Source organism: Aethalodelphis obliquidens, unplaced genomic scaffold (genome assembly GCF_003676395.1).
Source record: "Aethalodelphis obliquidens isolate GAN/ISIS:26980383/991018 unplaced genomic scaffold, ASM367639v1 scaffold14, whole genome shotgun sequence".
Lineage (NCBI taxonomy): Eukaryota > Metazoa > Chordata > Mammalia > Artiodactyla > Delphinidae > Aethalodelphis > Aethalodelphis obliquidens.
Window position 1 is genome coordinate 30,972,364 of NW_020837958.1, and position 71,774 is coordinate 31,044,137.

At 37.9% G+C, this 71,774-nt stretch overlaps 2 protein-coding genes and 1 long non-coding RNA gene across 5 annotated transcripts in view; 2 read left to right on the top strand and 1 right to left on the bottom strand.

Moving 5' to 3' along the window:
• Positions 1-15,895: 15,895 nt before the first annotated feature.
• On the bottom strand, positions 15,896-32,353 carry LOC113624974 (uncharacterized). Its single transcript, XR_003434524.1, has 3 exons — positions 32,118-32,353; positions 27,543-27,597; positions 15,896-16,165 (listed from the first exon to the last, which is right to left on the bottom strand). It is a non-coding gene; the product is annotated as an uncharacterized LOC113624974 (long non-coding RNA).
• Positions 32,354-32,466: 113 nt separating this feature from the next.
• PSMA1 (proteasome 20S subunit alpha 1) lies at positions 32,467-44,768 on the top strand. Its single transcript, XM_027115301.1, has 10 exons — positions 32,467-32,609; positions 33,916-33,960; positions 34,410-34,511; positions 34,632-34,735; positions 36,612-36,700; positions 37,322-37,392; positions 37,511-37,640; positions 38,861-38,940; positions 42,990-43,100; positions 44,402-44,768. Exons 1-10 carry the CDS (start codon positions 32,607-32,609, stop codon positions 44,456-44,458), a joined length of 792 nt encoding a protein of 263 aa, XP_026971102.1. The 5' UTR covers positions 32,467-32,606; the 3' UTR covers positions 44,459-44,768.
• Positions 44,769-49,004: 4,236 nt separating this feature from the next.
• COPB1 (coat protein complex I subunit beta 1) overlaps positions 49,005-71,774 on the top strand; it is a 32,111-nt gene continuing 9,341 nt past the window's right edge. Inside the window, exons 1-15 of one of the 3 annotated variants that reach the window (XM_027115302.1) lie at positions 49,005-49,097; positions 49,796-49,946; positions 52,880-53,109; positions 53,532-53,701; positions 55,096-55,210; positions 56,402-56,494; positions 58,514-58,651; positions 60,988-61,107; positions 62,733-62,840; positions 62,924-63,070; positions 63,789-63,934; positions 65,344-65,440; positions 66,553-66,713; positions 67,580-67,700; positions 71,550-71,774. The exon at positions 71,550-71,774 is cut by the window's right edge and continues 3 nt beyond it. In XM_027115302.1, the coding sequence (XP_026971103.1) occupies positions 49,856-49,946; positions 52,880-53,109; positions 53,532-53,701; positions 55,096-55,210; positions 56,402-56,494; positions 58,514-58,651; positions 60,988-61,107; positions 62,733-62,840; positions 62,924-63,070; positions 63,789-63,934; positions 65,344-65,440; positions 66,553-66,713; positions 67,580-67,700; positions 71,550-71,774 (1,962 nt within the window). In that variant the 5' untranslated portion in view covers positions 49,005-49,097; positions 49,796-49,855. Of the gene's footprint in view, positions 49,098-49,127; positions 49,395-49,794; positions 49,947-52,589; positions 52,751-52,879; positions 53,110-53,531; positions 53,702-55,095; positions 55,211-56,401; positions 56,495-58,513; positions 58,652-60,987; positions 61,108-62,732; positions 62,841-62,923; positions 63,071-63,788; positions 63,935-65,343; positions 65,441-66,552; positions 66,714-67,579; positions 67,701-71,549 lie in introns of those variants that run through there. The other 2 variants (XM_027115303.1, XM_027115304.1) reach the window with 2 other exon arrangements.

Below are 71,774 nucleotides of genomic sequence, written 5' to 3' on the forward strand. Positions count from 1 at the left end.
TTTACTCCTCCCTCTGTTCAACCTACCACCAAGAGAGACCAACACTGAGCCCTCAATATGGCACCATTCTTCCAGGAGACCATCCAGCAACTTGTTGGCAAGTTGATTATACTGGAAGGGGCAGCGATTAATTTTGACTGGCATAAATATATATTTGGGGTATGGGTTTGCCTTTCCTGCCCTTAGGGCCTCAGCCAGCACGACTATCTGAGGGCATATGGAGTGTTTGATCCACCAACACGGAATCCTATAATATTTTTATTGGACCCAGGAACCCAATTCAAACAGAGAAGGTGCAACATGACACATGATCAAGGGATCCAAACTTTCTATTTTATATCATACTACACAGAAGCTGTCAACTTGACAGAGTGATAAAATAGCCTTTTAAAAGTGCAACTGTGGTACTACTTTGGAGGTAGTACCCTGCAAAGATGGAGTGACATCTTCCAAGATGCAGCATATACCATAAATCAACAATTATTATATGTGACTGTGTTCTCAGTCAGTATAATACATGATTCTGGAATCCAAGGGAAGGAAATAGGAGAGGCTCTGGGCTCTGCTTACCATCACTCACAGTGACCAATTGTAGTATTTACACTTCCTGTCCCAGCAACCCTGGACTCTGTGTTTAGAGGCCCTGGTGATTGAGTGGGTAATTCTTTGCCCAATTTTGATGGTAAATGGAGCAGCCTGAGAAGGGCATGGTAACCAGAGGCCCACCAGGTAAGACACATACACAACAGCACCAAGGGTGAGGGAAATAAAAATGGATTGTAGAGCAGGGAGACAATGAGTATCAACTGCAACCTTCAAAGCAGAAATAGTACCAGGGGCTGTAGTTTGTTCCACTAACCTTCCTCTTGTAGGTTTCCCCACGAAAATAGACCAAGCAGAATCCTGGAGGAGCTGTTGCCAGAACTTATTATAGTGAAACTGAGTGTATCCAGTGCAAATGGTTGGCTGTAATGGATGCTATGGTATGTCACTCAGATCCTCCTTTCTGAATTGAGGCAATCATTCCCTCAGCTGCTAGGAATATCGGCAGCTGATGGCTCTCAGACAGGTCTCTCCTCTGATATTGTCCTCAGCTGAAGAGAGTCACCTCGCCCAAGCTCATAGGCAGCCCACATCTAATGACTGGTCCCTCCCCAAGTATGAAGGCCCAGTCCTCTTTGATACAAGGCAGGACAGAGTTCCCCACAGGATTGGCGGGCAGACCTTTTTTGTGACCACTCTGCAATTCAACTCATCCTTCTATGAAATCCTACTTCCTTCACTTCTTTGCTGGTATTGAATCCCTGGGCACTCTCCAGAAAACTTCCTGCATGCAAATATCCATCTCAGAGTCGGTTTCTGGGGGACTCAATATGCAACAGTTAGTTGTTTGGTTGTTTGTTTTTTAACAGAAAAGACTATGTCTATATAGACATTAAGAATCCCTGGGTGATCTATGTCTGGAAAGTACATTTACCTCCCCAGCAACACTGACACTATTTCCTCGCCTTTGGAGACTTTGTTTTCCTGGGGCTCCATTGCATGTGCAGAATACTAGAAGCAATCAAGAAATCTTTCAGTTCCACGTCTGTCTAAAGGTCATTTCCTTTCTTCTTCAGCTCTCTGGTTGTGTCAGACTCTGAGCTTCTCTATCCCATCCTTCCAGGAAGCCACTGGTCCCATTAGCTGGCATTTGTCTCCCTCCACCCACAGTCAAATAAGTTCTAGATGCTGACATAGTTGTGGGAATCTCTACAGTGTCACCAGGAGGAGGTGAACTTAAGTTCCTCTGGCTGGCAGTCATCATCTTGTTTCTCTGTTTCTTCCCTTTGCCCCCATGGCTTTTCTCTCTTGATCAGAGAGTTAAGTCACTTACTTACTCCACGTTATCTTCAAGTCCCTCTGCCTACTGTGATTCAACACCTTTTTATAGTAAATCTCCACATTATACTTTCCAATTTTATTATTATTATTGTATTATTACACTTTAAAAGTTCTGAATGACAAAGCTACAAATGAAAACTAAGCCTTTTCCTTCCTTCCTCCCTTCCTTCCTTCCTTCCTCCCTCCCTCCTTTCAGTAAATTTCTTGGGTACCAACTGTGAGTCATCTCTTAAGTGAAGCTAGGCTATACTTAACCTTATTTAAGGTTATAAATGTGATATTAGGGACACAACCATTCCTTCTTGAGAAGGCCCTAGGGGCCAAACTTAGCAGTAGATTGCAGGTCTGTCTGAATCTTGCAGCACATCCCACTGGGACAACAAACCAGAGCTCATGACCTTGGATGGAAATTATATTAACAGCATTCTCTTTGTGTAGGAAGACCTCCAAGTTTTGTAAAGGCCCACTATATTTAGTTTAGTAAAGTGAAATGTCCCTAACCAGTAGATTTCTATTAACCAGCCAGTCCTCAAAGGCCAACTGGAGAGGGAGGCTGGAAATCATAACCCAGCCCCCTTCCAAGTGACTGCTTTAAGACATGAGGCCCTCTTGTATACTTTTAAATCAAGAGCCACATAAAATTGGACCTTCTCCATCCTCACATTGCTGTTGACCTTAGTAGTCCTGAAGTCTGGACACACTTCTCAACTTTTCTACAACGTCCAGGTTTCTGACCTTGCAATCATTCTTCATATGTAGCCTTGACTCTCCCTCAGGGCAGAGCGTGGGGTCAGCAGAAGGAACTACTGCTCCTCTTCACCACATTATCTCAAAGTACTGTCTTTTCAAATGGAGAAATATATAGAAGGTAGCCAAAAATTGTGACTTTTGATATGCTTACGCCTCTGGTTACAGAATCTTTCTTGTTTTTTGTTCATCTTTGGCACCATTTCTTTGACTTTGCCTTCACACTTTTGTTTTGCTCATGAGTCAGGATTCAGGCTCCCTCATACTGGGACAAATCAAAGAAAGCTGAAAGAAGGAAGGTAAATTGCACCATAGAACCCTGGAAATTTCTGAAATTAAAGGCACCAAGTGCCTCTGAAGATGGGAACATGAGGTGTGGGTGGAAAGAAAAGATTGCTTGAAAGTCTTTATAACTATCAGATCCCCAGATTCATCCCAAAGGCACAGCCAAGCGACTACCTAGAAGAAGGTAGGTGGTTTATTCTCTTGAGAGGCTGGGTCAAAGGCTCTTGGCTTGGTGCACTAGATGTAGTGAAAGATGGGGGATTAAACAGAAGTCTCTGTAAGGAATGATGACCTCCCCTTACTCCCACCCTCCAGCCTTTTTCCCCTGATACTTTCCCAGAAGGCTAGAAGCCAGGTTCATAAACTCTCCTGCAAAAGGATTTCTTTGACTAACTGACTAGCCAGCTAAGAGAAAGTAACTACAAATAATGCCATTTGGAGGTCCTTCCCACTGTCCCACCTCCAAATGTGACACTACTGTGAAGGCCAACGGTCCAGTACGCTCTCCCATCCACAGAGGGGGCATTTAAGTGCCTCACTCTTAAATACGAATAGATAACCATTTATGAAAAATCAAAAATGTAAATACAAACAAAAAGAGTTCAGAGGGACATGATGATGCGGGAAATAAAAGAAAACATCAAGCACTAAAATGAATGCCCTTAGAGAAGTAAGAGAAAATGCTGCATCCATGAAATAAGAACAGGATGCCATTTAAAAACTAAGCAGAACAAAAACAGAGACAGGAGGGAAGGGACAATCAGGGAACCAGAAAGAGCTCTAGAAAATAAAAATATGATAGCAGATTTAAAAGTTCAATAGAAGAGTTGGAAGACAAAAAAAAATTCCCAGAAAAAAAAAGAAAGATAAGAAGAAAATTAAATCAGTTCAAGTGATCCAACAACTGAACCAAGGGTTTTAGAGTGAGCAGAGAAAATGGAGGGGAGGGAATTACTAAAATAAAAATATACATGATAATTTCTCAAAACTGAAGGAAATGTGTTTTCAGATTGAAAAGTTCCATGGTGTTGAGGTTCATTTTGCACAGTGGATGAGAAAAGACCCTAATCTAAGGTGCATCATCATGAAATTTCAGAATGTTAGGAAGAAAAGGAAGATCTCAAAACCCTCCAGAGAGGAGGAAAAAAACCCCCAAGCCCCACAGGACGTACCTAGTGTCAAAATTCTCAATAGCAATATGGAAAGCGAGAAGACAAAGAAGCAAAGTTTTTAAAATTCTGAGGGAAAATTATTTTCAACCTAGAATTCTATACCCAGACTATCATTTAATGTGCTGCTAAAATAAAGGCATTTCAAACATGCCAGTCCTAAAAAAAATTTACCTTTCATGAACTTTTTCTCAGGAAGCTATTGCAGGATGAGTTCCACCAAACCAAGTGAGCAAACCAAGAGGAAAATATGAGCTCTAGGAAACAGGAGACCGAACAAAAGAGAAATGTAGAAGGAATTCCCAAAATGATGAAAAAGGGAAGTGGCAGGATGACGGCTGGGCAGCTGGCCTAGAGAGCAACCAGTCCAGACCGGAGCTGGACAATGAAAAGCTCCAGGATGACATCCAGAAGAGACGTCTGTGAGAAAACAAACAGAACCGATAGAGTGAGAGATTTATAATTCTGTCAGAGTGCTTGGGCAGAAATTAGTGATTGCTCTATGGAAACAGAAGTTTAAAAAAGACAATTATTAACCTAAGGGAAAACAAAATGATTATATAAGATACAGAGTGAACAGCAAGCAGCTCACCTGTGAACAATATTTCCATAAGCATAATAATGTAAACACTGAAAATGGGTCGAATCAAAATTGTGATATAATTACAATGGGAGGAGAGTTATAGGTGAAGTGTGTGTGGTAGAGGGTACTATAAGAAAACAAAATTCTACCGTCCATAATAGGGAAGCAGGAGATAATACGTAAACTGAAAAAGTATTATCTCCTGATTTCTTATTATGGAGGGTAGAAAAAGTCAAGGGGAAACAATTACAAATAAACACCAGAAGAAATAGCTAGAAGATGTGACTATAGTTGGCCCCATAGAGTGGAAATCAGAGGTGGGGAGAAGTGAGCAAAAGGACTGTCATTTTGTTTTGCTGCTTTTGGTAAAAGCCTTGTGTTTGACTTCCTATACTATGTGCTCATATATCTGATTTTTAAAAAGACTAAAGCAAAAAGAAGTGAGTTAGGGAGGAAATAAGAGAGAAGAGAAAATTATTGTAGAAAAATAAGATGAAGTCAGAAGTAATATTAGATCCAGTATACACCATTGCTAAAGATAGGCTGAAAATTGGGTTCTGAGCTTTTTAGCAGCCAACACAAAGTGGAAATGTAATCATTTATACAGTTTCACAATGTCCAAGAGATAAAAACAAACTACTTAGTCAGGAGAAATATATCTATTCCTGGTACTGAGATCTGAGAGACAATTTTCCCATCCGTCCTCCTAAAGAGGACACCATGTGACGTAGTGAACCACATCCTCATCAACTTGCCTAAAGCAGATGCAATAAGATTATAGAGCTCTCTCTTATCATATCTCGCAACATGGTTCGATGGCAAAATGCCAATGCAAAGTTCAGTAAAAGCAACTCTGCAAGAAGATAAAAATCTCTTCACTTCAGAGAGACAATAAAGCATAGTGGCTAGTGTGTGGGCCTGGCTTCCAAATCTGTTCTTAAAATACTCAACTACTCTGCACTCAGTTTTCTCATCTATAAAATGGGCCTAAATATGATCATCTCCTAGGATTTTGTGAGGATTAAATAAGTGTATGCATGTGAAGTACTTAAAGCAATGCCTGGCATATACAAGCACTCAAAAAAAAAGATAGCTATTATTCAGAGAGGTATTTTCTTTTTTTCATGGATCTTAAATGTTAAGACCACAGTAAACAAAGCAGTGTGGTATTGGTGAATAGATAGATAGATAGATCAATGGAGATGTACAGGGAAATAGATCCACACAAGCGTGGCCAACTGATCTTCGACAAAGCTGCAAAATAATTCAGTGGAGGAAAGAAAGTCTTTCCAACAAATGGTACTAGGGCAATTGGACGTCCACAGGCAAAGAAATGAACTTTAACTGAAACCTCACACCTTTTACAAAAATAGCTCAAAATGGATCATAGATTTAAAAGTAAAATGTCAAACTATACAACTTTTAGATGAACACAAAGGAGAAGATCTTTGGAATTTAGGGCTAGGTGAAGAGCTCTTAGGTGTGACACTCAAAGCATAATCCATAAGAGAAAGTTTGATAAATTGGACTCATCAAACTTTAAAAGCTTCTGTCCTGCAAAACATCCTCGTAAGAGAATGAAAAAAAAGACACAAACTGGGAGAAAGTGTTTGCAAACCAAAAAGTACTACAAAAAGTATTGCAAACCAAACATCTGCAAAGGACCATAATGAACTCTCAAAAATCAGCAGTAAAAAACAAACAATCCAATTAGAAAATGGGCAAAAGACATGAAGAGACATTTCTGTAAAGATGATATACAGATGGCAAATAGAAATATGTTCAACATTATTAGCCATTATGTAAATGTAAATTAAGACCACAATTAGACATCATTATACATCTATAAGAATGGCTAAAATAAAAATAGTGACAAAACCAAATGCTGAGAGAGCAGTTGGTTCTATTATGTATTGCTGGTAGCAATATTAAATGGTACAGCTACTCTGCAAAATAGTTTGGCAATTTCTTAAAAAACTAAACATACACTTACCACTTGACCCAGTAATCACACCCCTAGGCATTTATCCAGAGGAATGAAAATTTAAGTCCACACAAAAACATATACAGGAATGTTTATTGTAGTTTTATTTGCAGTAGGCTAAAATTGGAAACAACCCAAATATCCTTCTATGGGTGAATAGTTAAGCTATAATATGTCTATATCATGGAAAATTACTCAGCAATAAAAAGAAACAAACTACTGATACATGCAACAACTTGGATGGATCTCAAAAGAATTATGCTGAGTGAAAAGAAGCCAATCTCAAAAGGTTGCATACTGTATGATTCCATTTCCATAACATTCTCAAAATGATAATATTACAGAGATGGAGGACAGATTAGTGGTTCTAGGGATTCAGGTTTGGGGATGGGAGGAGCATAGAGGGTGACAGTAAAGGGGTAGGACGAGGGATCTTTGTGGTGATAGAATAGCTCTATATCTTCATTGTGATTGTGGTTACATTAATCTACACATATGATGAAATTGCATAGAACTATACACAAACAAACACACACACTCTCTCTCTCTCACACACACACACATACAAGGGCATGTAGAACTGGTGAACTCTGAATCTGAATAAAGTCTATTGATTGTACCCAGGTCAGTTTCCTGGATTTGATATTATACTATAGTTATGTAAGATGTTACCACTGAGGGAAACTGGGTGAAGGGTACACTAGACCTCGCTGTACTATGTTTGCAATTTCCTCTGCACTTATAATTATTTCAAAAGAAAGTTTAAAAAAATAGATACTATGAAAATATTACGTAAATCTTACTTCAAAATCTTTCTAATTTGGGGATTAAAGTTACCTTTATTCAGCAAAATCTTTCTTTATAGATTGTATAAAATGATAATTTAAACATCTGGAGAGTTGGTAGAAATTGTAGAAATTCATCTGAGTATAGGGCTGCTTTCAAAAAATAGTGGGGCTTCCCTGGTGGCGCAGTGGTTGAGAATCTGCCTGCCAATGCAGGGGACACGGGTTCGAGCCCTGGTCTGGGAAGATCCCACATGCCACGGAGCAACTAGGCCTGTGAGCCACAACTACTGAGCCTGCGCGTCTGGCGCCTGTGCTCCGCAACAAGAGAGACCGCGATGGTGAGAGGCCCACGCACCGCGATGAAGAGTGGCCCCCGCTTGCTGCAACTAGAGAAAGCCCTCGCACAGAAACGAAGACCCAACACAGCCAAAAATAAAAATAAATAAATAAATAAATAAAATAGTGAAGGCAAGGAGCCGGGTGTGTGTGTGTGTGTGTGTGTGTGTAGAAAGAGAGGTGCTGAAGGCAAGTAGCACATTTCCAAATGTCCTTACAGAATGGCACTTATTTCATAGACCAGTGTCTAGCCTTCAGCTTTTTAGTTCAAAAACCAGATTTTCTTGCCCGACTGAGCATGGATTCTCATTAACTGAGCTCATAAGACTGGTATGCCATACATGACCATCTGAGCCACATGCAGATAAACAAGAAAAGCCAAGTTTCTTTCTGTTTTTTAAATAACTTACTTTGAACTCCAAACCCACATTCTACAACCTGGAGGAATACCAGCCTAACCAATTCTTTGCAAAGGCATCACTGGTCCGATTACTGTCCAGATACCAACTTTCATAGTCTGAAGGGTACTCCTAGGAATAGTGACTGCAAGGTTTTTATGATGTTTGGGATTCAGAGAGTCTTTAGGGCCTAGGATCCAGCCTCCCAGGCACTCCATACAACTTTGTCTTCTGTCTTACATCTTCTCAGGCTCTGATATATCCTCCTTCCCAACCTCTGGGAAACTCCTAGAGAAGCCTCTTACTTCCCTAAGATCCCTTCTCCCCCTGTCCTCCAGATACCCAGCATCAAATGACCCATCAGCTTTGCTTTCCCAGAAGGTGGGAAAACCCACTAACTTGAAGCTGCTTCTACTTTTGGTCTTACCAAAATCCCTATGGTAAAGAATTATAAAGGCTTACTACCTTCAAAATGTGGGGGGAAATACAGGGAGAACAGAATAAAATTAATACTTCAACAAATCATTCTACTAAAACTACATCGAACTGGAAAAGCCACTTTATTAATTTGCAGTGAGCAATGAATGTCACAACAGGTCACATCCATGTGGCTAGCCATTTCTTCCCTCTTTAAAGTAGATATTCAAGATTCTAATTAGACTGTTTTTTGGTGAGCCTGGAAGCAGAACTAGAGGTATTAGAATAATTCAACATTTAAAGGGGACAGCCTGTCTCAGCCTGATGTATCAATCCCACAACAGGGATACTCAAGTCATACTAAGGGAGCTGGAAACACTGGAAGTTCGTTGACTATAATCCCCTGGATCCATGTTCACTTTGAGAATGTTCTTGCCAGTGGAGTTGCAATAGTCAGAGGCATTTGGCTGGGACTTTGTCTCCCAGGAGAGCACTTGGATGAACACTACCAACATTTGTCCTAGAGACTGTCCTTTTTCTATGCTTCCACAACCTCTTCCATCAAATAACAGCCCAGTCCTTCTGGCCTATGACGCATGTCTCTTCTGGATGATTTTGCATAGATCTGTTCCAATCAATTGCATAGGAACTTCAAACTGAATTCTCAAAGAGCCATGTAATTTCTTTGTTCTTGGGTTAGCCTTCCTATACCCACCACATCCTGATACTGGTATATATAAAACTAATTATATTAGAAGATCTTCAATGTGGGATTCTAAATATCAGACGCACCTAAACAAAAGTGTTATCTTAAATAATGTAAAAGTAATTATGCATTTAAAATGATATCATTGCAGTGCCTGACACAGCATGGTGGCCACGCACATCCAGTCTGCTGGCAAGGGCAGTGGAGAGCTGGGGGAAGTCATGGCCTTGGGAATGTCCTCTGATGAAAAAGAACCTGCAGGCTTATCAAATAATTTTCGTGTGGAATATTGGTGTGTTGAAAAGCAGTTCTGTGTGCTTTTCCCCCTCGGTGTGGATCAGCAGTGCTGAGGCAGCAGGCGTGATACAGAAGTATGAGCAGAGACCGTTGGGAATCCCCAAACTCCAGGGAAACTAAAGGTGACAGCAAGCCTAGTGAAGAGGACAGGAGTTGGGGGCCTGTGGCGGTGGTGGCAGGAAGGCGCCCGAAGGCAGCAGCGTCCCATCTGCAGTGGCGGCAGCCCAGCAGGTGCCCCTCATCTCTCTAATTCTGGCTCCAGCTGGATGGTCAGGGGAGCTGCAAGGTCTTCTGGGCGAGCAGAGCCCACATTCCTGAGCTGTTCTTTGCTGTATTTGGGTCATCTCCCCCATCCAAGGGGAGAAATCTAGATGAGGTTTAAGAATTAGGGCTTTAAGAATGTGTATCTCATAGTTGAAACCTTGGAACACGTGTTTTCAGCACAAGGTGTTAGAAGTGGATTTAACGCCTTTTTAAGGAGGATGTCTCCATGTGGGCAGAACTAGAGAATAAATGGATCTTGAATACACTAGAAAAAAAATGACATCATCCCAACCATTGAAGAATAGTTAATTGTTTCATACAGCAAGAATGATGATGGGTGAAATCTGCTGGATGCAAATGATCCAATAATAATGGATCACTGAAGTCAGATTTTTAAGGTTGAGTGTACACTGTTAAGCATGGAGTGGACTCACTGTAAAAGATCCTGAGTATTTATGTTTGGGTGGGTAATAATACCTTTCTGGATTATTGTATGTGTGCTATGTTGAGATATCTAGTCCTCAGACATATCATAATCTAGTACAGTACAGGCAAGTCCATGGCATTTTCTCCCACTCTTTGCAGAGAAATAATGAATGTCTTAGTGAAAGTATCGTACTCTGAATTTGCAAAGTGCTTAAAGGCAATCTTTTTGGTAATTCCTCACCTATATATCTATGTGTACCTCAAGAATTATTATCCTATTTTTTATTTTATAGGAGAATAAGAAAATATAGTTAATAATAATAGTAATAATAATAATAGATTTCACAGTCATTTTTTCCTATAAAAGGTTTAACAAGTTACATCACCCATGGCAGCAAGAATAAAACTCAGACTGATCCTGCTCCCTCAAACTCTGTTTAGTTACTTTGTATTCTCTAGTATCCTCTGCTTGTCTTATTTCTCTTTTCAATCATTTTTTTCTTCTCTAGTTTTCTTAAAATGGCACAAGCAGTGTACTCATCGTTACTAATAAGATCCTCCCAATATTAATTCATTATGTCCAGTAAAGCCAGAGAAAGCACTAGCCAAGTAGCCTCATGAATGATTTTGTAATAGCTTTCTCTATCAAGATAAATGGATAGGAACTTCCCTGGTGGCGGAGTAGTTAAGAATCTGCCTGCTGGGCTTCCCTGGTGGCGCAGTGGTTGAGAATCTGCCTGCCAATGCAGGGTACACGGGTTCGAGCCCTGGTCTGGGAGGATACCACGTGCTGCGGAGCAACTAGGCCCGTAAGCCACAATTACTGAGCCTGTGCTTCTGGAGCCTGTGCTCCGCAACAAGACAGGCTGCGATAGTGAGAGGCCCGCACACCACGATGAAGAGTGGCCCCCACTCGCCACAACTAGAGAAAGCCCTCACACAGAAACGAAGACCCAACACAGCCAAAACTAACTAAATAAATAAATTTTAAAAAAAGAATCTGCCTGCCAATGCAGGGGACACGGGTTTGAGCCCTGCTCCAGGAAGATCCCACATGCCGCGGAGCAACTAAGCCCGTGCACCACAACTACTGAGCCTGCGCTCTGGAGCCCGTGAGCCACAACTACTGAGCCCATGCGCCTAGAGCCCATGCTCCACAACAAGAGAAGCCACCGCAATGTGAAGCCCACACACCACAACGAAGAGTAGCCCCCACTCGCCCCAACTAGAGAAAGCCCGCTGACAGCAACGAAGACCCAACACAGCCATAAATAAATAAATAAATTTATTTAAAAAAAAAAAAAAGATAAATGGATATGCTATAGCATCTTAGGACTTCTGAAATAATCCCAGTATAATTTTAGGATTCCAAAGCAGTATATGAGAAAACAAAGGTTTTTAAAGTTCATGTCAACTGGTTTGGGAGTAAAACTTAGCATAATGTTTCTATCAAGTTGTGCTGTTTTATTTTTATTTGATTCCTTGACTATTTATTAAGCACATGAATGTTTATGAAATACATGAATATATTTACTTTGAGATTTGCTTTCCTCCAGCTCATGCATAACAACGCTTTTTGTATTTATGTAAACTTGAAATAATAATAATAAGCTAGTTGTGTTCAGTTCTGTCCTTTGAGATGAAGAGATGCAGTCATAGCCCCAGAGGGCAGTCATATGGTGTCCACTGCCTCTCAGCATGATAACAAGTAAAGACTGTGCTCAGAATCTGTTCAGATGACCATTTCACCCAAGACACATTTTTGTTAAAGACAGAACACCAGGCATTAGAGGAACATGAGGCTTAGAATTAACATGTTTTGTTCTGCTAAGACAAAAAAAAAAAAAAAAGACCCAGTCCCATGTCACCTACTGACTCCATCCTACTGCAATTGGAGCATCAGGACAGAACCTGTTCTCGTCCTCATGGCCAGACCTCCAGCATTGCACACACTCTGTGAAACTCATTTGGCAAGAAGGATCCAAGGGCGCAGGAGAGTGTGCCCTTGGATCCTGTTGCCTACGTGTTGTATGAGGTGGCAAGAACATCTCTTTTGGTTTGGTTTTCACTGCCTGAAATTATAAAATCAGATTACTGCACATAATGGGGCTTATTCCAAGAGGCTAGAGTGAGATTTAGAAGGCTTTCAGTCCACTTATCAAAATGCTTACAGTTCCCATTTCATTCTGGATGAAACAATAATAAATATTGAGCAAAAGAAGTTAATCCGCATCTGAAGGATGTTATCCAGTTAAACAACAAAATTGTTCAGATCCCAGGCAATGAATTTCATATTAAAATTCACAGCAACCCATAGGCACATTTCATTAAAAGCCATAGACATTGTAATGTATCTTTTTTCAGTACTGATTCTGTCATGAGTCTAATTGAAAAACAGTAATCACGAACATCAGGGTTGGGTTTTTTTTAAATCAGTATTTTTCTTTTAGCAACATAGCGGATCTAGGACTGACAGGGACCTATCACGTAATGTTGTCTACATAGTAGTACCAAAGCATTTTTCTATACCAAAATTTAACATTGTATAGCAAGTATCTTCTTTTTTTAAACATTTTTTAAATTTATTTTTTGGCTGTGTTGGGTCTTCGTTGCAGTGAGTGAGCTTCTCATTGCGGTGGCTTCTCTTGTTGCGGAGCATGGGCTCTAGACACGTGGGCTTCAGTGTTGCAGCACACGGGTTTCAGTAGCTGTGGCTGGCAGGCTCTAGAGCACAGGTTCAGTAGTTGTGGAGCACAGGCTTAGTTGTTCTGCGGCATGCGGGCTCTTCCTGGACCAGGGATCAAACCCATGTCCCCTGCATTGGCAGGTGGAGTCTTAACCACTGTGCCACCAGGGCAGTCCTATAGCAAGTATCTTCTAAAGAAATCTTTTTATTTGATCTTTTAACCAATATAGGCTGGGTGTGAGGGAAAGTAAAGTTATTACACAGTCTTATACTTAGTATTTTTATACTTTGCTTGACATTTGACTATTTTTAACATATTTGTGGCTTATAATAGGAATTTATTTATGTTTTTGGTTACATATGTTCTATATGCCTATCAATATGATATGGGTGTATCTATGTGATATGTATACCCTGTGGTATGGTGGTAAGTCAGCCCTTCAAATAAATCCTGATTTATTGCCTTTGTGAATTTCCTTGCTGTACATACTCCTACCATGGCCAATTTCAAGCTACCAATATGATGATAATGAACGTGGAGTTTGGAAGAGGTGTGAACATTTGGCTCCAGCACACCACTGTATCTATCTATACGTGTGCATGTGTGTGTGCATGTAAATATACACATAATGTGTACACACACACACACACCTGTGTGTATAGGTATGTATACTCCACGCAAACACATATACATCTACACACACAACTGAGAGGGCTATGGAGTAGTGAGGAAGACTGAAACCAGTGCAATCCCACTTCTACCACTCACTAGTTATTTGAACTTGGAGGAATCACTTAACTCTTCTGTGTCTCTTTTCTCTTTTGCATAAAGTACATAATAATAGTACTATTAGGGAACCATTTACTGAAACCACCCGCCTTGGCCAGGCACGATAATAACCGCTTGCATGAGTTGTCTCACAACAGGAGGTCCTGATAAGGAACAAGGTGCTGCCACCAAAAACTAACCAGGAGAATTTGGGAGGGGCCAAAAGGAGGGAGGAGACGCCAGTCCACAATATATCCTGCCAACGTTTTTGAAACACTTACACTGGAAACCATCCTGACTGAGGAAGGGCCTTGAACTCGAGCAAATATGGGCACAGGCAAGATGATTGGCCAGAGACAACCCAGAAAGCTAACCCCATTACCATAAAACCTGAGACTGTGAGCCCCATGGCAGAGCAGTTCTCCTGGGTTCCCTTACCCTGCTGCTCTCTGACTGCCCGGGTGCCCCTTCCCAGTAAAGTCTTTTGCTCTGTCAGCACATGTGTCTCCTCAGACAATTCATTTCCAAGTGTTAGACGAGAGCCCACTCTCGGGCCCTGGAACAGGTCCCCCTTCCAGGAAGAGTACCACTTAATAGACATGTTGTAAAGGTTAAATAAATTAACATCTCAAGTGCTAACAACAATAACACTTAAGAGCTATATATCAGCTATAATAATTGTTGCTGCTATTAACATTATTATTTATAAATAACCATGTGTATATATAGTAATTTGCCAAGATTTTGCCCACCAAAAGCAGCTGATGCTCCACCTTCCTCTCCTCTACTCCCCAACCTCCGTCCCATCTCTCCCCTCCTTCCATTTGCAGGTTCAGGTTAGCCTTGTAGGGACTAAGTTCTTTCCCAGTCAGAATCAGCAAATCTTTAGACCTGAGGCAGGAGCTGTTCTGTTACCACGTCTCAGGTTGTCTGTCTTACCTACTTAATCCCTCTCTATCAGTGCCTGGAGAGCTCCCCTTACTGGGTCATTACCCTGGATACTTAGCTACCTACCTTCATTCCCCAGAGTCTTTGAGTTCAGCAGTTGCCTCTCTTCTATTGGCTTCTGACCAGTGGCTTGCCTGATCCTTGCTCTGAATGAGAACCTGGATCTCTGGACCTTGACTGCTGGGTTCTAATCTCATGACTTTGCTATGGTTTGGAATCCTGACTGATGATCTTGTTCTGGACCATCCCCAATTCCTATCCATTTTGCACTTACAATTCACTTGATCTGGGATATCTGTAACTATGATGGCCATTCAACCTGGGTTTTCCAGATAGTGTCAATTTTAAATATTTTGTCCTTTAGACACTAGTGTTTTGGTATGTGAAGTATATTTCCCAGAGAATTTTTGACACCAGAGAGAACTATAAAATCCCATAGGCAAAATATGTCCTTTTTAGTTTTTTAATTCAGAAAATATAATCAGGGTTTATCTAACCTTTTAATAAGTTCCCATACTCAAGTGACCACCAGTCTTAATGCCCAGTTGCAAACCATGGTCCAGGTTCTATATATTACTCTATCAGGCAGTACTATATTACATGGTGGAGGTGATTTGGAAAGAAGGCACAGTTAAAAGGAGGACCCCAAAACCTCCTTGCCCCAGGTTTCAAATAATGGCCGGAATGTCACACATTCTATTCTCATTTTAAAAAATGATTTACTCCATCTGTGTGTACATATTGTAATCATCTGATATTTACAGTCATTTGAATAGAATGAAGACAAACAACTTGATTGTGTCTGTTTTCTTCCATTCCACTTCTTAGTGACCACGTGTGTATCAGCAGCTATCTCTTAAGATGGTCTGCCCTGGTAAGCTCCTCCCTAAATTGAAAAGTGAATAAATTTCTGCAAAATCTAAAATCAGTGATTTGAGCTCAGTTACCCCACTCTATTTCCAACAGGTTCAATCTCTGCTGGCAGATTTTCTGCCTCACCAGGCATTCAAAAGTGAATTCTTAAAAATATTCTCTCTGAGAAAACATCAAATTCCACTAGAGCTCTAAACAACAATTACTTTTCTAAATCGATGTCTACTATTGAAATATAGTAATTATATTATCATTTTGTAGTTGTGGTGTATATGGGTTGCATGGGTGGTGGTGGTTGTGTGTGGGGGGGCAGGAATGGAGTAGGAAGGGGAGGGTCAGAGTTCAAAACCTTTTTATTCTTTAGAAACTTCCACACAAGCAACCCTTGGGTCCCTCTCGTTTTAGAACTGACTCACTCTAGCAGTTTAAATAAAATTCATTCTTTTCCACCTAATCCCCTTTATTAAGAGAGAAAAAAAAAAGAGTAGGATTAGATATAGAACTTAGCGAAGTCAGGAGGCATGGGTTTTAAACCATCTTTCTCACTAACTCTCTTGATGGATCCCCAGGAGGTCCATTCTGTCCATAGACAGAATTCAGGATGTCTGTGAATTTAAAAGGGGAAAAAAATTACATCATTATTTTCATCGACGTCTAATTGAAATTTAGCATTTCCTTCAAGAGCTCTCCCAATTCTGCCCTATCTTTCACTTCCTCCCATTTGTAGGCTTAAATTGCCCATGTAGTCCTTTTATTATTAATGTAGACAAGAAACCACAGAGTGTTAGCAGTACTTATGATTTTTCACCACGAGAAGTCAGACATTTTCTTATTGCTTTCACATTTGTTGCAGATATCTCAAGATATAATATCTATTCATCACTATTTCAAAATTATGGTACTTAATAGACTTGCTGCTACGTCTTATAATTTAACACATTAACAAAGAAGCACATATATTACTATATCATATATTTGTTTTTTAATATTCTGATAACTATATTTTGATGGAATTGGTTTCCTTTGGATGCTTATGTATTTTTAAAACATCTTTATTGAGATATAATGCATATAGCAAAATTCACCCATTTAAAGTGCACATTTCAAAGGCTTTAATATAATCACAGAATTATGCAACCATCACTATAATCTAAGTTTAGAATATTTTCATCACCACAAGAAGAAACTTGTACTCAATAGCAGTCACTGCCTACTCTTTTCCTCTCTATCCCTCAGCCCTTGGCAACCACTAATGTACTTTCTGTCTTTATAAATTTGCCTATTCTGGACCTTTCATATAAATGGGATCATACAATATGAGTCTTTTGTGACTGGTTTCTCTCACTTAGCATGTTTTTAAGGTTCACCCAAGTTGTTTCATGTACCAGGACTTCATTTCTTTTTATTGCCATATAATATTTCATTGCATGGCTATACCATATTTTGTTTATTCATATTGATGGACATTTAGGTTGTTTCCACTTTTTAGCTATCATGAATAATAGATGAAATGCTATGAGCATTCATGTGCAAATATTTGTGTAGATATATGCTATGTTTTCATTTCTAATGGGTTTATACCTAGGAGTGGAATTGCTAGGTCATATGGTAACTCTGTGTTTAACCTTTTGAAGAATTGCCAGACTGTTTTCTAAAGTGGTTGCACCATTTTATATCATCTCCAGCAGTGTTTGAGGGTTCCGATTTCTCAATATCCTCTCCAACTCGTTATTGCATGGCTTTCTGATTACAGCCATCCTAGCGGGTATGAAGTGGTATCTCACTGTGGTTTTGCTTTGCATTTCCCTAATGGTTAATGACGCTGAGCACTTTTTCACATGGTTATGGGCCATGGGTCATGGTATGTCTTCTTTGGAGAAATGCCTATTCAAATCTTTTGCCCATTCTTTAATTGGATCGTTTGTCTTTAATTATTGAGCTGCAAGAGTTCTTTATTCTGGATACAAGTCCCTTATCAGATCTAATTTTTCTTCAGAAAAAAAATGGCAGAAGAAAAGAACAGACATGCTTAGAAAAATCCAGACCTTGGTGTCATTGTTTGATTATCCCTGTACATGAACCAATAAATCCTTATTGTTTAAAAAAAAAAGTTAGATTCTAAAATTAGATCATGGTGATGGTTGTACAACTCTGTAAATGTACTAAAACTGTACATACCTTAAATAGATGAATTTTATGGCATATGAATTATACTTCAATAAAGATGTTTTTAAAAAGACAAAAGAGGGGCTTCCCTGGTGGCACAGTGGTTAAGAATCCACCTGCCAATGCAGAGCACACGGGTTTGAGCCCTGGTCCGGGAAGATCCCACATGCTGCGGAGCAACTAAGCCCGTGTGCCACAACTACTGAGCCTACACTCTAGAGCCCACAAGCCACAACTACTGAGCCCGCGTGCCACAACTGCTGAAGCCCGTGTGCCACAACTGCTGAAGCCCGTGCTCCTAGAGCCTGTGCTCTGCAACAAGAGAAGCCACCGCAATGAGAAGCCCGCACACTGCAACAAAGAGTAGCCCCCACTCACCGCAACTAGAGAAAGCCTGCACGCAGCAATGAAAACCCAACACAGCCAAAAATAAATATAAATAAAATAAATAAATTTAAAATAAAATAAAAAGATAAAAGAATCCATTGCCTAATCTACAGTCATAAGGTTTACTTTTATGTCTTCTTCTAAGAATTGTATTGTTTTGGCTCTTACGTTTAGGATTTTGATCCATTTTGAGTTTATTTTTGTACATGATATAAAGAAGGGGTCCATCTTCATGTACTGTACCTTATTTTATGTTGTTAAAAACATTATTCTGAGAGGGAATCCACAGGCTTCACCAGTTTGACAAGGTGATCCATGTTACAGAAAAAGGGAGGAATCTTTGATCTAGAAATTGGACTATACCCTTACTTCCCTGGGTCTCAGTTTCCTCCCCTGTAAAATTCATGGGTGGGACTGAATTGGGAAGCCCCTTCCAGTTCTGTGGTGCTCTTTACTATGTACACATTATGGGCGGAAATCAATGATTCTTTTCTTAAGAAAATACCTACGTATGACACCAGCTACTTTATTTAAAAGGAAACCATTGTTTGGCAATCCAGGGAGGGCTCAGCCTGAGCTCTGGAAAGTGTTTTAAGGGGTAGAGGTGACACGATAGGGGAAGGAAATGTTTTCTATTGAAAAGCAGTCAATTGCCTTCAACAAGTTGCCAACAAACTGGGAAAAGACTTTTTTTTTCCTCTGGTTTCAGCTGAATGCCAGCTTTTGGAAGGTAAATAGAGTGGGCTAGATGAAAGGGTTACAAACATCCCCAAATGAGGAAGGGAATTTTTTTGTACAAAGTCAGCAGGAGGAGAGATGCCATACATGCAGCTGAGGCACCAACAGTGAAGTCATCAAAGGGGAAGAAAAATCAGGAAAATAATCTTTGCTTTTACAATTGTAAAGGGACTTTTACAATTTTACGATTGTTCCTCTATATTCTTTACCTTTAAAAAAATTTTTAAACAGGTCTTCGTTGCTGCATGCAGGCTTTCTCTAGTTGCGACAAGCGGGGTCTACTCTTCATTATGGTGCGTGGGCTTCTCATTGCAGTGGCTTCTCTTGTTGCGGAGCACAGGCTCTAGGCACGCTGGCTTCAGTAGTTGTGACACACAGACTCAGTAGTTGTGGCTGGTGGGCTCTAGAGTGCAGGCTCAGTAGTTGTGGCACATGGGTTTAGTTGCTCTGTGGCATGTGGGATCTTCCCAGACCAAGGCTTGAACCCGTGTCCCCTGCATTGGCAGGTGGATTCTTAACTACTGCGCCACCAGGGAAGCCCCAGCATCAAATTCTTTAAGCTATTTGACCATTGTCTATATGCATTGTAATTTTTCCTGGAATCTATTTCTACACAGTGGAACTACAGATCATAATAATTATAAAAGGAAAGCAAAATGTTTGCAAAAAGTTGCATTAAATATGCCATTTTTAAAAGACTACAGGATGCTCAAGCTGTACAGTTTGATAATATTAAATATTTAGCAGGGTGTATATTTATGTGCCTTATAGTAAGTCTGGGATTTTATCACCTGTGTATATAATAAAGTGTCTATTTTAAAAAAAAAGATCAAAATTTGCCTGTTGGTGAGTTTGTAATTAGATAACAGAGTGAGACCACCTAGCTTATGACCAGAAAGCATGTGGAATTGTATCTTTGCCACTGTATTAAGTAATATTATGGACTGAATTGGGTTCCAACAAAGTCCATGTGTTGCTTTGCTGTATACTTGAAACTAACACAACACTGTAAATCAACTATACTTCAATTTAAAAGAATCCATGTGTTGAAAAAAATAAATAAAATACTATGGGATATTTGCAGAAGGGCTAACATAGGCTCCTGAAATATGTAAGCTATCTACCCTGATGCATAGAACATGCTAAATTCTCTGTTTCTGCAAATTTTGCAATTTTTTTTAATTAATTTTTTTGGGGGGTATAGTTTTTTTTTAATTTTTTAAAAAAATTTTTAATTAATTTTTTATTGGGGTATAGTTGTTTTACAATGTTGTGTTAGTTTTTGCTGTACGGCAAAGTGAATCAGCTATATGTACACATATATCCCCTCTTTTCTGGATTTCCTTCCAAATTTTGCAAGTTTTGTGTTGATATCCATTTAAATGAACAGTAAACCTTAATCAAGGAAGGGAAAATAATCCTTAGGGGCTTGAATGTCAGGACTTCCAATTTTCCTCTTCCCAGCACCTTTTCCTCAGGTTCTTCCCCCTTCCAAGAAGGACCGACTGACAATGTGGGGAAAAAGAGTGTGGGCAGAGAGGAAGCAGAGTCAGAGCTCAAGAGCCCTGCCAGTTAGTCAAAGGTCAGCATGGAAGGGACTGTCTGTGAGAGGACGAGGAAGCTGACTTCTCTTGAGCCAGCTGAACTAGATGGCGGCCAGTCTCTATCTCCTCGCTGGGCTGGAGTCGAGTCCCCACGGTTTTATGGGGCCCCATAAAGACAAAAATGCTCTGTAGAACGGGGTCTAGCTTCACCTTTTTAGGTGAACAGGCCAGGTTTCAGCCGGGGTCAAGGGAGAGAGGACAGAGAGGACCAAACTGGCATGTGCTGCTTCAGAAACTTACAGGCTTATTTGGAAAGACTGAAACTAAATAAAGACTTCTTATTAGCATAGAACTAGAGTTGTGAAATCTAGTCAAAGGGTTGTATGCAAGGATGCTGGGTTTTTATACATATACTCTCTCGGTGATGGGGAAAAACAGTGAAAAACAACATTCTAATTAGGGGAGAAAACTATTGTTTTTCATAAATTCGTAACATTTCTCATGCCAACAATTTTCTTTTGACACTAGAACACAGGAATGATGCTCCCAAGTTTTTGCCCCCCTCCTCAAATTGAAAAGGGAAGTAAAATTCTTTTCTCAGAAATAAAATGCACATTTAAAAAAAAAAAGCATTAAACTAACATTAGATGACTTATTCTAAATGATGTTCCCCTTTAACTGGACTTTTCTTCAGATTTTCTAAGAAGAAAAGTTGACATCTAACTCCATGTGTCAGTTTCTTTTTTTCCTTTGTAAAATTTTTTCTCACATTTACTTTCTGGTGGGAGTAGTATTTTATTGTTCTGTGAAAATCCAATTCCAATCCATCAGTTATTATTATCAGTTATTAGACATTTATGGTCAGAACTGATGGACCTTTTTGCTCTTTCTGCATTTAGATGATCTCAGCTTATATTCTGGAAATGTGCATTGAACCAGAAGTGATATCCTATCACCCCTGAGGACAAATCTTTCCAAAATGCCTGTCTAGCTCACTGTGTTCTTCACAGAAGGGAGAATCCTGAGGAGTGGGTCCAACGGGGAGGAATATTGCCCAAGATGGCCTGAGACAACACAGCTGGATGGCGAGTCCCAATTTTCATCATCTTAGTTGAAGAGAGACAAGGTCGTGGCACAGAAGACAACCTTCTGCATTTGAGAGCCAGGCAAATGCACAGAAGCAAGTAGTAAAGCTGAAACCAGGGGAGTAAAGGTCTGAACAGAGCTAGGCGGATGGAGAGGGTCAAGGGAAGGATTTTGGTTCTGAAGCAACAAACCGGAAGCAGGTGCCAGAGTGCCCTTTTTTTTTCCCCCCGCCCCCGGTACGCGGGCCTCTCACTGCTGTGGCCTCTCCCGCCGTGGAGCACAGGCTCCGGACGCGCAGGCTCAGCGGCCATGGCTCACGGGCGCAGCCGCTCTGCAGCATGCGGGATCCCCCCGGACCGGGGCACGAAGCAGCGCCCCCTGAATCGGCAGGCGGGCTCCCAACCACTGCGCCACCAGGGAAGCCCCAGAGTGCCCTTTTATGTCAGCTGTTGAGGGCAGTTCTGCTGCTCGGAGGAGCCACCCAGCACTCCAGGCTAAACGCTGCAAAGCAACAGATATATCAGATCTATTTTTATTCTCTCTTTTATATACTTTATTTTCATCTCAGTACTCCATGTTTTTTTTATCCTTTCATTCTTCCTTCTGTGGGTTCCTGTTTTGTTTTTGTTTTTTTTTTAATTTTACAATTTTATTTATTTTTTTATACTGCAGGTTCTTATTAATCATCAGTTTTATACACATCAGTGTATACATGTCAATCCCAATCTCCCAGTTCATCACACCCCACCCACACCCCTCCCGCCACTTCCCCCGCTTGGTGTCCATACGTTTGTTCTCTACATCTGTGTCTCTATTTCTGCCCTGCAAACCGGTTTGCGGGTTCCTGTTTTTAAACTCCATTCTCTACAGCTCTAGGCTCCTTTTCGGACTTTTAAATTTTGTTTTCTTTAAAAGTGTTGTAAAAACTAGCACTTTTGCTGTTTTTGTTTTTGTTTTTCTTTGTTCATGTAGTCTGATCTGGAAACCAGGACTTTATGTTGGCCTGGATTTCTCAGGTCTCTAATCAACTCTGTGGAAAGTGGAATAGCTTGGCAACAGACATAATAATAATAATTAAAAATAACAGTAAGCACAGAACTAAGAAATGAGATTCAAAAATAAGAAGGAAAGTGACATAGGCTTTTATCTGAAAATATCTATTCTGGCCAACGGAGAAGCACCCTTACAAATCAGTTAATTACATCTCTCTATGTAGAGAAAAGCAAAACCATAGGGAAATTCTACCTTCAAGTGTAAAGTTTGCTTTGTGTATTACCTTCTGGTGAAATTCCCAAACCTTTGAAAACCCAAGATGAAAACAATGGCTGCCTCTAGAAAGACTTCCAAGGATACTTTTAAAACAGAGTAGGTTTGTTTTTCTGGTACAACGACTTCGGAGAAGTTCTCACTTAAATCCATGCATGGTCATTTTATATCTCCCATTTATGCACGCTTGTTTGCTGAACTTAAGTCTAGTGAACGAGTTATTTTAAAAAATACTTTTTGAAATTACCCTCACCCTAAACAGCAGGACTGCTGTGTGTATACTAATGCTCTGGAAAGGCACAAGTCAGGTATTGGGTGTAGGCACAGGACAAACCGCATGGTCCGCCTTGGCAGCCCTGTCCTCACCTGCAGGCTGCCCACACACACACTGTCTTCCAAACGGTGCTCCTCTGATGCCAGATGGCTGACTGAGCTACTGTGGCAGGGAGCCTATGGGAGGGGAGGGAGGAGGGGATGTGGATAAAAATTTTATAAACTAAACTTCAAGCTGAAAACTTGATTTACCCTTTCAGCCCAATTCACATTGGAAGTCCCATCTTTTCTTAAAAATCTTGGACACTGAAGAGTTAAAAGGGTATGGAAGCTGGTGTAGCCTGGGGCTGTCATCCAAGGCCAGCAGCAGGAAGGGTTTGGCTCTGGCTAGGCTACAGACAGGCCATCTGGATGCAGGGAAGGCCTAGAATGCCAGAAGCAGCTTTTCTTTTTTGGTGTTCGGCTTCATTAAGTTCAGCCTGGGGAGAGTCTCTTTGGTTTAAGACCCAAACTGAGAGTCTTCTTTGAACAGGGATTTGATATTTTGAATTTTATATAAAACAAACACCCACTACATATACTCTTCCAGCAAAGAAGGTCATGAAAAGCAACGTCCTCGATTAAACATATTTTAAAAAGGATGTAGACCAGATTCACTAGACTTATAAATACATAGAAGCTATGTGTAGTCTTTAAATAACTTTGCTAGGAATAGATAAATCTGGGTAGGTTATCTGAGGAAAAAAAAAATTCTATTTTTTATATAGTACCGCTCTGTGACTCTCATGAAGAATTCTTTCATTGTTTTTCCTATAGTTCACTTGGAAAAGCAGTTTTACCACACTGAAATTGCTTTTAGGTCTTTAAAATTATCTTCTTTCTTCATTTTTATTTTCTATTTAATTATATAACATTTGGCATAACGTTAACGTGGGCCAATTGTAATTCCTTTCACAGGAAATTTTTCTTTATTAAAATTGAGAAAAACAAAACTCTGCAGGGAAATTATAGCAACTTCCTACTCTATATCACTCATGAACATACACTCTGTTTGGAAACCACCCTCTTTAAGAGATATGATCTATTCTTCCCTAGCTATAGCAGTCTGTGGTGGATTTGTATGTGTTACTCTTAACAATGAAAGGAAAAGGTGAATGTAAATTCACTTGGACAAAACAAAGCAGGAAAGAGAATATTATCCTTAAGAGAATTCTTACCTTAAGGAAAAGAAAATGCACGTATCTTTCTGGGTGGGGAAGGTGAAGGGGGGAAGGGATGGGTGGGGATTTTTTCTCTCCAAGGCATTAATTGCCACCTAGCAGCAGAGGAGGGAATTGCGCACATAACTTTGGACTTCAACTCTAGAAAATATGGGTGTTAAAGGGCACATTACTTTTATTATGATCTAAGGAATTACTAGCCTACTGGTAGACTAGGGATTGACTTTTTTTCTCTCTTGTAGCGAGGAAAGAAAAATAACTATAACAAGTGAAAAATTTTGCCTTATTTATAAGAATGCTCTTTCCACCCAGAATGTCTCTATTCTTTTGTTTCTCAATGGTTACCCTTGCCACCTCAGCAACAGGCCAAAGGAAAAGAAATTCTGAAGCCACTCTGACACCAAAAAAAGGCTGGCTTTGGCCCATTAAAGGAAGAAATGCCTGTTTTTAATATAGAAAGTAGTTTTCCAAACAATCTCAGAGTTATTTCTATGAAAATGAGATCAGAATATATTTTATTTTGTTAGGGCAATAAGACGCCATCTATTTTGAAAATTAAAAGACTTTTTTAAATAAAGGATGAAATAATTTCCAGATCAAATGATTATTCAAATGTGTTAAAGAAGGGCGTCCTTATTTCAAACTTCACCAGCCATGTTTTTATTTTTGTAGCAGTCAGCCATACTAAATGCCAAAACTTTAAAGGAGAGTCTCTATAATTGTGTTTCATAGATCTTGGCAGCTAAATAAAAGTACCTAAAAATTTTCAAAAGAGATTAATGCAAAATTAAACAGTTAAGAGGACTTCAAAAGCTAACAAGTTGAAAAACCTCTCGGCTTTACTCTTGGCTAAAAGTGTATCTTATTTAAGGTATTAGATATGGGGGGAGGGAGTGGTTCACTGTATACTTCCAATTTGTCACTTTTTATCCAAATAAATAGCAGGCATTGCCACTATATTGATTATATGAGCATATTATCACTAAGGAAGTCAGCAACATTTTGGAAGACAAATGCTGGTTTTAGAAGTAATAATAATAGTAGGTAATATTTACTGACTATTTACCATGTGCCAGGCAGTGTGCTAAGCACTTTAAATGAGAAATTCACTTATCACAATAATCATAAAAGATACTGGTCAATATGATCTCGATTTTACAGGTTTAAGCAACGAGAACAAGAACAACAACAAAAGTTCAGAAAGGTGAAATAAGTCATTGAAAGTCTCAGAGCTTGTAAGTAGCTAGGCTTAAATACAAACCCAGTTCTGTCTTAAAAGTGGAATGCCCCAGCTTTTAGTTCTTGGAATTCTCTCCTATCTATTCTCACTCCAATCTCATGGCTCTGAATAAATCTTCTACGATGATGACCCCCAATTTTGGATCTCCATCCTGGACCTCTCCACTAAACTCCAACTCATATGCCAACTTACTACTCCGTATCTCCATTAGAATGTCTAAGAGACATCCCAAACTTGAAATATACAAAACCATATCCATCATCTTTTCCCCCAAACCTACTCCTCCCATCTCTCCTTTGTCACATTTCATTGCAACTTTTTTCTTCCATTTGCTCAGGCCAAAAACGTTAGCCATTTTGAAACTTCTCTTTCTCTTACATGTCACATCCAATCCATTAGCAAAGCACTGTTGGCTCTGTCTTCAAAATATACCCAGAATCCAACTACTTCCTACAATCTCACCATTACAACTCTGGTCCAAGCCATTGTCATCTCTCACTTAGACTACTGTAGGCTTGATCTTGTTAACCTCCTTGGCCCCCTATAGTTTGTTCTCAACACAGTGTCAGGATAATCTTTTATAAAGTCAGTCCTGAAATGTCTCTGTTCAAAACCCTCTAGTAGCTTTCTATCTCACTCAGAGTCAAAGTCCTTATTGTGGCCTAAAGGCCCTATATTGTCTGCAGCCCCCAAACCACTTCCTCTCTGATTTCATCCCATACCACTCTTCCTCAGGAATTTTTGTCTGTTTTGTTTACTGAGGTATTCTCAGCATCTTAGTAATAATGCTTGGCATATAGTAAGGTAATCGACAAATATTTGTTGAATTAAAGAGAAATATCTGACTCGAAAACCTTTCCTTTTCATCATTCCCTTCTATGAGTATATTGGTGGCTTTGTGAGTTGAAGGTGATTGGCTGGATTATTTACAGTGGCTCTTGTATCAGAGCCCCACTTGTAGACGGATAGAAGAAACATTTTGATCTCTTGGGGTTTTAATGGCTTTAGGCTCCTTTAAGCACGATTTAAAGATTTGGCTCAGGGTACATCCTGATTTTTAACCAGCAGTTGCAAAATTGATCAGTAAGGGTATTTTGCAGAAAGAATAGGCCAGAAAAGTGGCACTACTCTGTTTAAAGACCATTGTTAGTCACTTCAGGATTTTTTAGAATTAAATAAAAATAAATTCGAATAAGAGCCAAGTTGAAACTTTCCTATGCACATGTAACATTTATTGTTACTCAACTATCTAGATGACATTCTGTAATAATTTCTTAATTTCTGGAAAAAAAAAAAGCATTTCTCAACAACTCAAGTATGCCAATGGCTTTTGTACAGGCCTGTCTTTTGGTCACACACACTGAGGAGGAAAATTATCTTATATACTTTAGATAGAATTCTAAAGTGTTAATCTTCCAAATTATGTCTATTAATTTCAATTTGCTCTATCCCAAGCTTTAGCTCTTACCCAAAGAGAATCTTAGCTTCTGAGTATCTATTTAAAAAAAAAAAAAAGGTTGTAGTGGATACAGATAAGGCTACCTTTAGAGTGAGCTATCTAAAGGCTATCAAATGTTGGTTAAATAAATTATGATACATTCTTATGATGGAATACCTTCCGGTTATACAGACATTTAAAAGCATGTGACATGAAGAAATGTTTGTGATGTAATGTTTAAATTAAAAAGCAGGTTAAAAATAAGCATATATAATTGGATACAACTTTTTGTGGCAGTTTATTTTGTTGAGATATTAATTCTATGTTTTCTCCTATCTCCCTGCTTCTTGACCCCATTCAAGCAGGTATCCAGACCTCAGATTCCTCTAAGGCAAAAAGCAAAAGCTGCATGGAGACAAATATAGGCTCTCCCTATATTGTGAAGTGAGAAGGGGAAAAAAAGAAAGGAATGCCTTTGAGGATGACGTGGAAGAGAGATTCCTCAGGATTTAGGAGATGGAAGCCCATAAGTTGAGTGAACATCTAAGACTCCTGTCTTGCTCTGTGACAAAACCTCAGAGAGGAAGGCTGCACCTGGGTGCAGGGGGTGCCAAATTCACTCACTTGATTCCGGATTCTTGAGTTCTCAGGGTGGTAAGAAATATTGGAGTCCTCAGACCTGAAGGGAAGATGGCACAAAAGGGAATCTCAGCAGTAAATCAATGTGGACAGACGACCAAATATTTTGAGGTAATTCCAGGTATTTCCACAATGATTAAGGCCCTAGAAACTTTGTACAATCCTGGATGGAGAGGAAATGCTCAATAATAACTGAGATTGACTTTCTCACCAACATGGCAGGATGGGAACTCAGGGTTAGATTCATGATGATCTAAAGAAATGCAATATTTCTTTCTATGGAATGAGTCACACCCCACAATATGCATATGCACACAAAGACAATGTACTATATATTATAAATATTGGAAAATGTATTATCAGGATAATTTTCCTCCCTTCTTTGATAGATATTATTGTAGGGGGAAAATGACTAAATTTCTAATAGTAATTTTCTCTACCTAGTGGATTATATGGGATTATTTTTCATACTGTCTGCATTTGAAAAAAATTAAAATAAATGTATATTCCTCTTATAATTGGAAAAATATAAAACCAACTGTAAGCCGACTTCTTTCCTATATATTTGAACAGGTAGAAACAGGAAAGGGCATATATCATTTTAGGTTCTATTTTCCAGCTATTTCAGAGCCACCAATATTAACGTGCTTAGAAGTATAATATAAACTAAACTTCAAGAAAAGATAACAGATTTTTCTCACATTAAAAAAACTGGTGTATACCTCCTACACCCTGTAAAAACTGAAAATATTTTTGTATCTGTCAGGGTCCCAGCAAGAAACAGATGGCACACTCAAAAGGGGCAACTGAAGAGAATATAATCAGAATGTGAGGAGGGAAACAGCAAGAGATGATGCAGTGTATTTATTACCCCAACCTGGCCGACGTGGAGGGAGAGAGGGTAATAAATACACTAATCTCCGTCTCCTACTGCCTTTTGATCTCCTGCTAGTGCTCTCCATCAGCTAAGCTCAACCAGAAGCCAGAGGGGAAGGGAACTTGCTGATGTAACCTCTAAAGGTGACGCAGATCTATAGGGGCAGCAGAGAATATCTGGCACAGTGACATTAAAGTACAAGTAAATCTGTCATTTTGCTATAAATATTTCCAAATTTAAAGATTTCTACTAGAAGAGTACTATAAACAGAGTTTTGTACTTTAATCTTTGAATTGGAATATCTGCAATATATTTGGAATTATCGCTACTGCTAAAGTACTCTTACTCATCCACGAATTCTAAACTTTATTGAGTACCTAGCTTGTATGATACATTAGATATATATATTATACAAACAAATATAGCACAGTCCCTGTCCTCCAGGGGCTTGATTTACTAGATGGAGACAAACTGTAAATAAATAAGTACTATTGTTATATGTGTGTAGCAGGATGTTAAAATGGGACTTTCTGTCTCAGTTTTGGCTGAGGCTCTAAGGAAAGTAAAGTGCCAACTATTCCCACATTCCACAGTAAAGTGGAAGACCACCAAAATTAGAAATTAAAAAACAGAGGGGGGCTGCTTTTGCCACTTTTAACTGTCTACCCGTTTCCTCACTTCATGCCTAGGGAGAGAGGCTTTAATGGAAATTAGATATAGGACCCCTAAGCTGGGCGTCACTGTGGTGGATTAGTGTCTGGCTTATATCTGAGGAACTCATTCATTCAATACTTATAGAGCACTTATTAAGTATAGACACTATTCTAGGCACAGGTGACTACAGAGGCGAACTAAATAGACGAAAATCCTCTGCCTTCATAGAGCTAACATTCTAGTGGAATCTAGGCAGCAAGAAATTTTGGTTGGCTAACTGTGAAGATGAGTTTTCAATTTTGTCAAAGTCTATACTCCCATAGATGTGAGGCAAAGCCATTCCGTGGGTGTTTCTTTTGGTCAGATATGGGCTACCGGCAAGGATCAAGTGGAAGTGTGAGGAGACCTCCACAGTAAGAAGCTGGAGGTGTATACAACAGATGCTACTAACTGACACTGAACTTTAGACGAGATGACATATATTTACCCAAGTGCAAGTGAGGGACTGTTTACATTTGCTCACTGGGGATGGAAGTGTTTCCAAAGAATGCATAAAGTAACGAGTCAAGTGTAAACACCTGCTGATCTCAGAGAGCATCAACAGAACTGTACTAGCCACGTTAAGAACTCTCTTGCCCTTTCCTCTATTTCATCTGGGGAGAAGTAAGGCCACCGAGTTGGTGGTGGTGGGAGGGGGCATGAAGAGAGATTTTAGGCTGGGACATAGAGAAGAAGTCAACCATTCCCCTTTCACCATGGCAGGCTCAAGCTGGTTAGAGGAGGGAAAGGGCTTTGCTATTATCTGCCAGTTATTATTATGCTGGACTTATTAACTACTAATCTGAGGCTATTGAATTGCCTAGTTAACTTTTTTTTACTTGAATGTCAGAAGAGTCATGATATTTGTGCCATATTTCATTCACAGAGCAGGGAAGAAATAACTCCACAGAATGTGTTTTAACATGTGGTGGGAAAGTTTTGTGCAATTGCACCCTACATATCTCATTTGGCAGGGAGCTCCTACAAATCAATGAGAAAATGATTAACAAAATAATAAATTGAGAAAAGGAATTAAATGGCAATTCACAAAAGTAACATAAACAGCCAAGAAATATATGAAAAGATTTTTTTACTAGTAATCAAAAAATATAACTAAAATTACAGCAAGAGTTTTTTTGGGTTTTTTTTTCTGCCTATCAACTTGAGGAAGGTAAAAAGTTCGTACACTATCCAGTATTGGTGAAGGTATAAAGAAAGTGGATTCTCAGGCACTCTAGAAAATATACTGATATAGCTTTTCTTTTTTTTTTTTTTTTTTTTGCTATTTAGCCATATTTATCATGATTGAAAATGTGGGTTTCCTTTGGACCTGCAATTCTATTTCCATGAATTCATCATAAGGAGGTAATCAGGAAAGTACACAAAATGTGTGCATGTACAAGAATATTCATTATAGTTTTGTTCTTTTTGGTTTTTTTTTTTTGCGGTACGCAGGCCTCTCACTGTTGTGGCCTCTCCCGTTGCGGAGCACAGGCTCTGGACGCGCAGGCTCGGCGGCCATGGCTCACGGGCCCAGCCGCTCCGCGGCATGTGGGATCTTCCCGGACCGGGGCACGAACCCGTGTCCCCTGCATCGGCAGGCGGACTCTCAACCAGTGTGCCACCAGGGAAGCCCTACAGTATTTTTATAATAGCAAAAACTTAGAAATAATCTAATTGCCCACCCATAGTTAAGTAAATTATTGTATTTCCACACAACTGAATACTACACAACTATTTTAAATAATATAGATTATTACTTATGGACATGTAAAGATGGCCACAACTTTTTATGTCTAGTATAAAACAGTTTAATATGATTTTACTTTTAAAAAAGATATATTTATTATATATATGTGTGAGGCACATGAATATATAGAGATATGTAGAAAAGAACTATCAAAATGTTTATGTGCTATATAATCATTTTAAATGATCATTTATTTAATCATTCATTTAACACTATTTATTAAGCTCTTAATATGTGCTAGGCATTATGCTAGGTGCTGTGAAAACAAAAGAAAACAATGTTAATTCAATCTGCTAAACTAATAGTGATTTTGAAAAATGACAACAAGCAGTACTGGTGAGTTTAAGAAGGGGAGCACTCTCATATACTACTGTTGAGAATATACGTTGGTAAAACATTTCTGGAGAGCAATTTAGCACTTTTTATGAAAGACTTAGAAATACCCATTTCATTTGACCCTACAATTCCATTTTCAGGAATTTATTCTAAAGGAGTATAAATGTACACACAAAAAATATGTCAAGCAGCTCATAAATGAGTTGCTTGGGAGAGGGGTAACCTAAATATTAAACAATGGGGATTTGGATAAATAAAGTATCATATGTTCACAATGCAGAATACTAGGGAGTCACGTTTAACCTAGAAAATGTTTAACAGGAAAAAATGTCCAAAATATACAAGTGACAAGGTTTAAAAAGAAGAGTGTGGTACTAAACTGCTCGGAACTTGAGCAAATCACTTCAATGATCTGAGTCTCTTACTTCATCTGCAAAGCTTAGATACTTAAGGACCCTCTCAACTCTTACCTTTCCTGAGTCTAGGTACTCATCCTTTCTTCTTTATAAAGAAAATAAGTCATCATTGGGAGTCGGTAAATGTTAGGTTGGCAGCTTATTGCAGAGCTGTCCTAAACTATTTCATTTGGGGATTTACTAAAAGATTGCTCACAAAAGAGAAAATACGTGTCTCGTAAGAAAATGTCCGCCTTTTTCCTTAGTAGCCTAATCTTTCAGGCATCGTGCTTGATTCTGAGGGCACAGAAAGACATTAGTGCCCTCGAAGAGTTCAAAGTCTCTTGGGCGGAGGGAACCAGTAATGACGTTAAAGGGTGATAAACGACAACAAAGCCTTGAAAGATGAGTTCTCCAAGGAGTAGGGAAAAGGATTCCAAAGTAGAAAGAAAAACATGTCTACAAACAAGATACTCGAGGAAGAGTATGGTTCACACAGAGAAACGAACCATTATTTGTGGCCTTTCTTGCAGTCTCGTTCTTCTCACACTACACAACACCCCACATCTCTGTGGAAGCTGAAGGAGAGGTTGAGCCGCACACTCGCTCACCCGGAGTCTCAGGTGCATCTGGCCTGGTCGGTGAGAAACTGGCGGGAATCTGCAACACACAGGGAACTTCACTGAGGACCCAAGAAGGGCGACTTGGTAGTGGCCGCCCAGCAGCTCTTAGCTCCCGCGGGGACACCTGTCCCGGGGTTTCCCGCCTATCTCAGTTCCTCCTGCTTCCCAGGCCCCGCCCACTCCCGAGCTCGCTGAGAGCTTTGAGGGCGGGGGAGCGAGGGAAGCCTATCGACATCTCTGGAATAGACTGCTCTACCCTGCGCCACCGCCTTCAAAGTCCCGCAGACTTCTCTGTAGATCGCCTAGCGGAAGTTCAGGCAGCGCTGCTCGGTCCGCGGGTTTTCAGGAGGCCGAAGCCAGCCTCGCGCCGGAACCATGGTGAGTTGGATTCCGAGCTCAGGCTGGGTTTGGGCAGAGGTCCGCTGGCTGGGATTGGCGAGCCGCCTCGCCTGTCATCCTTAGAGCGGCCCGAGGCCACGGGCCATGGGAACCTTAGCCGAGTGGAGGGTTCAGGCAGTGATTCAGCATCTCCGGCCTGGCCGGGAGAGGGGAGGTCGGTAGTTGGTGTGGCCTTTTCCCGGGGTTTGTTTCGCTTTCCACCGGGCCTTGAACAGTACCTCCTCGGACTACTAGCCGAGTTCGCCCCTCAGTTTCCTTCAGTCGAGTAGATTCCGAGCGGTCCAGAGAGGCCCCTAGTGCTCTGTGTGGGAGAAAGGGAAAATGGGGACTTGAGATCTGCCTGTACTGCCAAGTGCGGACTTGACCCCAGGGTTTGGGTTCCTGGACCGCGTTCATTTTCCACGTGGGTCCCTCTGTAATCTCTCCCTCAGAGCTCGATCAGAAAAGGCCCTCTTCAATCACTTTGTCCAGTCACCTAGTTTTACAAATGAGTGAACCGAAGCTGATAGAAGTGATGGAATCAAGGTTACAATATAGGGCTCAGGGCTTGCAGACCGATGTCTGCCATTCCAGCCTTCAGGTTGCTCACCACCATGATTAGTCTCCCAAGTACTGTGCTGGTGGACTTGTTTTAATACCGTCCTTAAAGCAGTAATGGGTCTGTCGCTGTGGCTATTTGTGTCCGCTTCTAACTTCCTGGGGACATTGTGTTCATTCATTCAGTACGAATGTTTCAAAGGCACTGTTTTAAGCACAGTGAAGGTTCAAAGATAAATCAGACATGTCCCTAATCGTAATATAAAGTAGAAAGGGACGTGTAGATAAAGAACTGGTGGGAGTATGTTTTGGGATTTGGGGAGGAAAGATGGAGAAGACTTTAGGAGGTAGACATTTGAGCTAGTTTAGGGAAAAGTAATGCTTTTGACCATTTATTAAGGTCTGGTATAAGGGAAGAGCATAAGCAAAGATAGGAAGGAAAGTGGACACATAGGAACTTTAGTAATTGACTGGACCTAAAGCGGGTGCTATGGACAGTGTTAGAATTGTAAGATAGGTTGGGAGCATAAGTCCCATCTAGATTTGCTCTCCCCTACCCAACTAGCTCTTTGTAAATGTAAAACTGGTTTGCAGCTGAGTACAGCAGTAATCTTCCAATGAGGTTGCAATAACAGTCTTTTGTTAATGTTAGATGAAAACGGAAGAACATTTTTTAATGATAGATTTTGTTAAGATTTGGGATTTGTAATGTTCTCGTGTTAATAAGTCTTTTTTCATTTACTTTCAGTTTCGCAACCAGTATGACAATGATGTCACTGTTTGGAGCCCTCAGGTAAAATGTTTTATACTATTTCTATGAAGTGGTTTTTGGTGGCTGCAATGTGTTTAGAAACTTATGGGATTGTGGGCAGTGAGAAAATGGAATATAATCACTTTAGACTTTTCTGAAACCTAAATGTATCATAAAAGTAAGTTTCCTAGTTTTTTTGTTTGTTATTTATTTATTTATTTTGGCTGAGCTGGGTCCTAGTTGCGGCATGCAGGATCTTTTTAGTCGTGGCATGCAGACTCTTAGTTGCAGCACGCATGAAGGATCTAGTTCCCCAACCAGGGATCGAACCCGGGCCCCCTGCATTGGAGTTTTACCCACTGGACCATCAGGGAAGTCCCAAGTTTCCTAGTTTAACTATGTTCACCTGATTTTGGGGATCTCTAATTTTAAATATATAAGAGGGTCTTGTAAGATGACTCTAAGGTATGTTGGGGTTTTTTTTGTTTTAGGGCAGGATTCATCAAATTGAATATGCAATGGAAGCTGTCAAACAAGGTTCAGCCACAGTTGGTCTTAAATCAAAAACCCATGCAGTGTTGGTTGCGTTGAAGGTAAGTAAAGCAGTAAATATATCTTCTTCCTTTAGAAAACAACTGTCAAATGTAACTTTCACTATATAGATAATAAAATTGCAAACTTGTTTTTCTGTCTTAAATAATGTCTCTATTTAGAGAGCACAGTCAGAACTTGCAGCTCATCAGAAAAAAATTCTCCATGTTGATAACCATATTGGTATCTCAATTGCGGGACTTACTGCTGATGCTAGATTGTTATGGTGAGTATGATCGTGGAAAACAAAAGAAACATCCCTTTGATTCATAATTGATTACATTTCTAGAAAAGATGCAGATATTTTAAGAAGTTGTCTGCCAGAATGCTTATAAGTTAAGATCATGAATACCTTAATGGATTTGGAGTCAGTTACTAAGTATTCCATTTCTTGATCACTGCAGTATTAATAGAATTAATCATATTAATATTAACGCTTTTGAGAAGTCATTGAATAATGTGTTACTTGATAACTCAGTATATATTGTTTGATATCAGGTCTGAGAAGAGCTTGACACTTTTTTCAGGTTTCTAAGGATCAGCTGAACTACCCTTGCTTTCTTTAACACATCAGTATTCATTTGACATTTATTTTTTGCACAGCTCAATACTGGGTACTGCAGGGTATACAAAAGTGAATCAGACATAGATCTCATCTTCTAGGAACTTAAAACCTAGTAGAATATCTGTAAGGTAGAAAGTGGAGAGTAACTGGTATATTTCTGTGAGAGACCAGAGGAGATAAAGATTATTTCTAGTTGAGGGGCATTGTGTAAATGAAGAGGTGGGGCTTTGGAATCACACAGTCTTTAGTCCCCACTTTTAGCACTTAGTCTGATATTGATCTAGTCACTTAAACTCTCAATTTTTTTAGTGTTTTTTCTAAGGTTACTGATAAATAGCCTAACATGTAGAACACTTAACACAGTGACTTTGTTGTGTGTGTTGGGAGGTGGGAGGTAGTTAGCCAAAAGTAATCTCTTAAGTCTGTGATTTAATTAGGAAAGAAGGAATATAAACACTAAGGGAAATAATAATGTTTAAAATTTTTAAGTTATCTGGCAAGCCCCCCTGCTCTCTTAGGTCAGCAGTATAGTGACAGCATTATTAGTGACAGTTTCTTTTAGCTGTTGAAAATGTAATATATGTTGTGCCGTCAAACATTTTATTTAACCCAGTCTGTCCAAAATATTGTCGTGTTACAGGTAATCAGTATAAAAACTTTATTAATGAGATGTTTTACGTTGTTTTTTTGTACTAAGTCTTTGAAATTTCATGTATATTTTGTACTTACGGTACATCTCAATTCAGACTAGCCACTTTTTCAGTGCTCACTAGTCACATGTGATTAGTACCTGCCATATTGGGCAATGCAGTTTTAGACAGCCCTGGGAAATGGACTTAAACGAAAGTAGAGAACAAGTAGCTTGGTTCCTGCAGCCAACATTTGATCATCAGATGTGACATACACATAAACTAGACAAAGCAGCATGAAAGAAAAGTACATATCCATTTCTTGTTTATTCTCTTGGCTTTAATAGTTAGGCATGAATTTCCTTTTCCCCTGTGTTATACTTGCTTGAATCTTGTCAGGTTTAAGAGTGAGACTCAACAGTCTAGTGTCTGGTATCTCCTCTAGAGTGCTGCTTATGGATAGAAGTAACGTTGGCTGGACATGTTAACAGTGCCGTACTATGGATTCTATTTCTTGTATTTGTTCTATTGGGGAAATTTTCATCAGCTTTCAAGAAAAAAAGCACTGTCTTGTTGACAGTGGGAAGGGTAAGAGAAGAGACATTGCTCTTTTTCTCTTGCTCAGCCTTTTCTTCTCTATTCTATAAAGTGCTCTGAGACAAAGGTTATCTAGAACTAAGGAACATTTTAGTCATAAACATAGTAAGATTGTGAAAACTTTAAGGTTAGTCATTTAAAATTTAGAAGGAAGAGTTGGTATAAAAATGCATCCTTGTGGCCATGTCTTTGTGGTTCCCTTGTATGGATGTAATTCATGTAAATGTCTGGAAGAAAGCAAAAAGAAATGAAATTATTTAGAATAACTCTCTGTGATTTGAAATTACTAATTTTTCTTGTTTCTTTTTTAGTAATTTTATGCGCCAGGAGTGTTTGGATTCCAGATTTGTATTTGACAGACCTCTTCCTGTGTCTCGTCTTGTATCTCTAATTGGAAGCAGTATCCTTTTTATTTATGCATTTATTTTAGCATTTATGGATGTGGACTTTAAAGGGTTTTGATACTTTATCCTTATGTTACTTATTAGGAATATGATAATATATAACATGGGTAAGATCGTGAAAACTTTAAGGTTAGTCACTTTTCAATAGCGGAATGTTTAAAATTTTTAGAAGGAGAGTTGTAGGAAGTTTTACCATGGAAGAATGGGTCTAAATAAGAAATTGGGCTGCTCTTTTATCAGCCCTTATAGATAAGCAATTAATATTTTCCAGATACAGATAAGCCAAATTTCAGAAAAACTAAGCATCATTTTTAGAGGAGATTTAAAATTTTTTATTGGTGGTTCTAGATGTTCCCAAAAAATCCTTGCCTCTTATATCCAAAATGAATGAGATTCTTTACATCAGAGAAAGTCATTTTGGTAGCACTCACTTTGGATTTGGTGGATAGCCAAACATTTTTTTATAATAAGCCAAATAAATATTTCTTTTATTTTCTTCTTCTTGTGGTGGATTATGCAGCAGTTAAGAAACCAGAGTTCTTTGTTAATAATGTTTAATTTGAAAATAAAGATAGTACTTTATACCTTGTTAGAACAGGCTCTTTAACTAGTTTAAGAAACTCAGATACCAACACAAAGATATGGCCGGAGACCATATGGTGTTGGGCTGCTTATTGCTGGTTATGATGTAAGTTCGTAGAATATTGTTATATTTTAATGATTTTTTAAAAACTGACTAGAAATTTTCTAATTTTTAGCTCAATCAAAGTGAAGAATTATGTAGTGTATTTTCCTTCTCTTTGTAGGATATGGGCCCTCACATTTTCCAAACTTGTCCATCTGCTAACTATTTTGACTGCAGAGCTATGTCCATTGGAGCCCGTTCTCAGTCAGCTCGTACTTACTTGGAGAGACATATGTCAGAGTTTATGGAGTGTAAGTGATTTTTTTTTCTTGTCCCCTCCAGTCTTTATGTAGTGAATAAATATAGTATTCTAAATGAAGAAAAATATCTGCTTTACAGAAAGAATTTTTAAAAAGATTAAACCCATGAAGTGTATATTATTTCTGTCACACATACTAGCTTTTACTTTCTCTGACTACCACAGTAATTTGAATCATCAGTAGAACTTTTTCAAAATATAAATATGTGTCCCTGACCTTGAAGATTCTTGATTCAGTTGGTCTGAAGAAAGTGTGCCCCAGCCAGAGTTGAGAGCTACTGTACTAGCTACCAGTTGTAAGTTCTGTTTACAACTTTTAGTTTTCTGAGATTCTTATTTTTAGCCACACAGACATTCTGCATTAAGTAGTCCATAAATAAATAAGAAGTCAGTGTAGCTGTGGGAAAGAAAGGTAAAAGATGTAAGGTGTGGTGATAGGGCAGGTTTTTGAGTAGTTTGCTTATGCAAGGCTCTTGGATTTTAACACATGCTTTTTATGCATCTGTTGGGGTAATCATATGGTTTTTTTTCCCCCTGTATTCTATTGTGGTGTATTGCATTGCTTTTGAACATTAAACCAGCTTTGCATTCCTGGGATAAATCCCTCTTGGTCATGGTGTATAATATAAATTTTATATATATATATATATATATATGTGTGTGTGTATATATATATATAATGTTTATATAAACATAAATGTTGCTGGATTCAGTTTGCTGGTATTTTGTTGAGGTTTTTTGTGTATATGTTCATAAGGGATATTAATCTGTAGTTTTACTTTCTTGTGGTATCCTTGTGTAATTTTGGCATCAGGGCCGAAACTACACAAGGATGGTTGTACTGGCCACATACAAGGAGTTGGAGGCTCCTTTTATAAAGAGCAAATACAGTGGTGAGCATTCCACAGAATACATTATATGAAACTTTGAGCTGTATCATTTGTGAATCAGGATTTTGATTTAACTTATAGCATAAGAAAAGGGTAAATTCAGTAACAAAAATCAATTATCCTCTCATTAAATAAAATAATAGCAATCTAATAATAGATTATTAAAAGATTATATGGCCAAACTTTAGACTTTTGGGTTTTTGTATTATGATGTATTTAGTATGTGACAAAAACCATGATTTCAAACTATAGGGCTGACAAATAAAAGAAGCCTAGCATGAAAATGGAATTAAGAAATAATTATTAATCTATTATATTTTAGGCAATTTGAATGAACTGGTTAAGCATGGTCTGCGTGCCTTACGGGAGACACTTCCTGCAGAACAGGACCTAACTACAAAGGTAAATATCACATTTCCCAATTGTAGATACTAACATTACGGTTTAATCATTTATCACATAAATGTAAGTAATAGAGAAGTTTGTGTACTTACAGTTCTTCAATTTGTGAGTTGGTTGCCTTGGCTCATTCTCTCACTTTAAGATGTTCACTAAAAGGGACTGATTTTGAAATGATTTTTAAACATTTCTTTTTGGTATAAAGCAATAAAAGCAGTATGTCTGAGGTACAATATTCTTCATTTCTTCAAGAGGTAGGAATATCGTCATATTTTTAATTCAGTGAACAAATATGTACATTGAGCACTTACCACATGTAGGCAGTAGGCGTTGAGAATATATAGTAAACATAACAAACATCTTGGCATTTTTGGGACATACATCCAAGTGGGGGAAGAGAGACAGTATACCCACAAGTAAATTATATAGGATATTAGAAGGTGATAAATGCTATAGAAAAAATAAAACAGGTTAAGAGGAATAAGAGTGACCAATAGGGTGTAAGAAGGAGGTGTGGTAGGTATAATTTAAAATAGAGTGGTCAGGGATGGCCTCACTGAGAAAGTGAAATTTGAGGGAAAGATCTAAAGGAGGTGAGTGAGTGAGCTATGCAGATGTCTAGATCAGTATTCTTCCAGGGAGTATAATTGCAAAGACCTTGAGTCCAGAATGTCCCTAGTGTTTGAAGCAAGGAGGCCGGTAGTGTCAGTCAGTGATCAAGAGGAAGAGAAGGAATGAAGTCAGAGAGGTAATGGAGGCCAGATTGTGTATGTCCTATAAACCATTGTAGATGCTTTGGATTTTACTCCCAGTGGGCTGTTAGAGTTTGAACAGAGGAATACCATGGCTTGATTTAGGTTTTAAAAGAGTCACTCTGGTTGCCGTTCTGAGAACAGATTGTAGTGGGGACATGGGTGGAAATAGTTTCAAGGTTGTTATAGTAATTCAGGTGAGAGATTGTGGTGGATTAGAGCAGAGTCATAAGAGTTGGAGATGATGAGAAGTAGTTCAGTTTTGCTTATGTTTTGAAATTAGAACCAAAAAGGTTTGGTAACAAATTGGTTGTGTGGTGTGAGCTTAAAAAACTAAATCAGGGGCTTCCCTGGTGGCGCAGTGGTTGAGAGTCCGCCTGCCAATGTAGGGGATGTGGGTTCGTGCCCCGGTCCGGGAAGATCCCACATGCCGCGGAGCAGCTGGGCCCGTGAGCCATGGCTGCTGAGCCTGCGCGTCCGGAGCCTGTGCTCTGCAATGGGAGAGGCCACAACAGTGAGAGGCCTGCGTACCGCAAAAAAAATAAAAATAAAAATAATCAGGTTTTTGGCCCGATGAGAGGAAGGAGAGATTTATGATTTACTGAGATGGATAAGACAGTTAGAGAACAGGTTTTGGGGTAAGGTTGTGGAGGAAGATCAGGCGGTTAGTTTAGGACTTAACAGGATTTGAAATGCCTCTTGTTTGTCCATTTGGTGATAAAGAATAAACAGATATCAGATGTTCACCCCCTAGAGTTTGGTGGAGAATGGTCTATCCTAGAGTTACAAATGTTGGAGTCTTTGTGTAGAAATGGCATTTAGAGACTGGCCTGGATTAGATTTCTAAAAGAATCGAATAGTTAGACAAGAGGTTTGAAGACTTGGTTAAGGGCACTCTACCCTTTAGAGGTTGGGAAGTGAGTAGGAATCAGCAAAAAGGACTGAGAAAGGTGACGAGGAAGGTCGGAGGAAAACTTGGAAAATGAGGCATCCTTAAAAGCAAATGAAGAAACTGCAGTTATCCCTTGGAATCTGGGGAGGGATTTGTTCCAGGGATCCCCTCCTTGGATACAAAATCTGCAGATGCTCAAGTCCCTTATATAAAACAGCATAGTATTTGCATCTTAACCTACGCACATCCTCCTGTATACTTGAAATCATCTGTAGATTACTTATAATACCTAATACAATGTAAATGGCATGTAAATAGTTGTAATTGCAATGTAAACGCTATGTAAACAGTTGCCAATGCGTAGCAAATTCAAGTTTTGCTTTTTGGAACTTTCTGGAATTTTTTTTTTCCTGAATATTTTTTGGTTTGCTTTTTTTTTTTTTTTTGCGGTACCGGTACACGGGCCTCTCACTGTTGTGGCCTCTCCTGTTGTGGAGCACAGGCTCCAGATGCGCAGGCTCAGCGGCCATGGCTCACAGCGGCCTAGCCGCTCTGCGGCATGTGGGATCTTCCCGGACCCCTGCATCAGCAGGCGGACTCTCAACCACTGTGCCACCAGGGAAGCCCCCGAATATTTTTGATCCATGGTTGGTTGAATCTGAGGATGCAGAACCCACAGATAGAGGGGCCGACTGTCTTTCAAAGAGAAGAGAATGAAAAATTGCCAATAAACCATGGAAGATGTGGACTGAGAATTAACCATTAGATTAGCAGTGATGTCTCTGGGACTTGACTAGACGATCTTAATGGAACGGTGGGGTAGAAGCCTGATAGGAAAGGAGTGAGGAGAAAATAAGAGGAGAGAAATTGGAGACAGCTCTCTGGAAGAGATTTTCTGTTGTGGGTCCAGAGAAATAGGGTGGTGGCTGGAAGGGAATGTAGTGAAAAAGTGGTTTTTTATTGTTTTGGTTTTTTAAGATGGGAGAGATTACAGCAGGTTTGCTGCATGGGTATAAGAATAATCCAGTATCAAGAAAAACATTTATATAAGATAAAAATGAGAAAAACTGCTAGACCAATTACCTTGAACATCACACAGGTGGAAAGGTAGGCCTTAGAGAGGAAATTGGGCTATTCATTCCCAGTAACAGGAAGGGAGAGAATCTAGGGACATAGATACAGGAAAGAGTGGATACTGTGGGAGCTTGTGAACATTCTCTTCTGATTGCTTCTATTTTCTCAGTGAAATAGGAGCAAGGTTTTAAGCTGGAAGGAGAATGGAGAATATTAGAAAGAGTTGTCCAGGGACGGGGAGATTGAATGATCTAGGGACCCGTATAATACAACAACCACTAAAGGCCTCCTTGAGGTTAATGATCATTAACTAAAGTGAGATCAGTCAGCATATTTTAAAATCCATTTTGTTATAATGAATGGATAATTAATATTTAATATGTCTATGAAGACTTTATAGCCTGCATAATCTTTTTAAACACTTTTTTCTATTATGAAAATAATATTCTTTCAAAAAAATTAGGAAAGTACATTAAATTTTTTTAATTTGTTTAAAATACCTATAATGCCATCACTCCAAGATGACTGTCTTTTAAAATTTGGGTATACAGTTGACTGTTGACATTTACAACTTGGAAAAGGTTGCTCAGGTATCTGGCTTCCTGATTTCACATTTTTACTGAATCATAGAGAATGCCCTATATATCCTTAATGCCTCAAGTTTTTGCTGAAATTTTAATCTTACGGGAGCTCTTTTGCACTGGTTAGCGTTCACTGAACACTTTAAGAATTGCTTTTTAATTTTTCCGTGTAGAACATAGTTCCAATCCCCTAAATTCAACACTTTAGAACCCAAAATTTATTTCCCTAAGAACTATCATGTCTTAACTTACACATGAAACAAATTAGATTATTTCTTAGAAGTTAGGGTTACTTCCTAGCAAAGCGGTTTGTTCCCTCACACTGGTCTTTGCATTCCCATTATGAACAAAGTTGCAAATTTCTAGGTGACATAGACCTTTGGAATTATTCATGATTATCAAAAGTGAATATTAGGAACTTCCCTGATGGTTCAGCAGTTAAGACTCCATGCTCCCAATGCAGGGGGCCTGGGTTCGATCCCTGGTCAGGGAACTAAATCCCACATGTCGCAACTGAGACCTGGCGCAGCCAAATAAATAAATAATTTTAAAAAAAAAGTGAATATTAAATCTGCAAATTACAAAAGTTTACTAGTTTTCTTCTTCCTTTTTTCCCCAAGTATTTTTTAAGTCTCATTCAAGTGCTATATAAATTTTTACTCTTCTTTTTTCCATGCAACATTTTATCATAAGCGTTTTTCCAACCTACATTCTCTTGAGTTTTAATTTTTACCTTTTTTTTTTTCCCCTCAGAATGTTTCCATTGGAATTGTTGGTAAAGACTTGGAGTTTACGATTTATGATGATGATGATGTGTCTCCATTCCTGGAAGGTCTTGAAGAAAGACCACAGAGAAAGACACAGGTATATAGCTAATTATAAGCAAGAGACTTCAGTTCTATTGTTCCTACCATGACTGTGTAAATCTACCACTTTTGTCTTTAATTATTGAGATAGGCTCATAATTCATGTGGCAGTGGGAAAACTAAGAACTGACTAAAGTAAAATACTGAGGGGTCAGTGATCTCCATAAAACACAAAAAGGGTGATTTGGTTACCCATTGCAGTTTCTCACTTCTGTGGGTTGATGGGCTCAGCTAGATAGTTCTTCTGCTCATCTCATTTGGGGTCTCTCAAACGTTCCAGTCAGTTGAGGGAGTGGGGCTGGAACATCCAAGATGGCTTTACTCATGTGTCTTCTTTACTCATACTTGCTAGGTATCTTAGAGGGACAGCTAGATGGCTGGGACCTCTGCTAGGATCGCTGGGCCTCTGTCCACGTAGTCTCAGGGCCTCTCCTTCACCAGAGTATCTCTAGCAGGGTAGCAGCTCAGAGGTTGCAAAAGTTCAAAAACTGAGAAGTGCAAGCTGCCAGGCATTCTTAAGGCTCAGGCCCAGGGCTGGCACAGCATCACTTCTGTACATTCTGTTGGTTAAAACAAGTCATAGGGCCAGCCAAGATCCTACCAGAGTGGGGACTGAGAGAAAATTCATTGGGGACCAGCTTGGGAAACTAAGTTGGCTCTTCACAAATATTGAGAAAAGGATCAAGAAGTATTGGTGAATCTCAGGTTAAATACTAGCCTTTTTTTGTTGAATGTTTAGAGTACACATTTGCTTTTGTAGATGCTTTTTTGATAGCTGTGTAATTGAAAACAAACGGTCATGAATTTCTTCTACAGCATGAATTTTTTTTTAACATGTTGGTATTTGGAGGAGCAAGATTTGCATTATTTAACCGCTATTGGTAAGAACCAGCACTGTTGGGAAGAGTGCAGTGGAGTACCATACAACTGCTTTGTTTGAAAATATTTTTGCTGTGTTCATTAGTGCTAAAGAGGAAAAGAATGTCTAAAATGTGCCAGTATTTTAAGGCTAGTAGTGATAATAAAAGGAAAGCCTTTAGTCTTGATCAAGACAAATTACGATGAAATGCTGGAATTGTTCAGTGATGCTTAGGTTTTCAGAACTGTAAAATTGTATCTATTTTTTTAAAACCCTTTGTTCAGAAATTTTAATAGAGCAGTGAACCAAAATTGAGTATCCAAAATGTCTCCTAACTCCTTTTCTCATAAATTTTTTTTTATAACACAATGTTTATGATTAAAAGTATATATTGGTCAAGTGTTCTTTTTACATATTTTCTTTTTTCTTCCTCTCTTAAGCCTACTCAACCTGCTGATGAACCTGCAGAAAAGGCTGATGAACCAATGGAACATTAAATGATAAACCAGTCTATATATGTATTATCATACATGTAAGAATGCAGGAACACGTATTGATGACAATAACCTATACTTTGAACCAAAAGATGCAGAATGGTGGAATGGTATGTTTTAGGAATCAGTCCAGATGTGAGTTTTTTCCAAGCAACTTCACCAAAACCATATAATGGGGTGCATTTTCTTTAAGAGCGTCTCTATAATCATTTTCTAGAAAGTATAGTTATCTGAACTAACGTTTTTATATGAAGAACATATTGTCTTTGTGGTTTTAAAGACAACTGTGAAATAAAATTGTTTCACCTGCTGATGTATTGGTGTTTTGCTTTTTAAGCAACTTCAACTCTAAATAGTAGTCTGAGATTACAGCTGTGTCATCATCATGTGTAGTCACCATGTTTGCCAAATTAAATTGCCTTATTTTTAGTGACAGGAAAAATATTACCTCTTATCTATAACAGCCTTATACTAATGCCCCAGTGTATGGACTGGCTGCATGAGAATCCATGGAGATTTGGTCCAGAATACAAATTTTAGGGTTCAACCCTGGAGATTCTGATTAAAACCTAAGAAACTACCACTTTCTAACAACAGTAGTAGGAAGTTTAACATAGGAACGATTTTTCTTTCCAACCAGCAGGTGGCAGTAGTGATATCTCTGGTCTGGTCTCAGTGTAGGGAATTTTTGCAAAAATAGCAAAAGGGAAATTTAATCCCAAGCTATCATTTCCTCTTATCCTGCCCAGCCCTACTTCAGCATAATCTTTAGGCTGCCTTCCATTATTCCTATGAACTGTGTATGTAAATATTGCAGTATAATTTTTATCTTAGATCATGCAAAATGAAATTAGAGGAAATCTGTTTTAAAAAACAAAGCCAGTAATCAAGAATTTTGCTGCTAAGAAGCCTAGAAGAATTATTTTCTTTTCTGAGATTCATATCTTTCTAGAGAGGAGCAGTTTGTTTATAGATAGGGAACTTGGATTTTTGACCTAATTCTACTAATTAGCCGCTATTGGCTTTGAGCAATTTACTTAGCCTTCCCTTAGGGAAATCCTTTGGAGAATTATTGTGAAGGTTAAGTGGGAAAATTTATGTGAAACTTAGTAGGTTTAAATCCCTGTGTGACTTCTTGAAAGGAGAGTGGTAAGAGAAATTGGCAACCTTGTTGAAGGAATGACCTCTGACTAAATACAGGAATGTGGAGATGTTGGTCTCCACTCTGGAATCAGCCTCAAGAGTCTGCCATTTGAGCTTGCCATGAGGCCACCAGTACCATTTGACCTACAATGTAGTCACATCAAGGATATGTAACTCACAAACACAAAACAGTGAAAGAGGGAGTCCTCTTACCTGCCTTCAGACTCAGCGTACAGTCTGGGCAAAGGGGCATAAGTGAGAAATTTCATAATCTGCTCTTTCCTCAAGCAGGTCTCCCTTCCCATGTGCCTTTCACTGTGTGAGCCTCGTCTTTGTTGAGTAATTCTGTTGTTTAAATGTGTGTGTGTGTGTGTGAGAGAGAGAGAGAGAGAGATTTTTGTGTCTGTTCCCTGAATGTAAACCAATTACTTTGCTGACACTCAGCCGAAAAAAAAAAAAAAAACTGATCTGTATTGTACTTTGGGGGAAATTTTAGTAATTTTTTTTTCAATATGTAATTTTAGTCTGACACACTGACTTTAGAACTTAAAATCCTCCCCACCCCAATAAGATTCAATTCCATTATCTGTAGAGAGTTCATTTTGATGCCTTTTCATGTTTTATCTAGTGTATTATACTCAGGCATGCCATTTAGTCTGTATTAAATAAACAGTAAAATTCCTAATAATGTCCTCATAAAACCTATCACTTTAATATAAAGATAAAATGTAATTCACTTGGAATTATTAGGCATCTATATGTGCATCTTTGAAGAACTGGTATAGTTAAAAATAAGAGACAGGGCTTCCCTGGTGGCGCAGTGGTTGAGAGTCCGCCTGCTGATGCAGGGGACATGGGTTCGTGCCCCGGTCCGGGAAGATCCCACATGACATGGAGTGGCTGGGCCCGTGAGCCATGGCCGCTGAGCCTGTGCGTCCGGAGCCTGTGCTCCGCAGGGAGAGAGGCCACAACAGTGAGAGGCCCGCATACTGCAAAAATAATAATAATAATAAGAGACAGTAAAGTAGGTGACAGGATTCAGGTTCTCATCCCAGTTTTTTCAGTGTTTAACCGTTTTGTGATCTTGCGGGCAAGTCCCTTTTCTCTAGGCCTTGATTTTCTAAACATTTAAAATTTTCAATTCTTAGTATATGACAGGTCCTTGCTCTCAATTTATAATTTAAAAAGTGTTCAAACACAACATTGTAAAACTACCCCAATAAAAATAATAAAGTGTTCAAAATGATATAATTACATGCTAGAGTAAAAAGTCCCCCAAAAAAGTTCATGTTATAACAAGTGAGGAAGAATTAGGCTGTATAAGAGCCTGATATCTGTTCAACAAGCTCTGTATTTCAGAATATACAATAATATAGATACACTGCCAGTGACAATTTTCAGCGCAGACCCAAACTGCCGAGCTTTCTTATTGCTAAGTCTAGTTTTTATGCCTTTTGGGTCCTCTTTTCATGCTGATAGATTGTCACTTCTTGATAAGTGGGCTTGCGAACCAGATAACTGCATTTGTGAAAATTCCATATTAAAAATGAAGATAGAAATGGAAGAACTTCATGAACACATACCTTGGGTTGATCTCAAGGGAATTGCACTGAGTGAAAAAAAAAAAAGTCAAACTCAAAATGTTATATTCTAGGGCTTCCCTGGTGGCGCAGTGGTTTAGAGTCCGCCTGCCGATGCAGGGGACACGGGTTCGTGCCCCGGTCCTGGAAGATCCCACATGCCAGGAAGCGGCTGGGCCCGTGAGCCATAGCCGGTAAGCCTGTGCGTCCAAAGCCTGTGCTCCGCAATGGGACAGGCCACAACAGTGAGAGGCCTGCGTACCGCAAAAACAAACAAACAAACAAACAAAAAAAGGTTATATTCTATAATTCATTTATATTACATCCTTGAAGTGACAAAATTATAATGATGGGGAGCAGGGTAGTAGTAGCCAGGGGTTAAAGAGGGAAGTGGCTGTGACAATAAAAGAATAGCAGGGAAGGAAATCTAAAAAAAAGTAGATATATGTATGACTGATTCACTTTGCTATACAGCAAGAAACTAACACAACATTGTAAAGCAACTATACTCCAATAAAAATTAAAATAAAAGGATGGCAGGAGGGAGCTTTGTAATGGAATTATTCTGTATCTTGACCAGTGGTGATCATACAAATCTAAACACGGTAAAATTGCATGTGAAACTGGTAAAATCTGAATGAGGAGGAGTGAATTGTATCAATGTCAGTTTCCTGGATTTGATATTGTACTATAATTATGGAAGATTTTTTTTTACCATTGGAAGAAACTAGGTGAAGATGGAATATCTGTATTAACGTCATTTTTACAATTATCTCATGAAAAATAGTTTTAATGAAATGAATGTACAGGATTTGAGGAGCACATGGCCTTTGCGATATATTTTGCGTTCTCAAAGAATTTATTTTTTGCTTGATGGTTCCAGAAAGAAGAAATCTCAAAATAACTGGATTCTAGATAGATGAAGCACTGTTTGTGTTCTATCTCCCTAATTGAGATGAGCCTGTTAATAAGGTCGGGTTCTGTCAGAGCTCTTTGTATTCACAGTACTTTGCTTAAGGTTTCTAAAAAAACTTTATTACTAATTGGCCAGAAAACCGTCTTTGGGGGAGGGGGGTACGTGGAACCTTAAATGGACAAAACCGCAGGCACTATGACTGATCGTAGCTGTAACAATTAGGTCTTTGGAGACAGGTGAAATCCTTTTAAAACAGTGACTGTTAGTCTCCCTTTAAGGATTAAAAAAATTTAATCTAGGTGCTTGTAAAGGATCCTGAAAGGGACCGATACTAAATAAGGACCAGAAATCATACCAGTGCGACTGTGATGTTCAAGCTAACTCCAGAGGCTGAGATTCAGACTACAGCGTTAAGAACTGAAATGGATCTTCATATAATGCAGTGTCTCTTATTAGAAGAACTGAAATTACTTTCTCAAATTGTATTTAGCTACTTTCCCAGTTTATTAGTGGGTATGCTAGAAAAGGGATTCCAGCTCCCAGTCTAGCGTTCTTTGCCAGTGGGCCACAGAGCCCTGTAAAATGTTTTTACTTTCTGTCCAAACACTTCTCCTTGGTTGTTTCCGTTTCTGGAAGAAAATACAATTTCTAAGTAGCGTTTAAATAACCTCAACTCTTAACCCAAGCTTGCAGGGAGAACTTAAGTATGTGTTTCCCAGTTCCCTCTTTGGCCTAAAGCGGCCGAGGGCTTGAGAAGTGGAAGAGACTTGAAGTTCTTTTAGTATTAGAAATGCTTACGACGTACTCGCAGCGCGCAGACGCAGGGCGGAGATGCGTGTCCTCTCTGAGTTGCCGTAGGGGCTAAGGTGGCTGCGGCTTGGGTCGGTTCCCCACCCCCTTCCACGTCAGCCTAGGACTTTGCTGGTCAGCCGCCGCTGCTTCGGGTTGGAGCCGGAGGACACGGTCCCGCGGTTTCCCCAGCCGCTGCGCCTTGGAGTCAGGTAGCGGGCCGCAAGCCCCTAATCTCGGAGAGTCGTCCTGGGCTGGGCAGAGGTGGAGGAACGCGCTCTAGCGGGAAGCTTCGGAAGGGGAGCGACTAGGCCGCTAGCGTCCGGGCCTGGCGAAGTGGAACGCGGGACTGGAAGGCTCTGGGCGGGACGCCTCATCTCGGCCTGCGTACTGGCCGGGGGTCTTCTCCGACCCAGGGCCCCGGGGCTCGCCATTTCGGGCCGGGGCTTGCTTTGCAGGAGGGAAGGGACGGGGAAGTGTCCCACGGATGAACGCATTAAAGCTCTTTAACGTTTCAGCATAGTATTCGTGCACGGGCTCTTTTAACTTCAGAATTTCAGATTGTGTATTATGTTTAAAAATCACTTTTATATCGCGAGGGGCGGGGGGGGGGGGGGGACTGTCACTGTATTGTGGGCTTTAGTTCTGCAGTACAGCATTCTGAACCCGGGACGGGATTGTGCGGTGGGAGATAATATACCTTAGGCCAAGGCTGACAAGTGTGTGTTTTTTAATATATCAAGATTTATTTTTATGAAACATAACGTAGATTGATCCTCCTCTTCTAATACTTTAAAATTCATAAGCCAAACTGAACTAAAGACAAGAAAGATCACGATAGTTACTGGTTCTTTTTTTGCTTTTGTTTTGTCTTTTCGCTTGTGATGATATCCTTGTATTTATTTTTCTAGGTTTTTTTTGGCATCCGTTATCTTTAAATCTTGTATCGAGAGTAGGCTATAACCGGAAACCATGACGGCTGCTGAGAACGTATGCTATACGTTAATTAACGTGCCAATGGATTCAGAACCACCTTCTGAAATTAGCTTAAAAAATGATCTAGGTAAACTTTGATAATACTTTGAAAATGAAATGAAAATAAAAAGCTCATTTGCTTTTCAAGTTCCTTTATAATTAGAAATGCTTAATTTTTGTCTTAATTTTTTCTTAGGATCTTTTCAATAGAACTTTGTCTTATTAAAAATGAAAATGTGTTACCTTTAGTCCTGCAATATTGGTTTCTACAAATAAAACATCTCAGTTTAGCTTATAACATGGTGGGGTGGGGCTAAAGAAATGTAATGGTTTAGTTTTTAACTATTCTTCAAAATAATGTAATGTCTTGTTTAAATGTAGCTGACAGTTCTCTGTAGATAACAGGTTGAGAATGTGTATTTGAATGTTTTGATTCCTTTGTGCACTTAACTTCATATTACTTAGCTTGTAAAACCAAAAGAACTTTGTTCTTTGGGTTCACTACCTGTTGAACAAGTAAGTCAACACTGGGATATATGTATATTTTTCAGAAAGATTTAAGCTTTTCATTTTTAAAGCATTTATACAAAGAAGAAAACAAAAACTATATTTCTGAATTTTAGAAGTGTATACTGTATCTCCTTTTTGTGAATGATTCTGTCAAAAATTTTTTTTAGGTAATGCATATTCCAAGATAATGATTCTTGTTTGACTGAACTACTAAAAATAAGTTTAACTTAAACTGATAACTACTGTTTAAAACAGATTAGAGGGAAAATAATGCTTCAAACCTTGAGAGTATCTTTTAAAAGATAGTTTGCTGTTTGAAAGGAGATGATGTTTTACTTGCATATTCCCACCTCTTAATCAGCAGTAATGGAATACCTCCTGATTTAGGTTACTCAGTACTATGTTTCTATTGAGGTCTGTTTTTAGAGAAGGAAAAAGAAATGTTTTTTTATGGCATTTAAACTGATATCCTTAGTTTACAAAAGCCATCTGTACTGTATTTCGTTTTTTTTTCATGTTCATGTTAGATAGTAGAATGGAATGCAAATTAATAAATAAACTTTCAGCACTACTTTTTCTCATAATTTAAAAGTTTTAATTTTTAAACCCCCAGAATACTTAAGTTTACTGCTGGTAAACTTTATTGCTGTTTATTGCTGGAACAAAACTTGTCCTTAACTGTAAAAGTACTCTTAACTACCTGCCACCTACCAAATAAATAAATAAGTAGTCTTGAATTTTTTGTACATTTTTTACTTTATTGCAAAAGAGTTGAGATGAGAAAAAGTTTAGGAGTAGTTTCCAATTTGAGTAACAAATACTTTGGTGAAATAGTGAGTTGCTTTAACTACCCTTTACCTTTAATCACTGGATGTGAGCCCTGATGACTATACATTCCTTGGAGTATATTTTGGTGAATTGAATTGATATTTGAAAATTTCTATGTTTTTGATAGTGTTCACACAGGAAAAGAAGTTCTGAAAATTTTGAGTATGTGGAAAGAAGCATTCTTCACCTCAGTTTGAATTGTTAGAATAAATGGAAATTGGGGTTAGGGGAACTTGAAATAAATGGTGTTGATTTTTTACAAGTTTGCTTAATAAACTTTTAAAACTTTTTAACCTTTAGTTACAAGTGGATTTTTATCCTGCTAAACTTTTTAGATTTGCTAATTCATGAAAAGTAGCCCAAAACTGGAACAAAAGAAGCCATCAGCATTATAGTGATAGGGTATTGTCTTGTGGACTTTGTCCTTTACACGATCAAACAGATTAGGTAAAAAAAAAAAATTTTTTTATATTCACAAAGGAAGCTTTGGGACAAAGAGAGGAAAACCTGTTTAGACTCAGTGAATACAACTTTAGCCACTTAGAACTTTGCCTAATCTGTCTTATTTTGTAGTTTTGTAGTACTGTCCTCTCTCCTGATGCTTTGTTTTTGTCATCCTCATGACTTAAAAACTGAAGGTTTGCCCAGATTGGTGCTTATTCATCCTTTTACATTAGTTCATTTCTTGATTTGATATGGCACACAATTTTTTCATGTGTGGCAGGAGATGGAATACTCTGAAGCATGGAAAGATGCTTGAGGAGTTAGTCTGTTTTAAACAAAAATACTGACCCTTATGGGATAAATTTGGCAGTAACCCTCACTGTGTTCTCAGTCCAAATACCTGAGGATATTCTCTATTCAACATGTTAAGATATCATACCAAGTTGGTAATAGATATATAGCTTTTGGGGGCTAGAAAGAGCTTTTGATTTACCTAGTACGATTCTTCTGAGCCTTAAATCCTTCCTATAACTCTACCAGTTAGTCATTCACAGTCTCTTGTCTCTTTGGCGACAACAGGAACTATTCTTACAGCCACATATGTTCTAACTGTTGAAAATTTACTTCTAGTTCTCTTCTTTTCCTCTTGATTATTAAAGACTTTTATCACCCCTCTTCATCCTTCCCTCTCTTTATTTTTATGATCTAAACAATTGTAGTAGAGTGTGCTTGTCTCATATTTCTGTCTTCAAATTTTGGATCCAAAAGATTTTTACCATAAATTCTTCAGTATGCAGTAATAACGATGTGAAATTATAGATTGTTTTGCATAACATATAGCAAATATTTTTAGGTTAAGTAACAGTAAACTAGCATTTTATCTTAAATGCATCATCCTTTATTGTAAATAATGGTTACTAATCCAGTACATTATTTGGTGCACCTGTAGATTCACGGCTTCTGCATTAACTCCATTGGTTTGGGACCAAAGATCTAATCCAGTGCCTTTATATTATGTGTAAAGAATCATGAGGTTCAGAGATGAATGACTTGTATAAAGTGGTACAGCTTGTTTTTGTCAAAGCCAGGTGGAAAACCCTTGTCACTTGGGTTAGTACCTTTGTTACCATTGCCACTGATAATGTGAGAAAATGTTTTATTTTGTAATTGCTTTTAAAATTATCTGAGAAATTTTCTTTTGAAATAATTGTGCTTTTATTTTTGGAATTTTTGAATCAGAAAAAGGAGATGTGAAGTCAAAGACTGAAGCTTTGAAGAAAGTAATCATTATGATTCTAAATGGTGAAAAGCTTCCTGGACTTCTGATGACTATCATTCGCTTTGTGCTGCCTCTTCAGGATCACACCATCAAAAAATTACTTCTGGTATTTTGGGAAATTGTTCCTAAAACAACTCCAGATGGGAGACTTTTACACGAAATGATCCTTGTATGTGATGCATATAGAAAGGTAAACCAAACCATGATTATTTCCAAATACTGCTTTGATTTTTAAATAATTGTAAAATTGGTGGAATGGGCTTTGTTTTAATTTTTCAAATTAAATCTTGGGTAAGATGTAGGTTGTAGATATTTGGAACTGAAGTTGTAAAAAGTTACTGTGAAAAGTTTTATTGTTACTTTTTTCAGACACTTTCCATGCATTTTATATGTTATTAATAAAAAACAATGACACATAGAATATAAAACATTGATGTGATAAGTAAAACTTGCTTTAATCAACAGGAATGTGATAGAAATTGTGTAATAATCTAGGTCTTTTTCCTCAAACCTACTTTCTGACTTTTTTATTGGAAAATTTTGTATTTAAAAATTGTGGGTTTCTTGTAAAATGTTGGGACTCAACATTTCATATTTAAAATTTTATATCAGGACCTTCAACATCCTAATGAATTTATTCGAGGATCTACTCTTCGTTTTCTTTGCAAATTGAAAGAGGCAGAATTGCTGGAACCTTTAATGCCAGCTATCCGTGCTTGTTTGGAGCATCGACACAGCTATGTTAGAAGAAATGCTGTTTTGGCCATCTATACTATCTATAGGTAAATAAAGGTCTTCCTTTGGCTTAGTTCTGTGAGGACTGTTCAGTCTTTCAGACTGGAAGTTCCAAAGTGGTTCCTTGTAGATTGTATGTAGCTTGCAAATATGTTTTGATTAGCCTGAACATTTTTTCTTTATTATCATTAAATTGTTAACGTTGAAAAGTTGAAAGATCTGGCAACACTGGGTCCTGGTTTCTGCATAATGACAATGGTTTCTGCTGGAAGTGAATATGGCCCCCTTTAAACAGGTTGTACACTTTCCAGTTTATGACACTACCTGTCATTCTCAATTTTAGTACTCCAGCCCAATTAATTAATTTATTAACTTGCTTAGCCCATAGCTTTGAGATTTTGACCTTATTTTAGAATTCTCTTTTTGTGGAATGTGGATCTTTTTACACTTAGAAGCCTTAAGGAGGGAACTTTTTTTAATAGGAAGGATTGCAATTCTCAGCTGATTCCTATCCTTAGAAAGCTGAAGATTTTGGACTTTAAAAGCCATTCTAAAAAGGCAGTTTTAAAGTTTGGACTTTAAAAGAATGAGTTAGATGAGGCTGGAATGCTTGGTTTTTACAGTCACTGGTGTCAATTTATTTAGAATTAGAATGTAATTTATATAAATATCTTTGTGCTTTAATAGTTGATTGTTAAGTAATTTCACAGTTCTTTTACTGTTACATTAGATTTTGTTGTCTGTTAGGAAAAGTGGTATTTTCTGGTTAATAATGTAGAGTTCTTTGAAAGTTACCATACAGACTACACAAATTTCAGAATTTAAACTACAGTATACACACAAAAATTATGACATAAAACAGTTAGAAATTTGAACACTTTCTATATGATGATAGTAAGGAATTGTTAAAGTTTTTAAGATATGATATTAATATTAGTTTAAAAAAGAAAGAGTCCTTAATTTTAGAGAAGCATACTGATATATTTACAGAAGAAGTGTTAACGAGGTGTGGGATTTGCTTAAGAATAATATGGGAGGAGAGGAAGCAAGTAGAGATGTAGGTGAAACAAAAATGACTATGGGGCTTCCCTGGTGGCGCAGTGGTTGAGAGTCTGCCTGCCGATGCTGATGAGCATCAGCATTATATCCCTAAAGTATATGAAAGAGAATTGTTAGAGCTATTCAGTTGATAGGTAGCATGTTGGATAAATCAGCTTTTTCTGTATTAACTTAGAAAACATATAATTTGATAACTTAATAGATGAAGATGTAAGCTTCTGATTCATACCCAAAATTTTCTAATTGATTTAAAGTTTTGAAAAGCAAAAAAATGGATAGTGTTATAAGGTTTGATAAAGGTTAATTTTGGTAGTGTCCAGAGAGTTACTAAAATAACAAAGTAGCTTTTATTAAATATGGATATTACCTGTTTTATTTCAAGAAATTTTGAACATCTTATACCTGATGCTCCTGAACTGATACATGATTTTCTGGTGAATGAGAAGGATGCAAGTTGCAAGAGAAATGCATTTATGATGCTTATTCATGCCGATCAGGTGAAGTACTTTTTAAAAAATACTTTTATCGCTGTATTTAAATGAGAATTAAAGATATTTCAGAGGCCTAATCAAGTTTTTAGCCAATAATTTTGTTTATAGTACATGTGATTTGTATATTTTGACTTTTTTAGATTTTTTAATTTATATAAAAATAGAATTTAAAAAAATTCCTTCTGTGGAATATTGCTTAAGTATATACTCTTTTTTTTAAAGTAAACATCAGAGAAGCATTTAATAGCAGCCACTTTACAGTTCTTCCAGACTGAAATTATTATGGCCATGTGCTGTGGCACTCTGCTTTGGGGCTTTATTTTTCCTTCTTTCAGTATAGATCTAAAATTGTTTAACGGAGAAAAATAGTATGGGGTCTATCCTGAGCCATAGCTTCAAAAGAGGGTGGACTTCAATGTAGATATGTCTTTATTAGGCTTTTCAAACTTCATAAGTAAATGTCAGCTGTACATCCAGCTCCGCTGGTGATTAAAGTTTGTTCTTCTGCTGGTTAGCAGTGACTCTGCATACCTTGGTGGGATCTAATCTCGGAATTTTTACCATCCAGTATTTATTATCAAAATATGCATGAAGACTGGAAAGCATGGAATCTATCCATTCCTCTGAAATCTAGATGCTATCATTTTATCTTTGTAAACAAGATTATAAGAAAACTGCTTATTTGGGCCACAGTGTTTGTCGTTCTCTAGAGTTGGTTTTATTGACCTATGTTATTGCTGTTTACCTGCATGAAGGGACATAATCAGAAATAGTTCAATAAAATTTGTCGATACTTTTACTGTAGAGCTGTTGTTGAGGCCATAGTTCTCTCTATTGCAGTGTTCAGTGTGTGAGAATCAATGAGATTTTTCTTTTGGGTCTCAGAAATAGGAGTAACTGTGCTCATAAGCAGTTGGTTTGTTTTGATTGTGTGGATACCCAGAATCATGTAATACATAATGTCTTTCTACTTGGTTTAGCTGCTAGAAAATTCAGACCCTAGATTTGTGGCCCATTTCTAGAAAATATGTTTGACTTTTACATTATGTGTTAATCTTCATTTTTGTCCTTCAATTAATTTTCCTTTGCCCTCATTTCCTCATTTGTTTTAGACTTATTTGTATATATTTTTTAAAGTTCATTAAGTCCTTTTATTGAATGAGGTTGAGTTTGATAAATATATTGTTATTTTTTCAGGATCGAGCTTTGGATTACCTAAGTACTTGTATTGATCAAGTTCAGACATTTGGAGACATTCTTCAGTTGGTTATTGTTGAACTAATTTATAAGGTAAGACTAATCTATAATGGGCAAAATTAAGAGTTTGAGATAAGGTTAAGTAGTCTCTGGGATGCTGCTTAATTGCTAGGATAATATGTTTTAACAGTAGAAATATTTCATATCATGGCCTATTAAAGTCTTCCCCACCCCCTTTGTTTTATCATATTTTCCAAATATTTCCGTTCTTTCTAAACCTCCATAAAGAATTCTATGAAAACTCGTGGTTTGACCCAATACAGCTGCAAAGAAATTGTTGTGTATTGCTAAGTCACTGAATAGATTATGAATTAGGCTTTGAAATAAAAGTCAAGATCTTTTCTTGAATACACACCAGACTACTTTTTTTTTTTTTGGCTGCACCAGGTCTTAGTTGCAGCATGTGGGATCTTTAGTTGCGGCACACGGACTTATTAGTTGCGGCACACGGACTTCTTAGTTGTGGCACATGGACTTCTTAGTTGCAGCATGTGGACTCTCTTAGTTGTGACATGTGGACTCTTAGCTGTGACATGGGGAACTTCCTAGTTGCTGCATGCAGACTCTTAGTTGCGGCATGTGAACTCTTAGTTGCGGCATGCATGTGGAATCTAGTTCCCCGACCAGGGATCGAACCCTGGCCCCCTGAACTGAGAACGCGGAGTCTTATCCACTGGACCACCAGGGCAGTCCCCACACAAGACTACTTTGGAAATCTAAAAACAAACCAAAAAAAAGTCTTAAGTATTTTTTTGTTCCTGTTTGTAAAAGAGAATAGAAAGACTTTAAATATGTTAATATGACATTGTAAGCCATTGACTCACAGAAAGTTTAAAACTAGATTAGAGATTTGGATTTTAAAATGAAGTACTCTATTGGCAACATTTTAATTTGATATATCCTTCGAAAGAATTGATTGCGTCTTAAACGATCTGAGAAAATAAAAGATGCAATAACATCCAGTTTTGCTATTGATACCATTGGAGGCCAACAAAAATGTTTGTTAGGAATGACTTTTATTGAATAGGGTGGCATGGACAGAATACCCCTAGCATACACTCTCACTCATTACAGCCTCTTTGCTTCTGCAGGAAAGAGGCCCCTTTCAACACAGGGTACCCAGTCATTTGGAACTGGCATTTAAGATGAAACCAGAACTATAAATATATAAATATAATATGTGTAATATATATAAATATAATTCATGTGTATGGTTTAGGGATACCACTGAGAGTCTCAAAAATAGGGATTCTCTGCTATCCAGTGACTTCTTTGTCTGGTAGGATCCAGGTTATAATAAGAGGGAAGAAGTTTTGAGTCATGTTGGAGTAATGGAGATTTGACTATATATTTTAGGAAAATCTAACATAAATACTGACTTCAAAAGAGAAAAAGTAGGGAATATTTGCTTCACAGGTAAAGGTATTGAGATGCGTTTAGAACGGGATAGAAAATTATAGTTGTCTTCCCAACATTGAATATGGCCCCAAATAATAAGTAGCAGTACTTGAAAAAGAGGTTATCTTTCTTGCTTTATTTAAGAATTGGTATTTTTCTTTTATCAGCTGTTGAGATTTATATAATCCATCATGTTTCCCTTTTTGACGTGACATCCAGAATAAAAATGTAGTACCAAATTTAATACCTATTACAGTACCCATATTAGTGTACTTAGTTAATGTGTTGTCCTTTCTTTGTTACTTTACATTTTCTCTTTCTATTTCACTTGTGTATAGTACGCATATCTTTAATTATGAGCCATCTAAAAATCTTTATAGAAAGAGTGGAAATATAAAGTATTATTGAATGAATAAATGGATTGAGTAGTTGTAACAATTATTTGAAGTAAAACCTATTACTTTCTGAAATTACCAGTGTTGTGTCACAGCGTCTCATCTGACATTGGCCGACATCTTCAGGTGTCCTTATAAGACTATTCTTAGCTTTCAGATTAAGAAAACTAGCATCCTGTAAGCTGATATCTATTTTAAAAATACGTTTGAAAGCAAGTGTTCCTGCAGTCAACTGAAACCTAAATGTTTTCTTCTCCAGGTCTGTCATGCTAATCCATCAGAAAGGGCTCGTTTCATTCGCTGCATCTATAACTTACTACAGTCATCTAGCCCTGCTGTAAAATATGAAGCCGCTGGAACATTAGTGACACTCTCTAGTGCACCTACTGCAATCAAGGTACTGCTTTTTTTTTTTGGGGGGGGGGTGCCAATTAGATGATAGATATGCTATCTTATCACTTATGATTTAGTGACATTGCAGTTTACTGTGTGGTTACACAGCATTACATGACATAGAAATAACTACAAATATTAGAAAATTATTTGATTTCTTACGTAGTCTGACCTTCCTTCTTTTCTTTCTTTCTGCTTTCATATGTATATAGGGAGAGAGCAAGAGAGACAGAGAGAGAATAGCAGTATTTCTGGTTTCTGGAGAATGACACTCGTATTTTAAGATCTCCACCCATACTTTAGTTACATTAAAAACTAGATCTAGGGCTTCCCTGGTGGCGCAGTGTTTGAGAGTCCGCCTGCCGATGCAGGGGACATGGGTTCGTGCCCCGGTCCGGGAAGATACCACATGCTGCGGAGCAGCTGGGCCTGTGAGCCATGGCCGCTGAGCCTGCGCATCCAGAGCCTGTGCTCCGCAACGGGAGAGGCCACAACAGTGAGAGGCCCGCATGCCCGCTAAAAAAAAACTGAATCTAGGAAAATGGATACTGGATCCTAAAGGATGGAGCCTAAAAAAGTTCCAGTGAATATTTTCAATAATGAAATATTTCTCTTTTTTAGTTTACTCTATCAAGACTATGTGAAGAACCCTTACTATATTCATAGAATGAACTGTTCTAGAAAGCCAGATTGTATAAATAGGAGAATTTACTGCTTTCGCCACCAATACTTAAAAAATTCTTTTCACTTTTTATCTTGAAATAATTTTAGACGTAGAGAAAAGTTGCAAAACTAGGACGAAGTTCCCATTACCCTTCACCCAGCTTCCCATAATGTTCATGTCTTGCATAACAATTGTATAGTTGTCAAAACTAAGAAATTACCATTGGAACAATATTGTTAGCTGAACTATAGACTTTATTCAGATTTCACCAGTTTCTCCACTAAAGATCATTTTCTGTCCCAGGATCCAGTTTAGGATCCCATGTAGCATCTAGTTATCATGTGTTAGCGTCCTCCAGTCTGTGACAGTTCCTCAGCCCTTCCCTGTTTTTCATGACATTGACACTTTTGAAGAGTACTGGGTCAGTTTGTTTGTAAAATATCCCTTAATTTTGGTTTGTCTGGTGTTTTTTCCTAATCAGATTAAGGTTATGCCTTTGGGCGACGGGGAAATACCACAGAAGTGATGCACCATTCTCAGTGTATCATATCTAGGAGTATATGATGCTGATACATCATCTTACTTGTGATGTTAACCTTGATCATTTGGTTAGGGTGGTGTCTGCCACATTTCTCCACTGTTGAGTTATGATTTTTCCTTTTGTAATCAATCAATGTCTTGAGAAGATACTTTTAAACTGTACAAATATCCTATTTCTCCTCTGACTTACACCAACTAGTTTTAGCACCTATCAGTGAATCTTTTCTACAACAGTTACTACTATGATATTCTAATGGTGATTTTCTGTTACCCTTATTCTACATGTATTATTTGGAGTTCTTCCGCAAGGAGGAGCTGTCCCTTCTCCTTCATCCTTTCTTCCCTCCCTCCCTCTCTCCTTTCCTTCTTTCTTTCTTTCTATCAATATGGATATTTTATTCTGTGGATTATAATCCAATATTATTATTTATTTTGTTGATCAAATTGTTCTAGCTTTGGTCATTGGGAGCTCTTTCAGGTTTGCTCCTTTGTCCTTTGCTTTTAATGACTCAGGGCCATCATATATATACTTGAGTTTTCGGTAGCGTAATGCAGGTGTGTTAGAGTTTGCACCTAAACTAAAAGATGCTCAATAGCTAAACTATTTGGGATTCTCTGTCAGCTTTTTTCTCCCTTGTTCCTTAGGTTCAGCCCTTAATTTTTGGGGGGCCTCTTACTGCTGTGGCCTCTCCCGTTGCGGAGCACAGGCTCCGGACGTGCAGGCTCAGTGGCCATGGCTTACGGGCCCAGCCTGTCCACGGCATGTGGGATCTTCCCAGACCGGGGCACGAACCCGTGTCCCCTGCATCGGCAGGCGGACTCCCAACCACTGCGCCACCAGGGGAGCCCAGCCCTTAATTTTTGCCTGTTAACAAGTGTTTCTGCCTGTAACAGCCCCTTTTCATCCTTTTAATTTGTGATGCTTCTGATTTTTTGTAACCTTGAAAAAAATAATGAAATTTGTTAGAACTTAGGAAATAGAGGGACACATTCCTCTGGGAAAAATGCATAAACTTTTAGTGCAGTAGTGGTAAATGTATCTTGTTTTCTTGGAGGCTTTATTTGTTTCTTATTTTCAGATTCTGTGTTTAAGGTAGGTGAATGTGTTCTTAAAATATATTTCTCTTTTCATATAGGCTGCTGCTCAGTGTTACATTGATTTAATTATTAAGGAGAGTGACAACAATGTAAAGCTCATAGTTCTGGATCGATTGATAGAATTGAAAGAACATCCTGCTCATGAACGAGTACTACAGGTAGGTGTTTTCTAAAAGAGAAATCCTCAATAAAATCTTTTTTCAAATTGAGATAATTCCTAAGACTTACTGTCTTGGTTAGCTTACATGCCTGGAGACTGGGCAGTTTAAATTTTGGTCAACTAAGGTGTAACTCTTGAAGCACCATAGCCTTTTGGGATATTGTCTTTGTTATAAAAAATCATTTCTAACATGAATTAATATGTTACCTTTTATCTTTTCTAGTTGTACTACACTTGGTGTTCTTAGCAGTAGAGATATATTTGTTTTAATTTTAATATAATTTACATTTCTTGGAAAATAATTATACCAACTGAGAATAAAGATGATTAGATTCTAGAAAATTATCAGCATACCTATTTAATCTGTGAGAATGATTGTTATAAAAATAAAGCCCCATGGTACAAATAGAGCTAAATTCAATGATGATCCTGGATCAGAATAACAACAAAAAATTTGCTATAAAGGACATTATTGGGACAGTTGGAGAAATGTGAATATAGACTCTATTATTTAATAGTATTGTGATCAATGTTAAGTTCTCTGAATTTGAGAATTTTACGGTGGTTATATAAGAAATTTTTCTTGAGTATACACTAAAACATTTAGGAGTAGAGAGAGTATGACAAAGCAAATGTAATAAGATATTAACAACTGGCAGATGTAAGTGAAGGTTATACAGTTAATTCATTCTTAAAATTTATAGAACATTTTTATCAGAGAAATTTTTAAAAATAGAAAGTTTTAAAGAAGTAAAATATTTTGTTTTGCTATATTTAAAAATACTTACTTGCTATAGATTTTTAAGTATGCTTCTTTAAAATATTACAGTTTCCTGCAGAGCCAAAATAACATTATCACACTTAACAAAATTGTTAATAATTTCTTAATATTATCCAGTTTTCCCAGATGTCCCTAAAACGCCCTTTAGTTTTGTTTTTCCAGTTCATGACCAAACATCACATCTGGTTGTGATGTATGTGGTTGTGATGTATGGTTCCTTAAGTCTCTTAATTTGAGCAGTATCGTTTTTTCATGACACTGACTTGTTCAAGAGACCAGACCAAACGTCTGGTCTCCTTCAGGATGTGTCTGGTTACTTTCTTTGTGTCATTTAGCTTGTTCCTCTTGACTTTTGTATTTCCTATAAACTGTAAGTTTGAGCTAAAGCTTGATAGGGCTTCCCTGGTGGCACAGTGGTTGAGAGTCCGCCTGCCGATGCAGGGGACACGGGTTCATGCCCCGGTCCAGGAAGATCCCACATGCTGCGGAGCGGCTAGGCCCGTGAGCCATGGCCGCTGAGTCTGCGCGTCCGGAGCCTGTGCTCCGCAACGGGAGAGGCCACAACAGTGAGAGGCCCGCGTACCGCAAAAAAAAAAAAAAAAAAGCTTGATAGAGTCATGAGTAAACATTTTCAATGTGAATGCATCATATGTGATATTATATACTTCATATTGCCTTATATCAGGTGACTCAAATTATCTGGTTTTTCCACCAGTAGTGATTTTATTATAGATCAAAGAATTAAGGTCATGAGGGACAGAATCCTTTATTCTACAGTTAGGATTTTCTTCTTGTGACTGGAAATACTGGTGTTAATTCTGGATATTTTTGTTCTTTTTCAGGATCTGGTTATGGACATCCTAAGAGTACTGAGCACACCAGACTTAGAAGTACGCAAGAAAACTCTGCAGTTAGCACTGGATCTTGTCTCCTCTAGGAATGTCGAAGAGGTAAAACAAAACTTTGACAGCACTTTGTAAGATGTCAAGCCAAACATGATGTCATTCTCACTTATTTTTACTTTGTTCTGTAGCTGGTTATTGTCCTTAAGAAGGAAGTGATTAAAACAAATAATGTGTCAGAGCATGAAGATACTGACAAATACAGACAACTCCTTGTGCGAACATTGCATTCCTGTTCTGTCCGATTTCCAGATATGGCTGCAAATGTTATTCCTGTGGTATGTAATTCCAATGATCTTAACTTTGAAATTCTCTAAAAATAAAAGTTAAATTCTAGTTATTTAACAGTTAAACTCTGGAAATCTCAACTGTCTGTACTCACTAAATCTCATGGTCAGAAGGGATCTTTATGTTTACTATTAAGCTCAAAAGGATAAGGACTCTGACTTCTTTCTCTTACATCTTCACCAAAAAAATAAACAAAAAAAAAAAAAATAGTGACAAAAATACTTCCACATATTATTGCAATTAATGTTTGTTACAGTTCCCTAAAGTAAAATTATTCTTTGTGTATAGATTATTCAGTGGGATTTTACCTCTTAAAGTTGAAGGATTTAATTAGAGGAAAAATTAACATACCCAGAATATTTTGTTTTCTGTCATTGTCAGATAAATTAGGTATGTTATTGGAATTTGGAATTTTGACTTTGAGCTCTGAATTTTCTCTAAAATGATTTTACTTTTAGTTACAACTTAGATGTGTCCAGTTCTTTTGACTTGTGGATTTCCAGCTTCTGTTTTATCATGTGTTTTGTAATAAACTGAAAAGCCATCATGACTTTGTTTACATAATGGTGCTTGTCTCTCAACTTACGTTCTGTTGTGTATTTGAAAAGTATTATTTATATTCTTTGTAAACTTGTTTAATTTACTTATTAAACCTTAGATAATTTTCTTTCTGAAACCATGTAATCGTTATCCATTTTTTTCTTTTAGTTAATGGAATTTCTCAGTGACAGTAATGAAGCAGCAGCTGCTGATGTCTTGGAGTTTGTTCGTGAAGCCATTCAGCGCTTTGATAACCTGAGAATGCTTATTGTTGAGAAGATGCTTGAAGTCTTTCATGCTATCAAATCTGTCAAGTAGGTTTAAAATCTGTTTAAATGTAAAGTCAAATAAGCATTTTACCAATTTCTGTTTTTTGGGGGTTTTTTGCGGTACGCGGGTCTCTCACTGTTGTGGCCTCTCCCGTTGCGGAGCACAGGCTCCAGACGCGCAGGCCCAGCGGCCATGGCTCACGGGCCCAGCCGCTCCGCGGCATGTGGGATCTTCCCGGACCGGGGCATGAACCTGCGTCCCCTGCATCAGCAGGTGGACTCTCAACCACTGCGCCACCAGGGAAGCCCCCAATTTCTGTTTTTAAGGGTCAGTTGATAGACAATATAGGGGAAGAGAGGTGTCTCAACACAGTCAAGACAAAATAAATGTCAGAAACATGTCACCCCTACTCTCACCCTTAGTTAACCCAAAATCTATGTACAAAATAAAATTTTTGGTCCATGTGATGTAGGTAGGTTTCTCTATTCTCATTTCCTCTAAAACATTGTAAATCCTGAAGTGACTAAGGAACATATTCTTAAAAGGTATTTTGGGGATACCATTATTATTTATATTTCCCCTTTAGCATTTACTGAAGTGAAGGATTGAAAATACAACCTAAGTCTGAATTGTTTCCTTTCAGATAGCATTTGCTAATGAGAAAGGACATTGCCTCCAAGTTTTGCTTCATGTAAATCATCTCATAGACTGTAGTAGACTTGCATTATATCTGCCTGTATAGAAAAGAAGGGACTACAAAATTGGTTTTATGATATGAAGATGTATTGATATTTATGGAAGTGAGAAAGATTTGCTTCCTTTCTGGGGGAAAAAAAAAAACATATCGAAGTTTAGCTTTTGGCAGCCATAATCTCTTACAGCTTCAGTTTCTAGAATTTTTTTGAATAAATTTAATGAAAATCTTAGGGAAAAGATGACTGAAGACTTTATTCAGTTTAACATTTTTTAATTAGAAAATTGTTGCTTTCTTTATGTTTTTGGTCTTCTTGTTATGATCCTCTGCATTCCTTCCTTTTTCATTGTTCTTTTCAGCCTCCTGCCTCTTCAGTGAATTACTTTTTATATTAAAATAATACATTTTTTGTAGTGATAAGTTATAAAATCAAATTTACCTTAAATTTGGTCCTAAATGGAAGATAACACCTTTCTGGGAAACATTTTGGTATTTTATTTTTACTACTAGGTTTACCAGTTGTAGAATGTTCCTAAAAATGATGGATAAGATGCTTACTTTCCTTTTAATCCTTGTGATTTCAAGAGAGAATCAAAGAAACGTAGTGTCTTTGTTATATTCTTCCTTAATATTTCATCCATAGTCCCTCACAACTGCAGAATATTGTTTTCTTGCTTAAGCTTAAATTCACAAAGAAAGATCACTGCTTCAAGATTTGTTGGCAGAATCAGTGTTTCAGAACTTGTATTCTTGCTATAGGATTTACCGAGGAGCATTATGGATCCTGGGAGAATACTGTAGTACCAAGGAAGACATTCAGAGTGTGATGACTGAGGTCCGCAGGTCCCTTGGGGAGGTATGTTTTACTTTTAGTAAATTCTACTTTATATGGTGATTTTTTACTTTAGTAAACTGACTTTTATGTGGTGATTTGCTTTTGTGTTTTTATTTGGTAGTGCTTGGGCTAAAGAACACTGAAAAAATTTTAATTACACAGATAATTAAGCCTTTGGGCAATGGGAAATTAGGAGAGTTGCCCTCCCCTACATTGAGCCATAACACCTGTTCTTTTATCTGTATTATTTACCCTTCTGGGTAAGATTTTATTTGAACAAAAGGTTCTGTGTTTTAAAAAAAGAAAAAGACCTGTAAAACTCTGCTTAATCCTCTGTGTTATGGAAAAAGAATGCATATATTATAAGAACGGGGCTGACTTGAGAATATGTATTTATGTACTAAAACTGGCAGTATTTCCTCATCCAAACAACCATATGGTAGAATAGAAAGAACAGTGCTTTTTAGGAGCCTGGATTCCAGTCTTTCTTCTGCCAGTAATTAGCTCTGGGTCTTTGGATATAAGTTCCTAAACCTGACTGGACATCAGGTTTTTCATCTATATAATAAAGGAGTCGATAGATAATGATTGAAGACTCCTAGAGCTCTTAAATTAGATGATAGACTGGTGTTGAGAAATAAATACAAAGTATCCATTTGGTTTAAAGAGGAAGTTGATGAAGTTATTATGTACAAATAAGTTAGATTTATTTCATTTTATGGAAGGATGGGTGCTGGTTTTGGTTAGTATTTCAAGGAAAGGGATGGAGAAGAAGAATAAGGCTTAGTGAGTATCTCCTTTGTCTTATAGTCAGTGTCCTAAGCATTTTCCTATTAAGTAACTTGTGTGGAAAGAATTAAGATTTCCATTTAACAGATTAGGAAACTGAGACTCAAAGTGGTTTAATTAATTTTCCCAGAACCATACAACTAAAAGTGGCATCCAACTCCAAAGCCCCTGTTCTCACTACATTACCCTGGGAAGGAATGAAAATTGAAAGCAGAGTCCCAAGTTCCAAAAAATCCCATTGTGGGAACAGTTCTGTAGAGAACTATAGAAATGATTGAATATTTAAATATGTTTTGCTTGCTACTGATATTATTACTAAATTGATGTTTCCAATTGATTTTTAGATCCCAATTGTAGAGTCAGAAATTAAAAAAGAAGCTGGTGAATTAAAACCTGAAGAAGAAATAACTGTGGGGCCAGTTCAGAAGTTGGTAACTGAAATGGGCACCTATGCAACACAGAGTGCCCTTAGCAGTTCCAGACCCACCAAGAAAGAGGAAGAAAGGTAATTTGTGGCACCTGTGCCCTGCCAGCTACACCTCTATGATTACTCCTGTGTCTAAAACAGTCAAAGGATTTCTTTTTCTTATAATTGATAGTTTCCTCTTTTGACCCAAATGGAAATTTTTGCCATATAAGATACTTGAAAGGAGAATGATGTTTTAAGTTCTTTCCCCCAGAAATTGTGTTAATAGTTTTAATCCTCTGCTCCTTATAACTGTTCTCATTGAAATAACTGTGTTCTGTTTAAACTAAAATTATTTTACTCATGTAGAAAATGCTAAGTGGAGGTAACTGATGATATTTGAGTTTTGTTGCCTTTTTGCATTTGGAAAACATATTTTGAAGATTTTCCACTTCTAATTGATGGAATAAAATTTTGATGTTTTCCTCCTTATTTTGTTCTCAATTTTATAGTGAAGTTGATGAAAATTTGCCTAAAATTTTAATGGTTACTATGTAGTAGGCATTGGGCTAAATAAAGAGTTTGTGTCATATAGTCTTTGACAGTATCCTGTTGATTAACCACATTTTATAGAGGAACTTGAGGCTTAGAGAGGTTTGCAACTTACCCAGAGGGACATAATAAATAAGTAGATAAGCTGGGGTTGTAATGTAGCTCATTGGTTTCAGTATATGCACCTTTAACCATTTTCTCTTTCCCTATTCATTTAGCTCTTTTATCATTTGAAGATAAGTGTTAAAGCCATGTGATTTTTTCTTTTTCCTTTTTCATTCTGAGAGCTAAAGAGGGAACCATAATTGAGATCCCTATCACTGAAGGGTGGCACTGAGAGTATTCAGTAGGCTTCCTTGAGTCGTTGATGGCTGAGAAGTTGGTGGCTTTCACTTTCCCTGATTGCTTTGCAGACCTCCCCTGCGAGGATTCCTTCTGGATGGAGATTTCTTTGTGGCTGCCTCGCTTGCCACAACTCTGACCAAGGTTGCCTTGCGCTATGTAGCTTTGGTTCAGGAGAAGAAAAAGCAAAATGTAAGTTCATTTATCCTACATTTACCCAACAAATGAATCTTGAGAGCTTATGCTCTAGTTGGGGAAATGGACAAAGTGATATAGCATAACATATATACAACCTAATGATTGTAAAATTGACAAAGTAATGTAATAACAATAGCACGTGATTAGTCCAGTGGAAGTGATACAAGGGTTTATGAGGTTATTTCTGCTTGCTGGGATTAGTCAGGGCCCAGTGAAGGAAATGTCTCTCCCTCCAGCATCTTCATCCTGTCAGTTACTGTCTGTTTTATCCTAGAAATGCCTCTTAAATGTATTCCCGTTTCTACAGTTCATACCTTCATCATAGCGTCTGACCATTCTGACTGTATGTTAATTTACAATAATGTACTTTCATTCCACCCAACCCCTACTACCATCCTTTGTGTTATTGTCCTATATTTTATTTCTACATGTCATGTTATCCACCCTATGATGTATTGTTGTTATTTTTGCTTTAAATAGTCAGTTGTCCTTTTAGTATATATTCCCCATTTCTTATTTATCTAGTGTCCAGACTCAGGTAGGGAAGGGGGACATACTTAGCAAGTTGTAAGAAGTTGAGAGTTGAGAACAGGTCAAAGTTCACGTACCTTCCTGGGTGGGTTTTTTTTTTGTTTTTTCATATTTTTCTTCATGGTAAAATGTACATAACATAAAATTTACCAGTTTAACTGTTTATAAATGTACAATTCAATGTCGTTAAGTATATTCAAATTGTTGTGCAGCCATTATCACTATCCCTCTCCAGAACTTTTTCATCATCCCAAACTGAAACTACCCAGCAAACAGTAACTCCCCATACTCCCTCCCCTAGCCCCTGGCAACCACCATCCTACTCCTCTCCCTCTATAAATTTGCCTATTCTACATACCTAATATAAATGGAATCATACAATATTTGTCCTTCTGTGACAGGCTTATTTCATTTAGCATGTCTTCAAGGTTCATTTGTATGGAAGCATTGTCAGAATTTCTTTCCTTTTTAAGGCTATATAATATTTTGCTGTTTCTGTATATCCATTCATCCATTATAAATGGTCAGTTTCCTTCCAAGTATTTTTTTTAATGAGAAAAAAGTTATATTTGCCCACATATTTACCACTTATGGTGCTTTTCATTCCTTTGTATAAATGCAGATTTCTATCTGATATTTTCTTTCTGCCTAAAGAACTTGTTTATTTTTATAATGTAGGTCTGCTGCTGACGAATTCTCTCAGCTTACATTTGCCTGAAAAAAATCTTTGCTTTCATTAAAAAAAAAAATCTCTGTGGTAGAATTGTGAACGTTTTTATTTTATTTTTGTTCATATCTTTTTTCACATTGCTAAAATAATGAGTGATGTATTAAAAACTAATGAGAAAAAAAATCACTCATGGTTAAAGCACCGAAGTACAAATCTTGTTAATATTGTGCTGGCGATAGATAGAAACATCAAAAGATGGAATTACATTACCAGATATAGTAACAAAAATCTTTCCTTCCTCAGAAAGAGTTCATTATGGCTTTTAATAATGATCACTTTTTCCCCTAGTAGTGATCATTTTGTGTTTTACAATACTGCAGTTTCACTTAACTTTATCCCATGTTATTCTAAACCCTTCCTAATTATAATATTTAATAGCTGCATAATAGTCGTCCATTAGATTCTTTCCTTTACTGAAACCTCCATATAATTAGACATTTTCTTTTTAGATTAGGGACTTTCAAAGGATTTTTTTTTAAATTTCCATCTTATAGATTTCCTTATAAATCCATAAATGAGGTTTAGAGGGTCGGGTAAAATTACAAGATGTTATCTCTTTTTTATTGACTAATTTTATTTATGGGCAGTAATTTACTTTGTAACTCTCTGTGGGCCATTATTTATTTATTCAGGTCTTGTCTGTTCTTTAAATTATGCTTTTTAAAAATCTCCAGCATTTTATATCTCAGTTCTGCAAGTTGGGAGACCATTTGCTGATACCTGCTTAAGAGAACTGGATTTCTGGTAACATACCTGGTTCAGCAAGTTTGTGACCTTTGGTACGTGGCAGAAGGAAGTTTGGTTGTTTATCACCATACTGGCTCTCCTTCGTTTATGCCTTTTCCGACAGTCTTCATTTTTTCATGTAGATCTGACTTTCTCTCTGGTATCATATACCTTCTGCCTAAAGATTTTGCTTTAACTTTTCTTGTAGTGCAGGTCTGTTGGCAGTTAATTCTTTTGGTTTTTGTTTGTCTGAAAAAGTCCTTCTCCTTCATTTTTGAAAGATATCTTTGCAGATGTAGCATTCTAGGTTGACAGTTTTTTTCTTTTAGTACTGTAGAGGTGTTGCTTCATTGTCTTCTGGCTTTCGGTACTATCAAGATGTAGCTCCTGTGTCTCTGTGTGGAATGTGTCCCGTTTTCTTCTGGCTTGTTTTGGATTTTCTCCTCATCACTATAATTTCAAGTTTCAGTAATTTGATTAGGATATGCTTTGGTGTGGTTTTCTTGTTTGCTTTTGGTTCATTGAGCTTCTTGGATATGTGGTTTTGTAGTTTTCATCAAATTCAGGTATTTTTTGGCCATTATTTCTTTAGCTACTTTTTTCTGTCCCCCTCCTCTTTCCCCTCCTTCTGGAGACAATATCTAGGCTCAAAGGATTATCACACTTACTCTTCTGAGGTTCTTTCCCAGGCTTCTGGTAGTTTTTTCACGTATGTATGCTGATCAATACTTAGCCAAAGACATTTTGACAAAGATATAAAGCATGTGTCAGGATAATGCTACATAAGACTAAAAAAGTAAGTCGAATTCACTGGTGGAAGACCTTGAATAGCAGGCTGAGTGATAGGGGCTTCAACATGAAGGCTGTAGGAAATCATTGAAGGTATTTGCATGTGGAGTGAAATGATTGAATAGCAGGCTGAGTGATAGGGACGTCAACATGAAGGCTGTAGGAAATCATTGAAGGTATTTGCATGTGGAGTGAAATGATTGGTGCCCAATAAAGATTAAGATAGTAGGTAATCACACTTAGCATCACCAGTAACAGGACAACCTGCCATTATGTGCCTCCTAATGCAATACAATAAGATGCAAAACATTACCTATCTTGTACTCTAACTAAAAGTGGAGAACATTCTGTAGAACAGCTAGCTTGGGCTCTTTAAAAGAAATCATTGTGATGGAAAACAACACAGAAAACCAGGGGACTGGTCTAGGTTAAAAGGGGCTAAGGAGAATAATAGTCAAATAAAATGCATGAAACTGGTCCTGGGTTAAAAAAAAAAAACATTTTGTGACAATTAGGAAGATTTAGTTCAATTTGGAGTGTAGTAGATATATTTTGGAACTGTTACATTTCTTAAGTGAGATGATGATATTATGATTATAAAGGAAACTGTCCTGATTCTTAAGAGATGTATGCTAAACGTTTATGAATTAAAGATTCTTACTTTCATATGTTAAGCCAAAAAAATAAGTGTACCTATATAGGTAGAGTAAGAAAGCAATTATAGCAGAATGTTAACAATCCGTGAAGTGTATCATTCTTTTAACTTTCCGTAGTTGGAAAGATAAAAGATAGCATTGGCCTGTGAGGGGTTAGAGTAAGAGAAAATAGTTTAAAAACCATTTCTGTCTATCAGTTAAGGGTTAATGAAGATTTTAGAGGGTGGCAGTTAGAATAGAAAGGAGGGAAAAGGGTGCAAAAAAACAGGGAGATAAAATCTAAAATATTTGAAATCTTATTCAGGTGAAGTGAAAATTAGGTTTATTTCTTGGATTGTGAGTTATAATAAAGTGACATCATTGCATTTGGAGAAGCCTGACAATAAATAAGCCATTTCTTTCCTTATCTAGTCTTTCGTTGCTGAGGCCATGTTGCTCATGGCCACTATCCTGCATTTGGGAAAATCCTCTCTTCCTAAGAAGCCAATTACAGATGATGATGTAGATCGAATTTCCCTGTGCCTCAAGGTCTTATCTGAATGCTCACCTTTAATGAATGACATTTTCAATAAGGAATGCAGACAGTCCCTTTCTCACATGTTATCTGCTAAACTTGAAGAAGAGAAATTATCCCAA

Excerpts from the sequence above, each read along its gene's own strand:
- PSMA1 (XM_027115301.1), top strand. Across the intron at positions 37,393-37,510 it reads TGCTTATTGCTGGTTATGAT|GATATGGGCCCTCACATTTT; the intron begins GTAAGTTCGTAG and ends TTCTCTTTGTAG. Across the intron at positions 37,641-38,860 it reads TATGTCAGAGTTTATGGAGT|GCAATTTGAATGAACTGGTT; the intron begins GTAAGTGATTTT and ends ATTATATTTTAG.